Genomic DNA, 72,089 nt, shown 5'->3' with positions numbered 1-72,089 from the left:
CAAATAAAGATTCTAACCTCGACAGAATAGTGTTTCCGACCACCTACTCTACCAATTCGGGACTCCTAAAATCGTCTGTACAGAGACACTGGCACATCATGAGCACCGACCCAGTGTTGGGCCCAGATTGTGCCAACACTCCACTATTTAGCTACAAAAGGAGCAGTAATCTGAAACAGAGGGTTTCCTACTCCGACATCAGCCCCGTTAAGACATCTAGTGGGTGGCTGACATCTAGGAATGGCACCTATAAATGCACTAAATGTGCCAACTGCAGCTTTCTAGTCACGGGCACACATTTCACCCATCCGATCTCCGGACAGACATTCCCAATCTATCATCGCTTAAATTGTGAATCTAAATTTATCATCTACGTTACCCTTTGCCCCTGCAACAAATTGTACGTGGGTAAAACCATCAGGATGGCGAAGGAGAGAATAGCGATGCATCGATCTTCTGTCAAAAAGGCCCTGAATGGGGTAGATATTAATACACCTCCGGTAGCAAGGCACTTTGTAGATGCCGGACACTCGATTAGGGACTTTAAGTTCATGCTGGTGGACCATATACCTCCTCTCAGAAGAGGAGGTGATAGACATAAAATGTTGTTACAGAGGGAATGCCAGTGGATTCGGAAACTGGATACTTTATCTCCATCTGGACTCAATGAAGAATACCCTATTTCTGCTTATCTGTGACCTCATGATATACATGCGATCTCCCGCTCAGTCATTGTCTGACCGCATTGGGCCAATCTCTGACCTCATCGGGCCACATATCATTGGTTCAGGCTTGACTAATATTCTTATGAAACCTCCCCCACTGTAAATAATGTATATATTATATGTTGTTATTTGTATTGTTATGTCCACTATACTGATGTGCTTTAACAGCCAGCCTGTCTAGTGACTTGCCCCCGCCGCTAATGCCTGTAATCAATGTGTTACATTTTTTATGCCTCAGTTATGATCGCTTAAGGTCTTTGCTTAGTGACCTCCACAAGATGGCGTCCGCATCCCCATACACCTAGCCCGCAGAGTTCTCTGCCCTCTCCAACATGGCGATGCGCTCCGTAGTTGGTCCAGGGGAGTGGCCGGGACCGCGTCAGGTGATGATGCGTGACGCCGGCCTCCCTGATTGGACCTGGTGCGTCGTGATGACGTGGGTGACGCGGCGCGAAGCGCTGCGTTTCACCTCCGTCTCCAGCACTTGAGCTGATACCGCCACAGCTGGTTGAGTGAGCCTGAGACCCATCAGTGGCAGGTGAGACCCACGTGAGTGGGATAGGGGAGTGTGTTGGTCTATCTCCATACATGGAGTTCCGGGCATGGGCGTGATTTGGCTACTAGCTATGATTGGCTGGTCTGTGATGCACAGCAGCTGTTGTGGTTTGAATGAAGTTAATGGTGATGGCTATTTAACACTGCATGAGTGTCACTAACATTGGGTCAGTCTGTGAGAAAGGTTCTGTTGAACCGAAACGGATTCGTCGACTGTGACTGTGTTCTCCCTACACTACTAGGATGGGTGATTATGTTTGTGACCCCCGCTAATGTTATAGGCATGCTAATGCCGAGTGATAAGCTGCAAAAAGTTTGACGCTCAGTTGCCACTGGAATAAATTGTCCGTTTGTTGGGACTTTAAAAATCAAATAAGGAGTGCTGCTTCTTTATATCTTTTGATATACAGTTTTCTATGATCTCCTGTTGTCGGGCACCCTCAGAAACAACATCGTAAGTGTGCGGATTTCATAAGTTTTCTTATATATATATATATATATATATATATATATATATATATATATATATATAGTAAAGTACAGACCGGCACTCCTGTGACCGTGGTAGTTATGATGCCGGGTGTCCTCATGCAGGATCAGATAGTAGGGAGAATATAGCGGCACTCACGGACTTGTTCAAATGAATACTCTTAACTCGAGTTACTTCAACGTTTCGGTCTTTATTTTATAAGACCTTCATCAGGAGGCCTTCATCAGGAATGCTGATGAAGGTCTTATAAAATAAAGACCGAAACGTTGAAGTAACTTGAGTTAAGAGTATTCATTTGAACAAGTCCGTGAGTGCTGCTATATTCTCTCATATATATATATATATATATATATATATATATATATATATATATATATATATATATATATATATATATATATATATATATATATATATATATATAGGATAGTGAAGAAACAACAGCGGCACTCTGGGGATTTTTAGAAAAATATATTTTCAGCAAAAAAAGCTTCCAATGTTTCGGGGTATGTGACACCCCTTTGTCAAGGTTATACGTGCAATACCTTGACAAAGGGGTGTCACATACCCCGAAACATTGAAAGCTTTTTTTGCTGAAAATATATTTTTTCTAAAAATCCCCAGAGTGCCGCTGTTGTTTCTTCACTATCCTGTACTTCTGTTCCTGAAGGCACCTGGGTTACCTGTACTGCTGGAGGAGTGCCAGGCCTACACCTCTACCTCTATATATATATATATATCAACAACAGTGTAGACCCCTGGGCATAGCAATGTATTGGGGTTCTTACCGATCCTCCAGCGGTAGGGGTGGTGGAAGCTTTGATGTCCCCCGGGTGGTAGGGGGTATTATATCAGCCGCTCAGCATGTGGGGCCTGGATCAGTAATTTCCACTAATTACCCCTTTACTGTACAGATGGTGAGAGATGAGGTGGGAGAAGGGGGCATTGGGCTGAATGAATGGTCCGTAATACATAACTTCCAGGGTTGTACAGGATGTTTAATATGCAGAGGAGGGGTGTATAGTGGAGTGGGCTTATTATTCATAATTTTCTGGTTGGGGGACAGCTTGCTTGACTGCAGATATCTCAAGTTACCGGAAATAGATTTCTTAGATTTTAATGGAATTAATAACTAGAGAATCCCACCTACCAGATGGTATTGGGGACTAGGGGATCAGAGTTCAGGAGGCAGAGCAATCTGCCAACGAGTATATAAAACTACATACCAGGTGCATACCTCCCAACAGTCCAGATTTTAGCGGGACAGTCCCGATTCTCAGGGCCTGTCCCGCTGTCCCACCCGCGGGCGGCAGTGTCCCGCGGTGTGGGGGGACTGTTGGGAGTCCCCCCGTCAGCTGCTAAGCAGCGGGGAATAAACGCTGTGCGCATGCGCACAGCGTCTATTCCCGCAGCCAGGGGGCTGGGGGCATGGCTAGAGGCTCACAGAGCCTCTGGGTCATGCCCCCATAGCGGCAAAATGGGGGCGTGGCCTCGCGGGAGAGCCGCGAGTATAGGCCATGCCCCCAAATTAGGCCATGCCCCCGAAAATTTCGGCGCACCTTCGGCGCGCAGCAGCAGCGTCCCGACTGCTGAGCTGCAAAAGTTGGGAGGTATGCAGGTGTGTGGAGCTGAAGCAGTAACCAGCTGCTGGAAGGCTGATATCTCTGGTTCTGGGAACAGTAGAGACAAGCTACCAATGTCCATCAAAGGGGGAGAGTCCCAACTTTTGGAATATACCCTCAGAAAAACTCTAAGTCAGACAGAACCTGAAATATCTGACTGGGAACAGCAATTAACAGGCTTGGATGGGGATATCTCCGGTTCCCAAGGGCCGATTTTTAAAATTATTTTACCCATGGAAAGAGGGGACCCTCAGCTTTCAGCCTAGGACTCCTAGGGGGGCTTCTGGGTACTCAGAAACCCCCCCCTGTGTGCACTACTGCATTTAACCCTAAGCTGGCAGAACTAGGAGGGTGGGCAGTGGGCGCATCTGCCAGGCACAGGGGCATAACTAGAACACTGTGGGCCTCAACCCTTCCTTTTTTCACTAAAGTGCCCCTGAGAACGGCAGGAGACAGTGGGGAGTGAGAGATAAAGAGGGTGTAAGGGAAAGACAGAAATGAGATAAAAGGATGAGAGGAAGAGAGGGCATCATGAGGAGGGTTCCAGAGGTGGTATGGAGGAGCAATAGAGAAAGAGGGAAGAGTACAAACAGGAGTAAGAGTGTGTCAGGGAGGGGAAGAGGAAGAGAGGGTATCAGTGAGAGAGAAGGAGAGTGTCAGGGAGGGGAAGAGAAAGGAAGGGTATCAGTGAGAGAGAAGGAGAGTGTCAGGGAGGGGAAGAGGAAGGAAGGGTATCAGTGAGAGAGAAGGAGAGTGTCAGGGAGGGGAAGAGGAAGGAAGGGTATCAGTGAGAAAGAAGGAGAGTGTCAGGGAGGGGAAGAGGAAGGAAGGGTATCAGTGAGAGAGAAGGAGAGTGTCAGGGAGGGGAAGAGAAAGGAAGGGTATCAGTGAGAGAGGAGAGTGTCAGGGAGGGGAAGAGGAAGGAAGGGTATCAGTGAGAGAGAAGGAGAGTGTCAGGGAGGGGAAGAGGAAGGAAGGGTATCAGTGAGAGAGAAGGAGAGTGTCAGGGAGGGGAAGAGAAAGGAAGGGTATCAGTGAGAGAGAAGGAGAGTGTCACAGAGAGATGGAGAAAAAGATGGTGTCAGGGGCAGAGATAAATGGAGGCAGAGAGGGGTGTCAAGGAGAGACAGGTGCAAGAAAGAAAGTTAGGGAGAGAGGGAGGTGGAGCGATGAGGAGAGACACTACCTAATTACAGCACAGAAGAGAGGGGTGGGGAATGGACAGACAGATGGATGAGGGCATGTCTGCAAACCGCACCAGAGGGGTTCATAGATGGACAGGTGGGGGGAAGGGGGCATCGATGGTGGGAGGGGACACAGATGGACTGATGGGTGGGAGGGAAGGGGACACAGACAGACTGACAGGTGGGAGGGAAAGGGACACCGACGTATGGGTGGGAGCCGGGAAGGGGACACTGAAGGGTTAAGATTTAGAACCCATGTAGCATATAGGAATTTGCACGTAGACTGTTCCCATTGTGGGTAGACTGTTTTTGCATAGCTACATTTCAAGGTTACAGATAATGGGCCTGTGTGCGTTATCACTTCGGCACTGAGCTTCTGCTCCCAACCCCCCCTCTTGGAATTGCTATGCAGTGTGTTCATGTATAAACTCCTCTATAATCGAAAACCCCCCTCTCTCACCCATTCTCTTGTGTATAATATCTTGTATGCCTCCTGTTTAATCTGCCCAGCAACTGTTAAACAGCCAATAACAAAGTACCACACATTTGTCCACACCCATGTATCATGTCTTTTTAACTTACAGTTAAACTTCTAATAAACCAGAATGTTTCTTGACTCGCCACCGTGTGTTTGGTGTGTAGTGTTAAGATTACATTCTCACGGGTACCTAAGGGGCCACCAGGTCGAGGGGCTACACATTTATCCTTACAATTTGAGGGCTTCGTCTGGGATTCAGCCGGCCGTCCCCTCCACGGGATTGCGGCCACCTGCTGAATTTGAGAATCTGAACTCACTCCGTGTTCCGGGAAGACGTGACAAGGTAATATTTAAGTCCGGGACTTAATATTACGTAATTGTATGTAAGGAAATTTATGACGCCATAAATGTATCAGGGATACAAGGACCAGGGGTCCACGTCATAAAAAAGGACCTGGGGTCCACGTAAAGGTAATTCAAGTCCGGGACTTGAGATTACGAAACAGGTATCCGGGATACCGCAATTGAACCAGGGGTTCACAGAGAAAGCCTCCTCGATCTGATCGCCTAAATATATGTATGTACATGTTTGTCTGTTAATGTTGCAAACTGTGTATTTGTTTAAACACTCAGTAGACAGATGGTAAGTGCACATATGCTGAAGTGTTCTGTCTGCCTTACTGTATGTTTTGTATTAAGGATACTCAGTGAACGGGTGGTAAGTGTACGCCACTGAGTGTTATTGCTGTTTAAAGTGATCCTAAGTAGATTTGCAAAGTGATTTGGCTACTGAATGTAATTTTGTTTAAAGTAATTTTAAGTACAATTGCGACTTGACTTGTGACAGATATTATTGTGACCATATTGACTGATATACTGTTATATTATGGGATTATATTAAAGAAACAGAATATCCCCCGCTTTTACCAGGAGAGACATGTAAAGAATATGTTGCCCGTGTCTCCCCCACAAGTTACTATTTCATTAACCCTTGAGTAGACAATTTAGCGGGATAGATAGGATAATTAAAAATTGTCCCAAAACAATAATAACACCAATAGGATGTATAATATATTTAAAGAAAGCATGCAAAGGACGCAGCTTTACCCAAGGAGATATGAGACTCATTGTTAATGATATAATTGACCATTACAATAAATGAGACTGGGAAAAAGTTCCACTTATCAGTGTACCCTCAGTCACACAAACAACTGTAGGTTACCCACTTAATACACAAGAAGGCATAGATGCTATGTGGGATCAACTTGCTGCACATATGAATGAAGTGTTTAAAGCACGCTCATCTCTCCCCATAGCTGTAAGTTGTAAACAGATACAGTGACAAATTTCTGGAAGAGATTCAAGAAGTGCGGGACCGAGGAAGCAGGTCTGCCGCTTCTGCATAATGATAATTTACTTGTTTCCACTTTCATTAATAATCTGCTGCCGATGTATAGCCTCGCTGTGAAGCAGAGTGTTTCAACTTAAACCTCTGATACAGTGAAGGATTTTGAAAAAACATTTGTATAAAAAGGAAGCAGCAGATTGTTTTGAAGTTAAAAGAAACACTGTCACACCATCACATACCCCGTTCATACGCTTCCAAAATCAAAACAATCCTAGGAGACAGAATAAACCATTCCGTCCTCCTAGAGACAGGCTACCTCAGAGGGCTCCTGCGGGACCCCCACCCAACAGGCAGACAAGCTGCTATAACTGTGAAAGGGATAGCCATTGGGCTAGAGACTGTCCGTTCCCTTCAAACAAACCCCGACAGGTCAGTAACCCCATGCAGCCCAGCCAACCCAGACCTAGAGACAACCCCAGATTTCAGATTGACTGGCAGGGACAGACCTTAAAGGGCCATGACATAGGAAAACATGAATTTACTGTAATACCTGACTGCCCAATGAATTTGCTAGGCAGAGATCTTCTCTCTGTGCTAGAAATCACAATTAGTCCATCAGAAGCAGGAAAGGGAATTGATGTTTCATCACCACACTTGCTCATGACTGACAGTTCTGACCCAAACACAGAATTAGACACTGTAAATCCTCAGACATGGTCAACAGGACCTCAGAGCAATAAACCAATTAATTGTTCCCATTGCACCCACTGTACCTGATATAAACTCACTCATCTCAGCCATCCCTGTAGATGCCGCCTACTTCTCAGTAACCGATTTGAAAAATATATTTTTTAGCATACCTGTGGACACCCAGACACAACTGTTATTTGCATTTTCTTTTGAGGCCAGCAGTTAACATGATGCAGACTGCCACAGGAGTATATTGACTCCCCTGTTGTGTACAGCATCGTGCTCCAAGCCACATTCCCTGGCACCCCCCCTATGGTTCAGTCCTGCTACAGTATGCAGATGATCTGCTTATCTGTAGTTCAACAAAGGAGGCATGCCGAGAGGATGGTATATCACTGTTAAACTGGCTCTGTGAATGTGGGCACAAAGTGTCAAAAAGCAAAAATTCAATGGTGCAAAAAGAATGTTGAATATTTAGGTTTTGTCTTAACAAAAGGGGAAAGGAAAGTCAGCCCACAACGCATACAGTCTGTACTGGGTCTGGTCCGCCCAAACACTATTATTGCATACAGTGGATTTCTGACTGTTCCTACTATGATAACATTTTGAGACAAGCCACACTCAATGACAAACCTAAACAGATACAATAGTCACAAGAAATGTTAAATGCATATGAAAGCCTTAAAAATGTATGTTGATGAAAAGTCCGGCATTGACCCTCCCAAACTATGTACAACCATTTCATTTATATGCAAGGGACAAAATGTAAAACCATGGCGGGTGTGCTGACACAAGAATATGGAGGTAAGCTGCGCCCCGTGGCATTCTTTTCCAAAGTGATGCCGGTGTCGGTCCAAGGTATGCCTGCCTGTCTTCGGGCACTGGCGGCCTGTGCAATGGTAGCTGAGATGGCAACCACACTCACCCTAGGCTCACCCACTGTTCTCCATACCACACATAATGTTGTAGCATTACTTAAAGGGCTACACACACAACACATGTCAGCCCAGCGTCTTAGTGGAGATGAGGTCCTGTTGCTAGGAAGCCCCTCACTCACCATTAAGTATGCAAACGCATCCTCAGGCCCCGCACCCATTCTAAATGCACTTTTAGGACTAAAGGGCTCCCAGGATGACATTCCTGACGATCATGACTGTTCTGCATCAATAGAGTCAGAGACCTCCCCTAGACTTGACATTTCCCTTGTACCAATACCAGGTTCTGACCATGTATTTGTGGATGGTTCTTGTAGTAGACCCAATGACTCGACATATCAGGCAGGCTACGCAGTGGTACGCCTCCCAAATGACATTTTAGAAGCGAGACCCATTCCATATCAATCAGCACAAGCTGCAGAACTCATAGCGCTCACAAGAGCTTGCCAAATGTAGAAAGATAAACCTGATCACTGAACTACAAAGCTCAGCATCACAAAAAGACTTGGATGACTGGTTATTTCCAATATTGCAGAAAAATCCTATAACAGGATTGATCTGCAAAGAGGGGAGACCATGCATACCACAATCAAGCACCCATTGTTCATTGCTCACTACCATGGGGTAGGACATTATAGCAAAATCACCACAGCTATACTTTTGAGCAAAGACTTTTATATCACAGATGCTAAAACATTGGTAGATTAGTACATTAGCAGATGTATTACCTGTCTGCGCAACAACCCTAATAACCCAATGAAAGCAAAGCATCAACACCCGGAGTACCCAACTACTCCTTTCACACATTTGCAAATTGATTTTACACATATACCTAACAAAGGTACAAAACAGGAGTATGCTCTGGTCATAGTAGATATGTTTTCCAGATGGCCAGAGGCATTTCCCACAAAAGCAGAAGATGCAAAAACAGTTGCACGCATACTAACACAAGAAATCATCCCTAGATGGGGATGCCCGCTCCAAATAGATAGCGACAAAGGCACTGCCTTTACAGCAAAAAATCACACAAGCTTTAGTGAAAGCATTTCAAATAGAGAGGAAATTTCACATTCCCTATCATTCTCAAAGTTCAGGAATTGTGGAAAAAATAAATAGGACTTTAAAGGACAAACTTAGGAAAGCAACAGGAGGAACATTTAATAAATGGAAACAAACCCTCCCCATAGTCCTAGCAGAAATTAGAATGACCCCCCCAAAAGACTCTGGGTTATTCACCCTTTGAAATTCTGATGGGAAGACTTTTTCCCACACCTTGGGCCAAGAAACCAATGATAGTCCAGGAAGGAGATCTAGAACAGATTAGAGAAGAGTATGTTAGGTCCCTCATCACCAGACTTAGTGAAATTGAACATGGTGTTATTTGTAAAAATCCTTCTAATCCACAGGAACCAACACACCCCTTCCAGGTTAGAGACAAGGTCGTTGTGAAGGTCCTCGCCAGAAATAAGAGCCCAGGAGACTTCACCTATGGTCCAGAAACAGAGATCGTAGCGGTAACAAGGACGGCTGTCCTTACAGAAGAGAGTCCAGTGTGGATACACGCATCCAGGGTAAAGAGAATCCCGAGTAACGTCCCGGATAGAGAACAGATCGAGGACGAGGTACTAACGAGGGTAGACAACCCTGACCTCCAACAGGACGAGGTACTAACGAGGGTAGACAACCCTGACCTCCAACAGGACGAGGTACTAACGAGGGTAGACAACCCTGACCTCCAACGTGGAGAAGAGGACCCATTCCATGATGACTCCAACTCTGGACCAGCCCCTGATATTGACCCCAATAACTTTGCTCGTTCTTGCTCTTTGCATTCCCCTTAAAGCTGAAGTAGATATAACCCAAAATGGTGAACTACTAACCCTATGGTTTAACTCATCTAACACTCATACTGCCACATTTGTACTTGATTATTTCCAGTTCCCAAAACTAGCTGATACACATAATAGAAGTAATTGTTATGTCTGTGCAAAATCCAGGCCTCATCTAGGCACTGTACCTTTAAACATCCCAGAATCCCAAGAGAATTGTTTTTTTCAGTTTATATAATGGTACTCGTACAAATGATAGTGAACGTGAGTTATGGAAAATGAAATATCCCATATTGTCAAAGAATTCTAACCCAGGAAACACCATCACCATTTACCCAGGTAACTACACATGTTATGTATCCAATGACACAACAGGAAGGAATTTAAGAACCTTTCCTGATGGATACTGTAGTAAATATAGACACATTGTACTTGTCAACCAGACTAAGGCCCTTATTCTGATCGGCACGGTACGGCCCGCGTGCGGCCGTACCGCCGATGTTTGTGGTCTGCACATGCGCAGAGGTCATTCTGCGCATGTGCAGCCCCCTTCGCCGCAGACGGATTTCGTCCGCCGCAAAGGGGGCGTATAGGGGCGTGAGGGGCTTCAGCCCCTCATTTCCCTATGTGTACGCCCCGCGTTTCATGGGCGTTCCCATGAAAACGCGGGGCGTATGCATGGTAATGAGGGCATGACGCCCTCATTACCATGACATGGGGGCGGAAAGCTGACGTCGCCGGATGTCAGCTTTCAGCCCCCTTACAAGCTCCCACACGGACGATTGTCCGTGTGGTCTGAGCTTGCGGGAGCTGCCGCGGCGTGCGGGCCTGCCTTCGATGGTCGTCGACCATCGAAGGCAGGGGGCAGCTCCCACCATGGTGGAGGCGTAGCCTCCACCATTTTTGTGCGGATCGCCAGCCGTCCGTGTACGGACGGCCGTGGCGATCCGTCCGGTGGGCGGCCCTTGGTTTGTGCGGTCGGAGCCCCGTGTGCGGCTCTGACCGCACCAACCAGAATAAGGGCCACTATCCCTTGGTGACATTTACTATATTTGCGGTGATATGAAGATAAGAACTAAGCTAGATACTCCTTGGCAGGGACAGTGTGCTCTAGCCAAAATTATTATGCCCTTACACATACTACCTGCAGAAATAGAGGCACCTTTGCCTGAAGACACAATTAATAGAAAGAAAAGGGAAACACCTTTAGGGAGTTTTGATCCACATGTATATATTGATGCAATTGGTGTCCCAAGAGGGGTCCCAGATGAATTTAAGGTCAGAGATCAAGTTGCGGCTGGCTTTGAATCCATCATACCCATAATCACTGCAAACAAAAATGTTGCTTGGATTAATTACATTTACTACAACCAGCAGAGATTTGTAAATGATACAAGAGATGCTTTAAAAGGCATTGCAGAACAATTAGAAGCCATATCACAAATGACATTTCAAAATTGTATGGCTCTAGATATGATATTAGCAGAGAAAGGAGGAGTTTGTGTTTATATAGTAAAAGTTGAAGGATGTTGTACATATATCCCTGACAACACAGGCCCCCATGGTAAAGTTACTCTAGCTATTAAAAAACTGGAGGATTTATCAATAGAATTGAAGAAGAATTCAGGCATCGATAACCCATGGAGCCAATGGTTTGGATGGTTTGAAAACTGGAAGCAGGCCCTTGTTCAATTAGCAATCTATATATTGATTATTCTTACTATTATCTGTATTGTTGTTTTTTGTATTATACCATGTTGTAGAAAACTTGCTACCAAAGGTATTGAGAATACACTTATGTATGAATCCATTGCCCCTGCACACGCAAATTCCCCTGAAGGCTACAAACAATATCTTGCTAAGCACAGAAATAAGGAATTCAGTAAGAAGAATCATATCATCTAAATTCATGATTCTAAGAGGGGATTGAAGGGTTAAGATTTAGAACCCATGTAGCATATAGGAATTTGCACGTAGACTGTTCCCATTGTGGGTAGACTGTTTTTGCATAGCTACATTTCAAGGTTACAGATAATGGGCCTGTGTGCGTTATCACTTCGGCACTGAGCTTCTGCTCCCAACCCCCCCTCTTGGAATTGCTATGCAGTGTGTTCATGTATAAACTCCTCTATAATCGAAAACCCCCCTCTCTCACCCATTCTCTTGTGTATAATATCTTGTATGTCTCCTGTTTAATCTGCCCAGCAACTGTTAAACAGCCAATAACAAAGTACCACACATTTGTCCACACCCATGTATCATGTCTTTTTAACTTACTGTTAAACTTCTAATAAACCAGAATGTTTCTTGACTCGCCACCGTGTGTTTGGTGTGTAGTGTTAAGATTACATTCTCACGGGTACCTAAGGGGCCACCAGGTCGAGGGGCTACACATTTATCCTTACAGACACTGATGGACATCTGACAGGCAGTGACGCCTGGCGATCCTTGGGTCCCCTGGAGAGATTAGTGCCTGTCAGATGCCCCCTCTACAAACAGTGCCGGGCCAGCCGTACCATCTCCCCACAGCCCTGAACGTGACAACCTCCGAGTCCTGCCTGCGGAGTGCGCCGCAAATGCCAGGCTCATACAGATCAATAAGCGCCACCGGCTGCCCGCAACATCACGCCCCCACATGCGGACAGTGCCATCAGCACTATCCCTGAGCACGGCACACAGAGATGTGCAGGACAGGAAGCAGAGAGGTGGGCACTAACGCACTCACTCTGCTCAGCTGGCGGCTACCTGCCTGCCACCTCCGGCGCGTGACCTCCGGCTCCAGCGTCTTTTCCTGTGCGCCTAGTGAGGTGACCAACCCGGAACTTGCTCGTAACATCGAGCAGCGGCGGTGCCGCAGTGAGAGGATATGGAGGCTTTTCCAGTCACCCCGGAATCCGGGAGACAGGAAAAGCCTCTTTGAGGGGTGCCACCGATTCCTGGAGAGTCCCGGAAATCCGGGAGAGGTGGCAACCCTACCTGTGGGCCAGTCACATACCTCCCAACATGACCCTCTCCAGGAGGGACACAATGCTCTATTCCTGCACTTCCTTCATAATTTATACAATGGCTGTCACCTGTTTTGAAAGGTGTTTCACCACAGGTGATGGCAATCCTAAATGAAGAAGTAAATCTAGGAATAGAGCATTGTGTCCCTCCTGGAGAGGGTCATGTTGGGAGGTATGCACTATGCAGTCATAACTGGAGGTAGTATGCATATATATAAAAAAAATAAAAACCACAGGCCAATCACTGCAACATTATAGATGACCATCGATGTAGAACTATCGATGGTCACCGATTGCATAGTTTTACATTATCGATGGCTAGTTGCACTTTAGCCATCGATGGCAAAGGTACCGATGGCCATCCCTCCAGTCTGCATGATCATAGAGCGTGGACTAGAGGTTACCCCGCGGCCGGTCTGTCCCTCAATCCGTGGAGAGTGCTGCTGTATGATTGGCTGAGGTGACCGACGCTCAGGTTGGTTCCGCCCGTGTTATTGGCTGTGCAGAGACGAGAGGAGGCAGCGGGAGCGCCATGGTGAGTGCGGGCAGGCGGGTACAGAGTGGGGGGAAGCCGCCGGGATGAGCGTTATATGCTTGCAGCAGCAGGGTCACACCGCACAGCTCCGGGTCTCCTCCGTTATTCATTCACTGTGTGTAATACTCCCGGTACTGCTGCCTGCAGCCATTCCTCTCCCCTCCACTGACATTCTGTATCCCATACTGACCCGGTACACCCCCAACTGACCCCATGTACCCCCCTAACTGTCCCCATATATACCATACTGACCAATATACCCCCTAACTGACCAATATACCTCCATATATCCCATACTGAGTGCTACACCCCCATACATCCCTTACTGACCCCATATATCCCACACTGACCCCATATATCTCATACTGACCCACTACACCCCCTTACTGACCCCATATATCCTATACTGACCCTCTACACCCCCTTACTGACCCCATATATCCCATATTGACCCACTACACCCCCATGCTGACCCCATATATCCCATACTGATCCGCTACACCCCCTTTCTGATCCCATATATTTCATATTGACCCACTACACCCCCCTACTGACCCACTACACTCCCTTACTGACCTGCTACACCCCATATATCCCATACTGACCCACTACACTCCCTTACTGACCTGCTACACCCCATATATCCCATACTGACCCACTACACTCCCTTACTGACCTGCTACACCCCATATATCCCATACTGTCCCGCTACACCCCCTTTCTGACCCCATATATCAGGGACGTGCAGTCAGGGGAGGCAGGGGAGGCAGTGCCTCACCTGTCATAAATGATTTAAAAAAAATACAAAGATATTTTAAACACATTTACTGTGCAATAAGTATCTTATTAGTATTTTTTTTTTAATAATTAATGTGGTGGGACACTGTGGGGACGCTGGGAGGCATCGGGACCTGTGCCTCCTGCTGACAATTGAAAACTGTCAGCAGCGGGGGGCAGAGCTTAGGGACCTGCACAAAAAGAGGCCGAAAACCCCATTAGAAAACAACGGGGAAGCGGCACCTACACATCTGCCTCAGTGACAGGGCTGTCACTGAGACAGATGTGATAGGACAGAAGACACAGGCTGTCATACACTGACAGCCTGTATCCGCACTCAGAGCCGTCCCTATCTGCCACGATCAAAGCCTGCAGCAGTGGGACCACCCAGGGCACCAGACATCCCCTCCCCAGAAGGTATGACCTGTATTGTCGGGCACCGGAGGAGGTGGTAGCGGGCATCTGCGTTGTCAGCAGCAGCGATAGTAGCGGGCATCGGCGGCGGGAGCGGGCATCTGCAGTGGTGGGAGCGGGACTCGGCAACACATCCCTGTCAAGTTGTCACCGCTGTGTGCAGATAGCACCGCTGTGTGCAGAGAGCAGGAGACCCGGCACTACTAAGTGTGCGACCCGGTAGCAGTGCGCGAGACTCAGTGGCAACGTCACCGCAGAGCATGGGGGGGATTCAGCGGCTGAGACCGGCATAGGTATGGAGCGGCAATGTGGCCGCAGTGTGGGAGAGACCCAGGGGCAGTGTGTGTGTGACCCGGCAGCATTGTGCGCGATACTCGGTGTGGAGAGGCGACCCAGCAAAGACGTGGGAGTGACACAGCAGCAACGTGGCCGTGTTGCATGGGGTATCTGGCTGAGACCGGCATAGTGCTCCGCACGAGCGGCAGTGTGGGAGAGACCCGGGGGCAGTGGATGAGATCCGAAAGAGATGTTTGCAGAGGGGCAACGTGGCGGCAGTGCAGGAGAGACTCGGCGGCTGTGGGTCCCAAAAGTGGTGAGGGAGAGTCTCAGCTTTATGAGCAGGTAGCTAATGAAAAGTCCTGACACTGGTTTCACTCAAGGAGGGGGGGTTGGTGGAGACTCGAGAGAGGTACACAGTGTCACAACCTGTCTCTCCTTCTCTTTTGCACTACCCTCTCTCCTTCTGCCTCTCCTCTTTCCCCCAATTATCTCTCTCCCTACCAACTACCTACCCCCTCTATCTTCCAGTCTCTCTCTCTCCCTTCCTCTCATCACCTCCATTCTCTTTCACCCCATCTCCTTCCCTATCCCCCTTTCTCCCTTTCTGTCTCTTTCCTCTCCCCTCTCTCTCCCCAAATCCTCTCCTTCTCCTATTCCTTCAAAGAGTGACACAATGTCTCCTCATATGAAGTCTAGATAATATCAGGGTATCAATCAGGGGTATGGGTGAAAACCGGACCAGGACAAAACCCCCGGACCGCCGGACCAGACATCAAACTCTGCATTTTGGAGCTTGTAGCCTCCGGTCCGGGGGGTGTCCTGTTCGGGGGTGTCCTGTCGGGGGGGCTGCCTGTCACACCTATCACCAGGGAGAGGAGCAGGGGGAGAATAAAGCCTCCCTGCATGGTCCGGGCATGTAGCAAAAACCGGACGGTCCAGACCACACAGGGAGGCTGTAATCACCCCTTCCCCATGTCCCTGGTGATAGCTATCACAGGGACCCCCCTGGACAAGACACCCCAGGACAAAACACCCCCCGGACAGGACCCTACAAGCTCCGGACTGCAGATTTTGATGTCCTGTCCGGCGGTCCGGAGTTTAGTCCGGGTCCGGTTTTTACATAGTCCCATCAATCAGAGCCTCACCAGTGACTGACCTCACCGCACGTCACTGCCATATATCCCATATGGAGTGCTACACCCCCATACTGACCCACCCTGACTACACTACACCCCCTCCGTACCTTCTATAACACACACTGACTACACTACACCCCCTCCGTACCTTCTATAACACACACTGACTACACTCCCTCCGTACCTTCTATAACACACACTGACTACACTCCCTCCGTACCTTCTATAACACACACTGACTACACTCCCTCCGTACCTTCTATAACACACACTGACTACACTCCCTCCGTACCTTCTATAACACACACTGACTACACTCCCTCCGTACCTTCTATAACACACACTGACTACACCCCCTCCGTACCTTCTATAACACACAATGACTACACTACACCCCCTCCGTACCTTCTATAACACACACTGACTACACTACACCCCCTCCGTACCTTCTATAACACACACTGACTACACTACACCCCCTCCGTACCTTCTATAACACACACTGACTACACTACACCCCCTCCGTACCTTCTATAACACACTGACTACACTCCCTCCGTACCTTCTATAACACACACTGACTACACTACACCCCCTCCGTTCCTTCTATAACACACACTGACTACACTACACCCCCTCCGTACCTTCTATAACACACACTGACTACACTCCCTCCGTACCTTCTATAACACACACTGACTACACTACACCCCCTCCGTTCCTTCTATAACACACACTGACTACACTACACCCCCAACGTACCTTCTATAACACACAATGACTACACTACACCCCCAACGTACCTTCTATAACACACACACACACTGACTACACTACACCCCCAACGTACCTTCTATAACACACACACACACACTGACTACACTACACCCCCAACGTACCTTCTATAACACACAATCGCTACACTACACCCCCTACGTACCATGTATAACACACAATCGCTACACTACACCCCCTACGTACCATGTATAACACACAATAACTACACTACACGCCTACTGATCCCCTCCTAAGATTAGGTGGATCTCCCGTATCCCGACCATGTGGTGAGATAATACAGTGATGATTTTTTTGTTGTTATTTTTTTTTAAATCATGTGGTTTTTATTGGTTTATGGTGTATAATAAAGCAATAAAGATATAGGCATAAAAGTCTGTGACAATTGGTGATATAAACAGTGACGGATTATACTTACCGATAATTCCTTTTCTTCTTAGAGATCCCATGGCAGCCACTATGGGATATTTTCCCTCTTCCTCCATAATAGACAGGTTGATTTTTTCCTCCATCTGGGACCGCCCACCTTGGCTATATAAGCCGGCTCCTCCCCTCTATCTGTGTCTTTTGACTGTCTCCTAAATAATAAGGAGAAAAAATCATACCTAGGGAGGGCAATTAATCGGCTGCCATGGGATCTCTAAGAAGAAAAGGAATTATCGGTAAGTATAATCCGTCCCTTTCTTCTACGATCCCCATGGCAGCCACTATGGGATATACCAAAGCATCACACAGGGTCGGGTACATTAGAATGCAAATTATTTATTTATTCAAGGCACCATTTAACACTTGAGAACCAAATGACATAGAAAACACATCCAAAGAATAATGTTTGGCAAACGTATTGGCCGATGACCACGTAGCAGCTTTACAAATGTCCACCATAGACGCTTGAGCCTTCCTGGCCCATGACGCTGCTATCGCCCTAGTCGAGTGTGCCTTGATGATAGGTGGAACGGTCTGACCTTCTTGCTCATAGGAAATTAAAGCTCGAATCCATCTGGCCATAGTCTGTTTGGAAGGAACCAGTCCTCTTTTTGGTCCTGAAGGAACCACGAACAGGTGTTTAGATTTCCTAAACTCCTTCACCCTTCCAAGATAGATAACAATGGCTCTGACTACAGATGCCAGTTTCTTTCTTCATCTGTACTTGGTTCAGGATAAAACGCTGAGAGGATAATTTCCTGATTCAAATGAAATTTGGACACCACCTTAGGCAAGAATTCGGGGTGCGTCCGCATCAACACTCTATCTGGTAACAGTAACAGGTAGGGTTCTTCTGACCAAAGTGCCTGAATCTCACTAATCCTTCTAGCCGAGGTAATGGCCACTAGAAAGACAACCTTCCATGTCAGGAACTTTAGATCAGCCTCTTGTAGTGGTTCGAAAGGTTCCTTCATCAAATTTTTCAAAACCAAATTAAGATCCCATGGTGCCACCAACGATTTCACTTGTGGTCTTAGCCTTTTAACCGCTCTGCAGAATCTCACGACTAACTCCTCTTTAGCCAACTTACGATCCAGTAACACACTTAAGGCCGAAATCTGACATTTCAGAGTGGAGACAGACAATCCCATATGATATCCTTGACACAGAAACTGGAGAACCTGTATCAATGAAACTTCAGTCAGATCCACCGGCCGACCCAACCAGGCCAGGAACCTTTTCCAAACTCTATAATACGCCACAGATGACACTTGTTTTCTTGCATGAATCAGCACTTCGATCACTTGATTGGGCAATCCCTGGTTCCTTAATGCCTGCCTCTCAATTTCCAAGCCCTCAGACAAAAGACCCCCGGGTTGGGGTGAATTACTGGCCCTTGTTTCAAGAGATCCAGTACCAGAGGTAGAACCAAGGATTCTCCGACTGCTAATCTCAAAATTACCGGAAACCATGGTCTTCTTGGCCAGAAGGGTAATATGGCTATCACCGTGACTTGATCTTCCTGTATCTTCTTCAACACACGGCCTATTAACTGGATTGGAGGAAAGACGTACCCCAACTGGAATTTCCATGGAATCGATAATGCGTCCACCGCTAAAGCTTCCTGATGATAAAATCTGGCGAAGAATGCTTTCACCTTGCAATTGGAATAGGTCGCCATAAGGTCCACCTCTGGTACTCCAAACCTCTGTGTCACCTTCTGGAAAATGGTTTGGCTCAATTCCCATTCTCCTTGCTGGATAATCGTCCTGCTCAGGTAATCTGCCACAATATTTTCTTTCCCCAGCACATAAACCGCCGAAAGTGTTCTCAGATTTTTTTCTGCCCATGCCAATATTCTTCCGGCCATGGCCATCAGAGCTCTGCTTCTTGTTCCTCCTTGATGATTCAGGTGTGCCACCACCGTCACATTGTCCGAAAACACCCTCAAATGAGTCCGGTCGATCTGCCTCTGAAATTGGCCTATCGCTCTCCAGACAGCAGTCATCTCTCTCATGTTGGAGGATAGGGAGCTCTCCTTCTGTGTCCAACTGCCCTGTACTGACAGTCCCAACAGATGTGCACCCCATCCTGTCTTGACTTGCATCTGTGGTGAGAATCAGATATCTCGGGAGCTGAAGCGATGTCGATCTTTGTTGAAGCCCCTGGGCCCACCAACTGAGGGACTCCCTCAGTCTTGAATGCAGTCGAATTTTCGTCATTCTGTGTTTCCTGCTTCTCAAATATGGCAGAAGTTCCCATTGGAGCATCCTCATTCTCCACTGAGCCCAGGGGATGATGTTGATCGTGGATGTCATCATACCCAACAACTGCATTCCTCTTTCCAGGGTTAATTGTTGGTGCTTCAAACAGTTCAATACAAGATCCTGAATCTTTAAACATCTTTCTGGCGACAAAGCCACTTGATATTTTGCTGTATCGATTAATACCCCCAGAAACTGGATCACCTGTGATGGTTGTAACTTGCTCTTCTGTCTGTTGATCAGCCAACCATGCCTTTCTAGATAGTCCATCACTATCTTCACACTCTTCCGTGTTTCTGCCTCTGATTCTCCTGCAATCAATAAATCGTCCAGATAGGGCCATATCTGGATTCCTTTCTCCCGGAGTCTTGCTATGAGGGTTACCAGAACTTTTGAAAACACTCTCGGTGATGACGTCAGTCCGAACGGCAGACAGGTGAACTGGAAATGCCTTTTGAACAGATGAAATCTCAGAAATCTCCTGTCCTTCTGACATATTGGTATGTGATAATAGGCATCTTTTAGATCCAATGCCGCTAGGAACATTCCGGACCGAACTCCAGCAAGAATAGATGTCAGAGTTTCCATCTTGAATCTCTTCTTTGTCAGACAACGATTTAGCTTCCTTAAATCCAGGATCGATCTGAATCCGCCAGTCTGTTTTGTTACCAGAAATAGGGTTGAGTAAAACCCTCTTTTCCACTGGGCTTCTGGAACTTCCTCTACCGCTCTCACCACCAGTAGCTGTTCCACAATGGTTTCCAGTGCTTCTCTTTCCTTCTTTTCTTGAGGGGTTCGAGATACCACAAATCTGTCCTTTCCTGGATATTGGTTGAACTGAAGCCTGTAACCGTTTTCTACAATCGACATAACCCACTTGTCCTCTATTGACCTTCGCCACACGTCCGCAAAAGTCAACAGCCTTGCTCCTACCGGAGCAATCTCGGCATAGTCATTGTCTTGGATACTGATAGTAGGCGTCTTTTCCTCTGGTTGATTGACGAAAGGACTGTCGGCCAGCCGCGCCTCTTCTTCCAAAATGACGCCCATGTCTGTAGCTTCTTGCTTCTTTAAACTGCTGTCTTGATGACATGGGTAACGGGAACCTGTTCCTTTTATCCTGGGGTAAACGAACTGACTTGCCCCCGGAAATTTTATGAATCATAGTGTCGAGTTTCTGTCCGAAAAGGAACGAACCCTCAAAAGGCATAGATGCCAGCCGATTCTTGGAATGAACGTCTGCACTCCAATTCTTAAGCCACAGGGCTCTCCTGGCCACCACTCCTGCCGCCAAGGTCTTGGCTGAGAAAGACACCATATCCAATGAGGCCTCACAAATAACCGATTGCTCTCTGCATGACTTCCAGATTCTTCATCAAATATTTCCTGGAAATCTTGTCGTCGAGATCCTTGTGCATATCCGAGCCCCATAGTCTCAAAGCTCTGGCCGAGGAAGCAATCGCCATACCTGCCTTTAGAGACACTGCAGCTGACATATGTAGCTTCTTTAGCAAATTCTCTGCCCTTTTATCTATGGCATCTTTAAAAGAGGCGCCATCCTCCAATGGAATCGTGGTTTTAGAGGTTAGCTCTGCCACCGCTGCATCCACCTTGGGTACCGCACACCAATTAAGTAACTGCTCATCTTTGAAAGGATACATCCTCTCCAGCCTAGGCAGACGGCCCAGTCTTTTTTCCACCGAATTCCATTCTTTTAGGATCAAATCCTTCATCACCCTATGAACAGGGAAGCACCTGCCCTTCTTGGAACGATCCTCGAACAGCCTGTCCTGGGCATCCACAGGTTCTTCTTTTTCTTTATAGTCAATCGCCTTATGTATGCTTTTTAGCATACATTCCACCAGATCCAAATCATATGAGCTCTTTTCTTCCTTGATCTCGCCCGGTTCCTCACTGGACGACCCCGGTGGATCTTCTTGCCAATCTTCGGATGATGCCCCTTCGTCAAAACCTGCCTGTGACCTTGACCTTTTGGATTGCAGCAGGGTTAATTCTTCTTTAGTGACGAAGGACTTTTCCATCCAATCCATAAGTTGATGTAGCATGTCTGGATTCCCCGTCTCTACCGCCGCCGCAGGCATGTTACATTCCTCACACTTGCCATTCTTAGAAGTAACTTGCAGGCTTTTATCACAGACCACACATCTAGTCGCACTTCGACACTTGCATGTCCTCTTCTTTGGCGGGGATGATGACACACTACAATATAGCACTAATAAGTATCTAACTAAAAATAAAACATAATCTAATCGCCCATAAAAAGTACACAGGCTTACCTCGAGGGGGCAGACACAGACCTCTGGGGAGAAGGCTCCAATAGATCAGCCGGATCCATTTCAGCACAATTGCAGCAGATGACTGATAACACCAGCAGCACACAACACTTTCCTGACAGGCAACAGCGTGCAGGGAGTTAAATACTGTCACCGGAAGTACCATAACCCGGAAGTGCCTCTGAATGCGCACTGTAAAATTTCCTCCCTAACCCACGCCGCCGGCTTTGGCGGTTCTCCCCTGCACCTGTCAATCACCGCCGCCTCCCGGCTTTGCACGCGTCCAAGCTCCGCTTCGTAGACTGAACAGACCTGGACATCTGCAGCCGCACATTCTCCCGGTGCTAGGTAAGGGATAGCAGACGGGGTGCAGGGACCGCAATACCAACCAGCGGTGTACAGAGAATATTATTACCAGTTATTATATAGTGCACACATATTCCGCAGCACTGTACAGAGAATATTATTACCAGTTATTATATAGTGCACACATATTCCGCAGCGCTGTACAGAGAATATCATTACCGGTTATTATATAGCGCACACCTACAGTATTCCACAGCGCTGTACAGAGAATATCATTACCAGTTATTATATAGCGCACACATATTCCACAGCGCTGTACAGAGAATAGTATTACCAGTTATATAGTGCACACATATTTCGCAGCGCTGTACAGAGAATATTATTACCAGTTATTATATAGTGCACACATATTCCGCAGCGCTGTACAGAGAATATTATTACCAGTTATTATATAGCGCACACATATTCCGCAGCGCTGTACAGAGACTATTATTACCAGTTATTATATAGCGCACACATATTCCGCAGCACTGTACAGAGAATATTATTACCAGTTATTATATAGTGCACACATATTCCGCAGCGCTGTACAGAGAATTTCATTACCGGTTATTATATAGCGCACACCTACAGTATTCCACAGCGCTGTACAGAGAATATCATTACCAGTTATTTTATAGCACACACATATTCCACAGCGCTGTACAGAGACTATTATTACCAGTTATTATATAGCGCACGCATATTCCACAGCACTGTACAGAGACTATTATTACCAGGTATTTATATAGCGCACACATATTCCGCAGCGCTGTACAGAGACTATTATTACCAGTTATTTATATAGCGCACACATTCCACAGCGCTGTACAGAGACTATTCTTACCAGTTACTATATAGCGCACACATATTCCGCAGTGCTGTACAGAGAATTATTACCAGTTATTTATATAGTGCACACATATTCCGCAGCGCTGTACAGAGAATATTATTACCAGTTATTATATAGCGCACACATATTCCGCAGCGCTGTACAGAGACTATTATTACCAGTTATTATATAGCGCACACATATTCCACAGCGCTGTACAGAGAATATTATTACCAGTTATTATATAGCGCACACATATTCTGCAGCGCTGTATAGAGACTATTATTACCAGTTATTTATATAGCGCACACATATTCTGCAGCGCTGTACAGAGAATATTATTACCAGTTATTATATAGCGCACACATATTCCGCAGCGCTGTACAGAGACTATTATTACCAGTTATTATAGAGCGCACACATATTCCACAGCGCTGTACAGAGACTTATTACCAGTTATTATATAGCGCACACATATGCCACAGCGCTGTACAGAGAATATCATTACCAGTTATTATATAGCACACACATTCCGCAGCACTGTACAGAGAATATTATTACCAGTTATTATATAGCACACACATATTCCACAGCGCTGTACAGAGAATATTATTACCAGTTATTATATAGCACACACATATTCCACAGCGCTGTACAGAGATTATTATTACCAGTTATTATATAGCGCACACATATTCCGCAGCGCTGTACAGAGAATATCATTACCGGTTATTATATAGCGCACACATATTCCACAGCGCTGTACAGAGAATAGTATTACCAGTTATATAGTGCACACATATTTCGCAGCGCTGTACAGAGAATATTATTACCAGTTATTATATAGTGCACACATATTCCGCAGCACTGTACAGAGAATATTATTACCAGTTATTATATAGCGCACACATATTCCGCAGCGCTGTACAGAGACTATTATTACCAGTTATTATATAGCGCACACCTATTCCGCAGCACTGTACAGAGAATATTATTACCAGTTATTATATAGTGCACACATATTCCGCAGCGCTGTACAGAGAATATCATTACCGGTTATTATATAGCGCACACCTACAGTATTCCACAGCGCTGTACAGAGAATATCATTACCAGTTATTTTATAGCACACACATATTCCACAGCGCTGTACAAAGAATAGTATTACCAGTTATATAGTGCACACATATTTCGCAGCGCTGTACAGAGAATATTATTACCAGTTATTATATAGTGCACACATATTCCGCAGCGCTGTACAGAGAATATTATTACCAGTTATTATATAGCGCACACATATTCCGCAGCGCTGTACAGAGACTATTATTACCAGTTATTATATAGCGCACACATATTCCGCAGCACTGTACAGAGAATATTATTACCAGTTATTATATAGCGCACACATATTCCGCAGCGCTGTACAGAGAATATTATTACCAGTTATTATATAGCGCACGCATATTCCACAGCACTGTACAGAGACTATTATTACCAGGTATTTATATAGCGCACACATTCCACAGCGCTGTACAGAGACTATTCTTACCAGTTACTATATAGCGCACACATATTCCGCAGTGCTGTACAGAGAATTATTACCAGTTATTTATATAGTGCACACATATTCCGCAGCGCTGTACAGAGAATATTATTACCAGTTATTATATAGCGCACACATATTCCGCAGCGCTGTACAGAGACTATTATTACCAGTTATTATATAGCGCACACATATTCCACAGCGCTGTACAGAGAATATTATTACCAGTTATTATATAGCGCACACATATTCCGAATCGCTTAACCAAGAATATTTGCACACTCACATCAGTCCCTGCCCCAGTGAAGCTTACAATCTATATTCCCTATCACATGTACACGCACACACAGACAATCTAGGGTTATTTTTTGTTAATAGCCAATTCACCTACCAGTATATTTTTGGATTGTGGGAGGAAACTGGCGGACCCAGAGAAAACCCACGCAAGTACGAGGAGAATATACAAACTCCACACAGTTAGGGCCATGGTGGGGATTGAACCCATGACCTCAATGCTTTGAGACAGTAATGCTAACCACTACACCATCCATGCTGCACTAAAGCATAGATATTTGTGTAACGTCAAAGAGCTGAATTGGTCCACCTGTCCCATTTTTGCATGGAGCCTCTGGATAGAAACGTGTCCAGACATTCGCTAGTGCTCTCCAGTGCGAGATGTTGGGGGAGTCGGCTGTAAGCCACTTCCTAGCTATCAGCACTTTAGCCGCAGTGGTCATTAGCAATGAGTGTGTTTCCTCGGCATGTAGCCCTAGCAAACCTAACTGGGGTGTTAGAGGTGGTAAGGACAGTTCTATCAGAGTTGTTGTATCATCCCAAACTTCAGACCAAAACATATAGAACCTCTGGACGGGACCACAAAAGATGCCAAAAATCAGCCCCCTCCAGTTTGCATTTCGGGCCGCAAGAGCCTGATTGTAACTTTGCTTTATAAAGCATTGCTGGGATACGGGAAACTGTGTAAAATATAAAAATAGATCTAATACACAGTGCGGAGCACTTGGCTGAGCTCAGTATGTGAATCCATTGATCATCCGTAACAGTGCCCAAGTTTTGTTCCCATTTGGTGCATAAAGGATCAAAAATATCTAACACGCTCCTTATCTGCAGCATAGAGCGAGGAACCCCCCCCCAACCCTAGCTTTACAAGGCGTTTAACTGGGGATGCTGAAATGACCAGGGGTGGTTCACCAAACTGTGCTTGCAGCGCCTGCCACAGACGTAAGTAATGAAAGAAGGCGGTACTAGGGGCAATATTTATTTATTAAGTTTCTTATATAGCGCACACATATTCCGCAGCGCTGTACAGAGAATATTTGAACTGTTACGGTTTCCGCCTTGGCGCTAGATGTAACTACCGGAGGCTGTAAGCTGGAGATCAGGCGTGAGCCCGTGGCCGGGACCGCTGGTTAGGACGGCACTACACTGACTCTATTGAGTCCCCCGGGCAGATGTCAAACCCCTGCAGGAACTAGGCTTCACCTCTGGCTGCCGCGTTTGAAGGAGCGAGTTAGGCCCGCTCCAGCCCCGATGCAGCCAGGTCTTAGGGACGGACAAAGGGTGAGCGATCGTCAGGGGGTTACTCAAGAGGATGATCTGACTAACGGGCCTCACTTAGTAAGAGCCCCTATCTGCCGGCACCTGGCCAATGACAGGAGTGCAACCCAGTCGCAGGCACAAGAGACAGACTCGGGGAATCTCCAAACAACGGGTATAACACAGCACAGCGAATCCCCAAAGCAACCCAATACAGAACAGGGAGCCCTGCCTAACAAGGAACTGGAATGATGGGCAGAGGGTAACAGAGAAATGTGCACTGGAAACCACCAGAGAAATAGGCAGGCTAAGCCCACGGCGGGGCGAAGTCCAGAACCCCCAACTTAAACTACGGGCTGAGCAACGAAAACGAAAGAAATCGGCAAGCCGCTGAGTAAAAAGCGAGATAATACCAGACTCCACTGGAGCACTTACGTGACTCACGGAAAGGAGGTAATGGTGGATCAGGGCCAGGCACGGAAGCAGAGCCGCAGACGTAATGGGACCCAGAAGGAGACGAAGGAACTGGGAGCTGAGCTGCAGGGATATATCCTGAGATCCAAACAGGACACCGGAACAGGGGACCAGGTAGCGTAGCTGAGAGCTGACAGAGTTCCCTGCACAGGAAGCAGGAAATAAACACTTGTAACAGGAAGCTATCACTGGCAGGTTTCCACAGGTCAGCATGCTTTATCAAGGCCTCAGATGATTAATAACACCTGGTGGATATCCATGCAGCTCCCAAGCAAGTGCTAAACGAGCTAATTACCTCACAGCCTTGTGAATAATTGCTCACAGAATATTGAGCTGATGTGGCACAGACCTGCCACTGGAGGCCACCAGTGAGTCAAATGCTGAACACAAAACCAAAGCAGACTGAACCATAAATCCTGATTCCCAACATGAACATTCACATCAGTCAATGCCCCAGTGGAGCTTACAATCTATATTGCACACACAGACATTCTAGGGTTAATGTTGTTGGAACGAAGCAGCGCTACAACTACAATGAATGAAGGACTCTGTAATCAATAGGTTTTTTTGGTTTATTTTTTTATATAGACTGAAAAACACATACAATTTACATCACATGCATATACATAAAATAACATTTCAGAAACAAATAAAAAGAAGGGTATCTCACTTAACACATTTACTGGATCCAGGAGTATTGTAGGTATTGGATGATATGTCCTTTTTATGGTAAGTGCACTTTGCTTAACCACCGTTATGGTGTCACTTGGATGATTGAATGTCCCAATTTGTAGAAAGAAGTGGAAATACAGGTCCTCACTATTATGTACGGAATGTTGTATAGTTGCCGCTGGAGGCATCTGTGGGGTTACACCAAAGAATGAGATGTGTGGCTGAACCCAAGCCCCTTTCTTTGTCACGGGCCCCAAATGTCCACTGGAGGGTTGGGCAATGGGCAGCTCAATTATCTCTGGATGAATATAACCCTACGGGCAGCTGTATATCCCAGGGCTCACTGGAATCTGGGTAATGTAGTCTCTCAATTGAGAATGAGTCCTTATCGGTCCTCGAGGGGTCCCCATAAGTTGGAACCCTCTGACAGGTGGCTAGATGGAATGGCTCACCTGGAGGAGGCTGCTTGTGGGTTATCCAAGTTGAAACCGCATTGGGCAGCTGTATATCTAGGTCATTTCCGGTGACCAGAAGAATATCCGGTTTACAACTATACAAGATTCCGTACATAATCGTGAGGACCTGTATTTCCACTTCTTTCTACAAATTGGGACATTCAATCATCCAAGTGGCACCATAACGGTGGTAAAGCAAAGCGCACTTACCATAAAAAGGACATATCATCCAATACCTACAATACCCCTGGATCCAGTAATTGTGTTAAGTGAGATACCCTTCTTTTTATTTGTTTCTTAAATGTTATTTTATGTATATGCATGTGATGTAATTTTATGTGTTTTTCAGTATATATATATATATATATATATATATATATATATATATATATATATATATATATATATATATAAAAATCTAGTAATTACCGAGTCCTTTATTCATTGTAGTTGTAGCGCTGCTTCGTTTTCGTCTTTTCTGTTGTTCAATCCAATAGGGAGTGGCTACCCCTATATCTAAGCAGCTGCTCCGGGGAAACAACTCCTGTTAAGGCGCCTCGTAAATTCTCCAGTAGAATACAGACCTTTTTTTTTTTTTTTTTTGTTGGAAGCCAATTAGCCTACCAGTATATTTTTAGATTGTGGGAGGAAACCGGAGTAAACCCACGCAAGCACTGCAAGAATATATAAACTCAGCACAGTTGGACCATGGTGGGGATCGAACCCATGACCTCAGCGCTGTGAGGCAGTAATGCTAACCACTACACCGTCCGTGCTGCAATAAAGTCCCTTTTAATCTGATCAAATGACTTAAGATGACCATCGACGTACAACTGATTCAATGTAGTAACTCCCAACCTTGGTCATATGCTATCTTGAGAACGATGGAGCAATTACTTGTAGGAAGTTTTTAAACCACAGTGGAGTTTCCCGTCTGAGGTTCCGCCAGTCATAAATAGCATGAGATGAGCGCCATAGCAACAGGACCTGTCTGAGGATAGGAGGGAGCAAAGAAGCAGAATACCCAAAAAGCAGAAATTGAATGGGAGAGAGGATCCCACACATTCAGTATAAAAACCTGGCAATGTATCATGAAGGGAGAGTCCAGATGTTCAATGGATTCACGTGACGGCTGTGGCAGGTGAATCCCATATAAGTAGTCATCTAGCTGACCAGTCGCGTAAGACGCTTTCAAGGAAAATATTGTATTATTATTATAATATGAGAAAAAAACCAGGAGGACTGAATATACCCGTCCGTGTCTTATATCTGCCGGACCACAGTGCTAGACCTATTATCCCTAGAAAGGGACGCGAAGTAACTTCCTCCCACTCCAGCCGGAATATAAAGCATGGCTTTGTACGTTTGGATTTATCCACAAGACCGTTGGACCACTCTCCCCTCACAAGGTCCCCACCACTATCGATCAGAAGGAGACTTACATAAGAGATGTGCAGACTCAAGGTGACAGAAGTTACATTCCAGCCTATCCTCGTCTTCTCTACTAGCTTTTCCTAATACCTGCGGCCTTGCTAATGGCTTTACAGGTATCATGGTTAATGGTGGGCTCAAGGCAGGAGGCATTAGATGAGTGAAAATCCCACCTCAGATCAGCACCGTCTCCCATTAATGTCAACCAAAATGGATTAAGCTTCCAGAATCGAATACCCTGAGGAAGCCGCTTATCTAGAACAAATTATTTTGTGCCTTTCCCCGATTATTGGTGAATAGCACCATGATGGGAATAAGACTGATGATGTGACAGTCCCAACCCCAAAGTGGCCAACTGGTAGCTAGTATGTCTTTGCCGATCCCCTATACCCCATCCTGAGCCCCCTACTGACCCCAAATAGCTCCTATACCCACCAATGACTCCACTACTGAATTTCCCCTATACCCCCTACTGACCTGAAGTAATTAGTGTTGATACACTGCACCCGCTACTGACCCCAAATACCCCTGCCACTATGCCCCCTACTGACTGCCTATACACCCTACATTTCTATCTTGTATTTTCTATACCCCAAACTCTACCTACACCCTCTACTGACCCACTTACACCCTCACTGATTCCAGGACATCTCACACTCACTCTCTAATGAAAACCTACATCCTGTTCTGGCCTTACTGCCCAACCTACGGATCCCCATTACCCACCTTCACCTTCTGCACCATCTATGACCATGGTACAACCCTACTGACCTGCTAACGATCCGTCCACTGACTCGCTTGTCCTTCACAGGTTGTGCTGCATGTGCTGTTCGAGCATGCCACCGGCTATGCCCTATTCACAGCGGGGTAGGTGGAGGAGCTCGGTATGCTGCTGTCCCAGGTACATTACACTGTGTCTGTATATATACTGTATGTATAGTATTGTCTGCTCTCTCCCGCTCCCTGCAAGTCTAAGGGGGCCCATAAATGCCCCGCATGCTGGGACTTGTGGTTTGCCAAGTAGTCCCAGTATGCAGGGGAGGCCTTCTGGGACTTGTAGTTCTACTGTAAAAAAGGATTGTTTTTTTTATCTAATTTTACACTTATCAGCCCAGTGTTCACTGACCTGGGATGCTGGGGACAGCCCCGGGCTTCAGGCCTGGGCGGGGTCCGTGATGTTCGATGACAGCGCTGGTTCCAAAATACAAGGGACCCCCTATTTTTTTTGTCCCCCGGATTTTTGGAACCAGGACCAGTCCATGAGCCTGGTGCTGGTTACTTAAATATGGCGGACTCCTGCATATTTTGTCCACCTGTATTTTTGAAACCAGGATCAGCTTAATGAGCCCGGGGCTGGTTATGCTGGGGGCGGGGGAACCCCATGACATTTTTTTTATTTTTACCTTGACACATTTTTTAGGACAGATCCATACGCTGATCTGTGCCCGGGTCTCGCTGATCTGTGCCCGGGTATCGCTGATCTGTGCCCCGGGTCTCGCTGATCTGTGCCCCGGGTCTCGCTGATCTGTGCCCCGGGTCTCGCTGATCTGTGCCCCGGGTCTCGCTGATCTGTGCCCCGGGTCTCGCTGATCTGTGCCCCGGGTCTCTCTGATCTGTGCCCCGGGTCTCTCTGATCTGTGCCCCGGGTCTCGCTGATCTGTGCCCCGGGTCTCGCTGATCTGTGCCCCGGATCTCGCTGATCTGTGCCCGGATCTCGCTGATCTGTGCCCGAATCTCGCTGATCTGTGCATGGTTCAGTCAAATTCACCAGTGTGAAACTGGTCTATTTTTTTGGGGGGGGGGGGGGTTTTGTAACGTTTACCACAAATCACACGTGATTACATTTGCGAGTTGTATCATTTATAATGAGAACATCTGGATGCGAATTGTAGCGTGAAAAAAAAGCAAAACGACAGGTCAAAATATGAGAATTTTGCAGCAAAAGATTTTTACCGCAATTCGCATCCTATTACAATTCGCCGGATTTTTTTTTTTTAGTCTAAAAATCTCACCCTGTTACATCTCCCCCAATAATTTGTGTGAACATCTAATAATGCATAATGACCAATAAATCAGCCTAATGCTGTAATTCCATGTTCTGCCTGCAGGAGGAGTCTCCGTTGAAGATGGAAGCGTTCAGCAGCATTGTGAAGTTTGTGGCGTTCTCACCCTTTGTGTCACCCCAGAGCGCCCTGGAGAATGTGAACGCCATCTCTGAAGGTAATGTCAGGTGTTTAGCCTTACACGTGGGGCGTGCAGTGATGTCTAATGATCTGTCAATCCCCTGAGCTGTGTGATGACACCCTGATTACTGAGCACGCCCATCAGACAGTATTACATGTGGGACTTTTGAGTTTCAGGAGCCCCCAGGATTTGTAGTATTCCCTCTGGATGTACTTTGGACCCGATGTGTATATATTTCCTTCATACCGGTTGGTGGACAGTGGGAAGGGGCGGAGCCATGGCAACAGGCACCAAGTAGCTAAAGACTTTAGTGGTGCATCCAGCCCAGGCCCCTCCTTCCCCACACTCCGCCTTAGGTCAGTTTTTTACTTGGTGCCTTAGAGCACAGGCACGTTTTTTTAAATCTAACAGCGGCGAGCAAGCTGAGTTTGCTACCCAGGCTGCTCCCCTGCTCCGGAGCCGGCTCGCCGCGAACTGACACTGACCTGCCGACTCTGTCCCCGGCACAGAGGGACATGCGCCGAGGAGCAGGTAAGCCGTGCTCCCCTATTCCCCTTCCTCCTCCCCACAGCATGCTGCGGTGTCCCGGCTGGGGAAAACGCTTGGCCGGAGCTTCAGCTCACAGCCGGATAGATGTGCGCAGGAGGCAGGGAGGGAGCAAAGCGCACAATACCGCAGGGAGTGGATTCGTTCCCGGCGGTTTCCTGGTAGCGGCACCCGGTCCCTATATGGGAAACCAAGACCACCAGGGCAGTTTTTGTAGCGGTGGGGGCCGCCATCTTTTTTAATACAGCCCTGGCGTGGTTCCAGGAAGGGGAGGGTAGTTCCCTCACTTCCTCTCTGCCGGGGACTGCCAGTGTTCCCGCGCAGCAGCAGCAAGTAGCTCTGGCAGCAAGAGACATTGTGGCACCCTTCCTTCCCCAGTCTCCACAACTGGTCAGGTTGTTCCATTGACACTGCACCTTCTTGGTGTTCAGTGCAGTGAAAATCACACCCCTCTCTATCTCTAGAGCTTTCTGTGCAAATTCCTGTGTCCTATCTTCCTCAGTCTCAGACACTTGTACTGCCATGTGACAGGGGCCTGCCCATACTATGCCCTCCAGGTCAGGCTCAAAGTCCACAAGACCCTCACGGTCAGGGGACGCTCCTGCCCTGCGCGCTTTTACTTGTGTTAGATGTAAGGAAAATTTCTCCTCTACATTTGCAGGCCATGGGGGGGGGGGTGTGTTCATGCTGTAATGGGGAGGACTCCGGGGATTCTGGCCCTTCTCAGGTATCCCCCCCCAGAACCAGGCTGGGCACAGGCCCTTACGGCCGCCATGACGGACCTTGTTGGACAGCTGGCCGCATCCCGTACCTCCCCTCAGCCCTCACCTGTGTTGAGCCAACCTACTCAGGTGACTCCTACACCGGCACAGCCAGCTCCACCGCCTCCTCAGATGCCCCACCCACCTCAGGCGTTGGCACCTGCGGCGGAGCCAGCCTGGGTTCAAGGCCTTTCCTCCTCAGTGCAGGGCCTAGTCCAGGTATCTTCTTCTCTTCATAACTTACTGGGTGCTTCTAGCAAGTATAAGACCCCAGAACCCGCACCCAGAGGAAGACTCATCAGGGACAGGGTCAGATACCTCCACGGATGGTCAAATTGACACAGATGATTCTGGACAGGAGTCAATATCTCAGGACAAGGTTATGACCCAGTCCAGGGTAGACGCTTTGGTTAAGGCGGTCCGCTCATGTCTTAACATACAGGAGCCAGACAAGCCCCCTGCGGAGGAGGCACCCTCCTTTAAACGCAAGAAGAAGGACTCTGACATTTTCCCTCCTTCTGCTCAGTTAGAGGTGGACCTAGCAAAGGCCTGGACTTATCCTAATAAGAAGTTTACTATTTCTAAGCGTATGTTTACTTCTTATCCTTTCCCACAGGAAGGCCGTAATAAATGGGAACGCCCACCTCAGGTGGATTCTCACATAGCACGAATGGTAAAGTCTACTACCTTACCTATTCCCACGGCGGTGACTCTGAAGGACCCCACTGATAGGAAGATTGAACATGAGTTTAAATCCATTTTTTCCCACATGGGTTTGCTGACTAGGCCAGCTTTAGCTTCGGCTTGGGTGGCTAGAGCAGTGGGTAAATGGGCAGATGCTCTGACGGAAAATATCTCGTCAGGCACCCGCAGATCTGAACTGCTTTCTTTAGTAGATCAGATCCGGGAAGCCTCCACATACTTAGGTAAAGCGGCTTTAGATACCTTATCCTCCAGGATCTCAGCTTCTTCTGTAGCGGCTAGAAGAGCCCTATTGCTTCCCAAGAAGGCCTCCTTTCTTGGGAGACATGCTATTCGGCCCAGAGCTTGATAAGATTGTGGCCACCTCCAAGATTGCCTTTCTCCCGTCGGCACCCGCCAAACCAAAGCTGTCCTTTTGCTCCTTTTGCCCACAGGGAAAGCCGAAGGGACAGCCTTCGGGAAGAAGCCGTCCCCCCAGAAGGGAGTAGTCTGGTAAGAACAGACAATCCTGGTCCGGCAAGCGTCAACCTCCTAAAGCCCCTGAAAAGGCCTCCCAATGACTTGGGGAGCTTTCAGGACAACCCCCCCCCCCCCCCCTGCCGGTCGGCGCTAGTCTCCTCCACTTCGCCAACAAGTGGAGGGAGACGACATTGGATCGCTGGATTTTAAGCATAGTGTCAGAAGGAAGCTATCTCTTCTTAAACAGGCGTCCGCCAACCTGATTCTTCATCACTGGACATCCAGCCTGCCCTCACAAGGCGGAGGCTCTCAAACCCTCCTTTGGACTCAGGTGATAGAACTGGTCCCTCTACAACAGAGGGGTCACGGCTATTACTCCAATTTGTTCCTGGTCGGGAAGCCAGATGGCTTTTTCCAACCAATCCTGAACCTCAAGGATCTCAATGTATTCCTGAAGGTTCCTCATTTTGCATGGAGTCCCTCAGGTCCATTCTACGGGCCATGGAGCCAGGGGACTTCATGGTGTCCCTCGACATCAGGGATGCATACCTGCATATCCCAATACATCCGGACCACAGGTAGCTTCAGTTTGCGACCAGGGACCTTCACGTCCAGTTTTGGGCCTTGCCCTTCGGGCTCTCCACAGCACCAAGAGTCTTTACGAAGGTCGTGGTGGTGATGGCAGCATTTCTTCGTCTCCAGGGAGTACGGTTTTACCTTACCTGGATGACCTCCTTATTCTCGGTCAGTCCAGGGATCTCCTGCTTCAGCATCTAAGGCTTACTCTGGACCTACTCCAGGCTCACGGTTGGCTGGTGAACTGGCGCAAGTCCAGCCTAGAACCCTCCCAGTCGATGATCCACCTGGGAGCGCGTCTGGATTCCCAGACCCAGAGGGTCTATCTTCCGGACAAAAAACTGCAGGCCTTACGAGCTCTCTTGATTCGTTTTCTCAAATACAAGAGAGTCTCTCTTAATCTCTGCAAAGATATTGGGCAAGGATGGTCTCGTGCTTCAGGCTCTGAAGAGGCAAGAGCTAGTCCTCTCCAGGGAGGTTCGACTGTCTCTCCTCTGGTGGCTCAAGCCTCGTCATCTTTCCATGGAAAGACCATTCCTCATCACCGACTGGATCCTCTTGACGACGGATGCCAGCTTCAGAGGCTGGGGAATGGTGGCGGAAGATCGCTCTTACCAGGGTCTTTGGTCCCGTCAGGAGTCGCAGTTGCCGATCAATATATTGAAGCTCAGGGCAATCTACCTGGCCCTCCTCCAAGCTGCCCCCCTGATTTTCTCTCGAGCGGTCAAGGTGCAGACAGACAACGCCACGGCAGTGGCATACATCAACCACCAGGGGGGACTCGGAGCAGAGCAGCCTTTCAAGAAGTACTCCCAATACTTCAATGGGCGGAGTGTCACCTTCAGGCATTGTCGGCAGTGTACATCCCCGGCGTCGAAAACTGGGAGGCAGACTTTTAAGCCGCCAGAACATCCACTCCGGAGAATGGTCGCTCCACCCGGAGGTATTTCGCTCTCTGACCCATCGTTGGGGCAGACCCCAGATAGACCTCCTGGCCTCCCGGTCGAACCACAAGTTGCCTTGCTACGGGTCCAGAACTCGGGATCCAGGCGCGTTTCTGGTCGACGCTCTGTTGGCACCTTGTCCGTTCGACCTAATATACGCTTTTCCACCTGTAGCCTGCCTTCCACGATTTCTACAGAGGCTCAAGCGGGAACAGGTGGCTGTAATCCTGGTGGCTCCCAATTGGCCATGCAGGTCATGGTATGCCGATCTCCTGCACATGGCAGTGGAGCGTCAGTGGCGGCTACCTCTTCGTCCAGATCTTCTGTCTCAAGGCCCCTGTCAACATCCTATCCTGGCTCATCTCGATTTGATGGGCTGGCTGTTGAGAGGGAGATCTTAAGAAATAAGGGGTTCTCGGATTCGGTGGTTAAGACCATGATATCCTCCCGAAAGCCCTCTTCAACAAGGATCTACTACAGGGTTTGGAAATCCTTTTTCCACTGGTGTGGGGAACATAGGAAGAACCTAAGAATATTCTCCTTACCCAAGGTCCTAGCCTTCCTTCAGTCAGGAGTGGATTTGGGCCTTCAACATTCCACGTTAAAAGTTCAGGTTTCAGCCCTCTCTGTTTTGTTTCAGAGGTGCATTGCAACACGCCCGGAGGTTCGTACTTTTCTCCAGGGTGTTATGCATGTAACTCCTCCTTTTTGTAGTCCATTAGTTCCGTGGGACTTACCTTTTGGTTCTTAAGGCTCTACAGACTTCTCCCTTTGAGCCTCTAGAGACAGTTAAGTTGCGTTGGCTTTCATGGAAAGTATGTTTCCTTCTGGCAATTGCGTCAGCTAGGCGGGTCTCTGATTTATTCGCCCTATCTTGCAAACCACCATTTCTGGTCTTCCACCAGGATCGGGCAGTTCTCCGTACCAGGTTGGGTTACCTGCCAAAAGTTGTCTCTAGGTTTCATGTAAACCAAGAGATTGTGGTTCCCTCTTTCCATGATTCCAGTGGAGGACAGACTCTAAATGTTGTTTGGGCCCTTTACATCTACGTTGATAGGACCAAGGATATTAGAAGGACACAGGCCTTGTTTGTTCTTTACGATCATCGAAAGCGGGGATGGCCCACATCCAACAATCCTTTGCCAGATGGTTGCGGTTTACTGTTCAGCAAGCTTATCTCCTGGTAGGATCCTCGTGGGCTGCGGATTCCGGAGTTTCTGCAGAGCAGCTGTGCCGCGCAGCCACATGGTCTTCTATGCACACCTTCATCCACCACGATCGGTTTGATACTTTCACCGAGGTCGACTCTGCCTTCGGACGTGGCGTTCTTACTGCAGCTCAAGAGCGTTCCCTCCCGTGAGGGGACAGCTGTGGGACGTCCCACTGTCCCAGTGTCCACTAACCGGTATGAAAGAAATAAGGGGATTTTTGTCCTTACCTGGAAAATCCGTATTTCTGAATCCATTGGTGGACACTGGGCGCCCACCCGTACGCCCCTGATCGGCTGGAGGGTTGGTTTTAGGGAAAGCTCTTGTTTCACGTTAATACAAGGTTGCTCTCTCTATTTCTCTTTTTCCTCTCCTTTTCCTGTGCTCCTAAGTCCTGTTGTAGTCTAAACTGACCTAAGGTGGAGTGTGGGGAAGGAGGAGCCTGGGCTGCACCACTAAAGTGTTTAGCTACTTTGGTGCCCGTCACCATGGCTCCGCCCCTTCCCACTGTCCCAGTGTCCACCAACGGATTCAGAAATAAGGATTTTCCAGGTAAGGACAAAAATCCCCTTTTTTTTCCATCCACAGGTGTCCTCCATAAGGACCTGAAGCTGTTCCTGGACACCAACCTTTTGGGTGAAAGGCAGAAGGCTCTGCTTGGCGTGAGTGACAGTAAGATCGGAGCAGCCATCCAGGAGGAGCTGAAGATCCCATGTCAGACGGACGATGTGGTGGCCGAGGTCATCAGAGGTGAGTTACTGGTCACACGGTGATTAGCTGCGGATGGGATAATACCAGAGGTGCTGTTGATCTTTGCTGTTGCTGAGAAGTTTTCTGGATTATGAGAGGCCCAGTTACTGATGTTGGATCTGGTCAGAGGAACGTTTCTGTTCTGATTCCCCCCATGTGACCGTAACATAGTATCTCTCTGTGCAGGGATCCGGTTATACTTTCCCTGGTGAAAGGAATCACCGCTCAGTCGGCCTCCAAATCACAGCTGGAGTTAAGCCACAGCTATTCCGTAGCCAAAGTTGGTGTCCGCGTGGGGGGAGAGGACAGCACAATCAACCAGTCTCTCAACTTACTGGACAAGCTGAACAAGGACATAAATACAGTCTCCATGAAAGTGAGGTGAGGACCTCTCCATTGGAGATTGTAGCAAGATTGGACATCACAATCCCTGAGACCAACCTGATCTCGTAAGCAGAGCACTGGTCGGCCAGGTTCCCGTTCTCCCAATGCTCAGCACAGATAGTGTTGTCCTTCCCAGTGTCTGAATAGAAAGAGGATGTAGACTAGTAATATCACTGTATACAGGGACTGTATTGTTATTGGTAACTCTTATATGGGTGGCAGTATTACTATCGCTCATCTCTGCCCTCCAGACAATGCTACAGGTCTCACTTCCCGGAACTTCAAGACCTTGTTCTCGATGACCTAGCATACTGCCGTATGGTGAGGTTGATCGAAAACCGTTTGGAGCTCTCTGAGGAGAAGCTGGAAGACATGGAGGAGATTGTAAAGGACTGTGCCATTGCTCAGGCAATCCTGTACGCCTCTCGAGAATCTCATGGTATGTGCTTCGCTCTTCAGTGATGAGAGGGGTCTCTGCTGATGTGTTGGTCATTTACCGCTGCTTACTGTGTCCATCACTGTCCCAACTATATTGTAGGTATGAGCATCTTGTCCTCTGACCTCTTCTACATTGAGGACTTTACCAGCCAAGTCATGGCATTATCAGAGAATTGGAATATTGTGCATGAAAATCTCTGCTCAGAGATGAGGGAAGTGGCCCCCAGCTTGTCTGCCTTCCTTGGAGAAGTGGTATGTACGTCACATGCTGATTCTGCATTTAAAAAGACAATAAATAAAATATAGCAGCGCTGAAATTACAATGTAAAATATTTATTACATACACTAAAAAACATTTTAAACATTAAAAATGAACCAATGGTATAAAAGGTTATAGGATGGACCCAATTGTTATAGTCACCAATATTGAAGTAATCACCAGCAATGGGGAGGTATTTCAAGACCTGCTCTGATCCTTGGGGTAAGGGGGGGGGAGATGAGGAAGTCCTTATTTGCCACTTGGTGGTATCCTGATGTTGTTGTTACGGACTGCAACCGATGGCATAGGTGGAAATTAGCCGATCGGGAGTCCCACTGCTGCGAGTGGTCAGGTATCCAACGTTGTTCCGTGGCTTGAGACTTTCAAGATGGTAGGTGGTCCGATCAGATGATTAAGCAGGTGTAGTAGTCCTTATGGTGAAAAGGGGTGAAGTCCTTAGGACAATATGGGTCCAACCAATGTAGCACCAACGCGTTTCGCAGTAACTACTGACTGCTTTGTCAAGGTGTCCATTGTGGTCTCAAAAGTTTACTTGAACCAGCACTTGAAGCAAATATAATTACCAAAGACGAATTTAGCTTTCTTCTGACTTATCATCCAATTACTCCAGTATATTAACACCTCCCCAAGATACACAAATCCCTCACTGCACCCCCTGGACGTCCTATTATTTCTGGTGTAGGGTCCCTTACTTCTAATCTTTCACACTATGTAGATACCTATCTACAACCACGGGTGTCCACACTGAGGTCCCACATAAAAGATACCACCCATTTTTTAAATTTAATCAGCCAAATTAAATGGAAGGCCTCATATGCATTCATGACTTTGGATGTACAGAGCCTCTATTCCAATATCCCCCACCAACTGGGAACAAAAGCGGTAGAAAAAAGACTCTACCAAGATGGGGACCTCAGTGTGGATCATATTCAATTCCTTCTTGATTCTATTATGTTCATCCTTAATCACAATTATTTTTCATTTTTAAATACTCACTATCTTCAGACTATGGGGACGGCCATGGGGACCAGGTTCGCGCCCAGCTATGCCAACCTCTACATGGGGGAGGTAGAAGACCTCCTCGTGTGGGGGGGCGGCTGGGAGTCGAACCTGGTCCTATATGGCCATTACATAGATGATCTTTTCATTATTTGGGATGGGGATCTATCTTCTGCACTCACTTTTGTCACATACTTAAATTCTAATTCTTATAACCTTAAATTCACTTATTCTTTTCACCCCACTAAAATGGACTTCTTGGATATCAGTCTGGAAATTAAAGAAGAAAAAATTCATACTTCAAATTATAAAAAAACTGTAAACACTAACTCATATTTGCATTATCATAGTGCACACCACCCCTCTTGGAAGAGGAATATCCCGAAAGGGCAAATGCTCCGTCTCAGACGAAATTGTTCGGACCTAAAAACGTTTGAACTACAGGCAACAGAATTAGCGAATTCTTTTACAACAAGAGGTTACCCTGAATATCTGGTTACAAATGCAATCGATGAGGTCAAAAAATGTGATGGGGATAAACTATTAATACCAAAGAAGAAAATCATTACAAATCCAAACGATAAAGGAATTTCGTTTATCTCCACTTTTAATACCCAATCTAAGGAGATAAGAAATATTGTCCAGAAAAATTATGATATTCTCAAACAAGATCATGCCCTAAGAGAAATATTACCCCCAAAACCCTCATTTATTTTCAAGAGAAATAGAACACTAAAAACCCTGCTAGCTCCGAGTGAGCTAAAAGAGACAAAACATAACAACAAAGAATTAACAACAACTTCAGGGGTTCCTGATATGTGGCTACCCAATAAAATTCTAGGCTGCTATAGATGTGGAAGGTATTCATGTATTACCTGCGGATACATCCAAAATAAGATAAAAGTGGTTTCAATCGAGGGGGAAAGAAATCCCTACACCATCAAAAATTTCATAAACTGTAATAGTGATTATGTTATTTAGTTACTAACCTGCACTTGCGGACTCAAATACGTGGGCAGAACCACCAGACCCATGAGGGTTAGGTTCCTTGAGCACTGCAGAAATATTATAAATAAGAACACACTACATAGCGTTTCCCGCCATTTTATTGAACACCATAAAAGCGACCCCAAAGACCTAAGTATATTGGGTATAGAGCAAATTGATACCACCAAACGGGGTGGGAATAGATTTAAGACTTTATGTAATCAAGAAATCTATTGGATCTTTAAATTCAACTCCCTTCACCCGGGAGGTTTAAATGACTCACTAGAGCTAAATGTCGTGTTATGATAAGCATAAATCCTCCCATTCTCCCACCAGTCTCTCTCTTTCTCTTTCCCCTTCTTTTTATTTTTATCTTTATATTTATTTTTATTTTATATTTTTTTGTGTTTTGTTTTTTGTTTGTGTCTTTATTTGTTCCTTTGTTTTTTATTTTTATTTTTATCTTTATTTCATTTATTCTCCTTTGGATAATATCGAGAAGCTAAAAATTGCTAAATGAATAATCATTAATGATCATCTAATAATTATGAAATTAACTAATGTAGTTGATATAACAAGCGATATTAATTAATATTACATATGTATAATTTTTATTGTACTTCTCTGTTTGATACGATGTCTCCTCGGAATTTTCCTCTACTTTGCTGTTCCACAAATCACAGCTGGAGTTAAGCCACAGCTATTCCGTAGCCAAAGTTGGTGTCCGCGTGGGGGGAGAGGACAGCACAATCAACCAGTCTCTCAACTTACTGGACAAGCTGAACAAGGACATAAATACAGTCTCCATGAAAGTGAGGTGAGGACCTCTCCATTGGAGATTGTAGCAAGATTGGACATCACAATCCCTGAGACCAACCTGATCTCGTAAGCAGAGCACTGGTCGGCCAGGTTCCCGTTCTCCCAATGCTCAGCACAGATAGTGTTGTCCTTCCCAGTGTCTGAATAGAAAGAGGATGTAGACTAGTAATATCACTGTATACAGGGACTGTATTGTTATTGGTAACTCTTATATGGGTGGCAGTATTACTATCGCTCATCTCTGCCCTCCAGACAATGCTACAGGTCTCACTTCCCGGAACTTCAAGACCTTGTTCTCGATGACCTAGCATACTGCCGTATGGTGAGGTTGATCGAAAACCGTTTGGAGCTCTCTGAGGAGAAGCTGGAAGACATGGAGGAGATTGTAAAGGACTGTGCCATTGCTCAGGCAATCCTGTACGCCTCTCGAGAATCTCATGGTATGTGCTTCGCTCTTCAGTGATGAGAGGGGTCTCTGCTGATGTGTTGGTCATTTACCGCTGCTTACTGTGTCCATCACTGTCCCAACTATATTGTAGGTATGAGCATCTTGTCCTCTGACCTCTTCTACATTGAGGACTTTACCAGCCAAGTCATGGCATTATCAGAGAATTGGAATATTGTGCATGAAAATCTCTGCTCAGAGATGAGGGAAGTGGCCCCCAGCTTGTCTGCCTTCCTTGGAGAAGTGGTATGTACGTCACATGCTGATTCTGCATTTAAAAAGACAATAAATAAAATATAGCAGCGCTGAAATTACAATGTAAAATATTTATTACATACACTAAAAAACATTTTAAACATTAAAAATGAACCAATGGTATAAAAGGTTATAGGATGGACCCAATTGTTATAGTCACCAATATTGAAGTAATCACCAGCAATGGGGAGGTATTTCAAGACCTGCTCTGATCCTTGGGGTAAGGGGGGGGGAGATGAGGAAGTCCTTATTTGCCACTTGGTGGTATCCTGATGTTGTTGTTACGGACTGCAACCGATGGCATAGGTGGAAATTAGCCGATCGGGAGTCCCACTGCTGCGAGTGGTCAGGTATCCAACGTTGTTCCGTGGCTTGAGACTTTCAAGATGGTAGGTGGTCCGATCAGATGATTAAGCAGGTGTAGTAGTCCTTATGGTGAAAAGGGGTGAAGTCCTTAGGACAATATGGGTCCAACCAATGTAGCACCAACGCGTTTCGCAGTAACTACTGACTGCTTTGTCAAGGTGTCCATTGTGGTCTCAAAAGTTTACTTGAACCAGCACTTGAAGCAAATATAATTACCAAAGACGAATTTCGCTTTCTTCTGACTTATCATCCAATTACTCCAGTATATTAACACCTCCCCAAGATACACAAATCCCTCACTGCACCCCCTGGACGTCCTATTATTTCTGGTGTAGGGTCCCTTACTTCTAATCTTTCACACTATGTAGATACCTATCTACAACCACGGGTGTCCACACTGAGGTCCCACATAAAAGATACCACCCATTTTTTAAATTTAATCAGCCAAATTAAATGGAAGGCCTCATATGCATTCATGACTTTGGATGTACAGAGCCTCTATTCCAATATCCCCCACCAACTGGGAACAAAAGCGGTAGAAAAAAGACTCTACCAAGATGGGGACCTCAGTGTGGATCATATTCAATTCCTTCTTGATTCTATTATGTTCATCCTTAATCACAATTATTTTTCATTTTTAAATACTCACTATCTTCAGACTATGGGGACGGCCATGGGGACCAGGTTCGCGCCCAGCTATGCCAACCTCTACATGGGGGAGGTAGAAGACCTCCTCGTGTGGGGGGGCGGCTGGGAGTCGAACCTGGTCCTATATGGCCATTACATAGATGATCTTTTCATTATTTGGGATGGGGATCTATCTTCTGCACTCACTTTTGTCACATACTTAAATTCTAATTCTTATAACCTTAAATTCACTTATTCTTTTCACCCCACTAAAATGGACTTCTTGGATATCAGTCTGGAAATTAAAGAAGAAAAAATTCATACTTCAAATTATAAAAAAACTGTAAACACTAACTCATATTTGCATTATCATAGTGCACACCACCCCTCTTGGAAGAGGAATATCCCGAAAGGGCAAATGCTCCGTCTCAGACGAAATTGTTCGGACCTAAAAACGTTTGAACTACAGGCAACAGAATTAGCGAATTCTTTTACAACAAGAGGTTACCCTGAATATCTGGTTACAAATGCAATCGATGAGGTCAAAAAATGTGATGGGGATAAACTATTAATACCAAAGAAGAAAATCATTACAAATCCAAACGATAAAGGAATTTCGTTTATCTCCACTTTTAATACCCAATCTAAGGAGATAAGAAATATTGTCCAGAAAAATTATGATATTCTCAAACAAGATCATGCCCTAAGAGAAATATTACCCCCAAAACCCTCATTTATTTTCAAGAGAAATAGAACACTAAAAACCCTGCTAGCTCCGAGTGAGCTAAAAGAGACAAAACATAACAACAAAGAATTAACAACAACTTCAGGGGTTCCTGATATGTGGCTACCCAATAAAATTCTAGGCTGCTATAGATGTGGAAGGAATTCATGTATTACCTGCGGATACATCCAAAATAAGATAAAAGTGGTTTCAATCGAGGGGGAAAGAAATCCCTACACCATCAAAAATTTCATAAACTGTAATAGTGATTATGTTATTTATTTACTAACCTGCACTTGCGGACTCAAATACGTGGGCAGAACCACCAGACCCATGAGGGTTAGGTTCCTTGAGCACCGCAGAAATATTATAAATAAGAACACACTACATAGCGTTTCCCGCCATTTTATTGAACACCATAAAAGCGACCCCAAAGACCTAAGTATATTGGGTATAGAGGGAGAGGGTTGGGTGGAGATCTGCACACAAAAAAAAATAATTGGATGGTATCATACCCTTATAGAATCAGGGGGTTTTGCCCGCTCTATTTGGTTGGCGGGGGGTGCTATCCTATCGACTAAATGCAATAGTTACAAAAAGAGGAAAGAAAAAGTAGTCGTGGTGGATGCACACCTTATTGGAGTATAGTATTATTTATCTTAATGATTTGTTGTTGTTTTTATATCTTGAGTGGGGAATCCTTTTAATCTTTAATCAGGTTTTGGATTCAGGAAATACCCACTATAGTTTGGCGAAATAGGAGAGGTTAAAAGTATTTTTTACATATAACAAGTACATACATTTGGTGACAAAAGATAGAAATAAGTGTAAATAGGTTTAAAAATATAGGCAGACCTGGCTGTGTGGTGTGGTGCCTGTTTATAAGCTAGATATGAATATTTACAGGATACACGGTATATTGGAGTTTATTGCCTATGTTGGCTTATTGATATTCCATTGCGTGCATCAATACTGGACCTCAAATGACCCTATTGGTTAATGCTCTATCAGTTTTGTGGGATGTCCCCTTTGTTTCAGATCTTTCCCGTAATTTTCACTTTTAATATCTAGGGAAATTATTCTATGGAATGGTAATTTTAGAGTTTGATTTTGTTACACATATAAACCGTATTTTGTGTAGGGTGGGTGGTGACCCCTATCCCAGTTTCTGCGTTTGGACCTGTATTTTAATTATACAGTTTATTTTGCCACAGGGTAAATCTGTATTGTAGTACAGGAGGGGCCAAATATGCAACAGTGATATTTACTGGTATAGCCTGGATATATGGGTTGCTAATTTTATTATATATATATATATATATTTTATATATTGGGTATAGAGCAAATTGATACCACCAAACGGGGTGGGAATAGATTTAAGACTTTATGTAATCAAGAAATCTATTGGATCTTTAAATTCAACTCCCTTCACCCGGGAGGTTTAAATGACTCACTAGAGCTAAATGTCGTGTTATGATAAGCATAAATCCTCCCATTCTCCCACCAGTCTCTCTCTTTCTCTTTCCCCTTCTTTTTATTTTTATCTTTATATTTATTTTTATTTTATATTTTTTTGTGTTTTGTTTTTTGTTTGTGTCTTTATTTGTTCCTTTGTTTTTTATTTTTATTTTTATCTTTATTTCATTTATTCTCCTTTGGATAATATCGAGAAGCTAAAAATTGCTAAATGAATAATCATTAATGATCATCTAATAATTATGAAATTAACTAATGTAGTTGATATAACAAGCGATATTAATTAATATTACATATGTATAATTTTTATTGTACTTCTCTGTTTGATACGATGTCTCCTCGGAATTTTCCTCTACTTTGCTGTTCCACAATAAATAAATACTAGATATGTAATATGTGAAAATTCTCCTGTATATTTTGTGTACAGAATATAATATCGTCTCATAGTGACCATGAAATGATTGCAAAAGAAATATATATAAAAAATCCTTCTTTTTATTCATATAATGTATATAATATTGTATTAAGACATATCTCTGACTCTAATAGCCAGCTACACTACGATAATGTATATGTATAGGTTTCTCTTGTGGTTCAAAAAAACAGGATGTAACCATCTCTCCTGCGTGTCATATGCAGGAAACGATGTAGCTTAATCTCCATGACTACGCAGTGACACTTCCGTTACTAGCAACTGGAATAGCCAGCCTCACTATGATCACGTATATGTATAGGTTTCTCCTGCGGTTCAACAACCAGGACGTAAATACCCCTCCTGCGTGTCATATGCAGGAAATGATGCAGCCTAATCTCCATGATTACGCAGTGCGACTTCCGGTATTAGCAGCCGGAGTATCCTCACTCACACACAAAAAATCACCATAGTAACCCGACACACAGGCCGGATATGACGCACGCATCGGAGAGATCACTGTGCGTAACGTCACTTCCGCACCTGTGTTGTCCGCATCCATAGCAACCAGGATGCAGGATAGTGATACAACTTCCGGGCAGACATAAACAACACGATCGTAACACACATCATGTGTACGATCGTGTGGATCTAATATCAGTGGAGGGGCTAATTCTATATATCCTATCTAAGGATATATAATAGATATCTGTCATATCAGTAATAAGAGAAATATTTGTAATCTAAATGACGAACCGGAAGTGTTCCGCTTTGGGAGTGACAGGGCACTGACCCGGAAGCAATATACAAGTAATTGACTATCAGTTTTCTTAGCTTTTTCACACTTTGCTAGAATCGTTTTGATATACAAATATATGTTTTAGATGAGTGTTGTATAATATTGTCTCCGAGTAAGTTTATTTACTGTTTTTTATATTTTTTTGTGACATTGAACCATTATGGTATGCAAATGAACCTAGGGGGAGCCGGGTATAAAAATGGCTCCCAGAGACCACAATGGACACCTTGACAAAGCAGTCAGTAGTTACTGCAAAATGCGTTGGTGCTACATTGGTTGGACCCATATTGTCCTAAGGACTTCACCCCTTTTCACCATAAGGACTACTACACCTGCTTAATCATCTGATCGGACCACCTACCATCTTGAAAGTCTCAAGCCACGGAACAACGTTGGATACCTGACCACTCGCAGCAGTGGGACTCCCGATCGGCTAATTTCCACCTATGCCATCGGTTGCAGTCCGTAACAACAACATCAGGATACCACCAAGTGGCAAATAAGGACTTCCTCATCTCCCCCCCCCTTACCCCAAGGATCAGAGCAGGTCTTGAAATACCTCCCCATTGCTGGTGATTACTTCAATATTGGTGACTATAACAATTGGGTCCATCCTATAACCTTTTATACCATTGGTTCATTTTTAATGTTTAAAATGTTTTTTAGTGTATGTAATAAATATTTTACATTGTAATTTCAGCGCTGCTATATTTTATTTATTGTCTTTTTCCTGTATTTGGGAGCTGACTACTCCCTTAAGCAGCTGCTGTTTTGATTAAACCACTCCTGACAGGCGCTCCTAAAACCAACCCAGGTTGGTCCTCTTTCTTCTGATTCTGCATTTACATCGCTCTAGAGCCAGCTTGTGGCCCTCACAAACCTGTTGTAAGCCTGTCAGTCCTCTGAGATCGCTAACTCTACATGGCCCATCCAGGTGTACCTGTCCACTGACCACTGCCCTTATGTCCACAGAGGGGAGCCAGTCTGATTTCTCAAGCAGGAAGCCTGAGAGACCTCGTCAAGTTTCCGGCCTCCTCCATCCAGTTCTTCGGGTCACACCAGCCTTTCTGCAGGTACAGCTGCTGGGTGGTTGTGGTGATGGCAGGTGATTGGGCGCTGGTTTAACATTTGGCATATGGAATCTTCCAGCTCATGGTAGCGGACACCACTGTCACTTGATGTGTCTGAAGCTTGGCTAGTGAGTAGAGCAGTGGTTCCCAAACTGTGTGCCGTCGCACCCTGGGGTGCCTCAAGACACTTGCAGGGGTGCCTCAAGACACTTGCAGGGGTGCCTTGGATTGGTGGTCCAGGACCAATTCAAATTATGTATGGTCAATTTAGTAGGAAAATCCTAATATGGTGGCTGCAAATTCTGTCCTTCACCTTATAACTGAATCTAAGCATGACATATAAACACAATTTAGTTCATTTAATATTTCTCAATAAGTAACTTTTGGCCTAGGGGGTGCCATGAAAAAAATTCTGATACACTAGGGCGCCGTGATTCAAAAAAGTTTGGGAACCACTGGAGTAGTGGGAGGTACTGTAAAGAAGGGATCACATCACTGATAGGCTAGTGAGGAGGAGTGAGCAGGTCAGTGATAGGCTAGTGAGTAGAGGGAGGTACTGTAAAGAAGGGATCACATCACTGATAGGCTAGTGAGGAGGAATGAGCAGGTCAGTGATAGGCTAGTGAGTAGAGGGAGGTACTGTAAGGAAGGGATCACATCACTGATGGGGAGAGAAGTAAACTCATTGAGCATCAGGCTATTGCTATATGACACAGGGAAGTGTTACTCTGGGTAATTATGGTGAGTTATCCGTCAGATCACTTACATTTTATGTATTGCCCATAGTGAATATTCTCTGAGGCCGATATCACCGGTCCATAATTATCAATAATTGCTTTATAGCATGCAGGAAGACGAATTCGTATTGCGCTCACCACTGATTGACCAAGTGTCTGAAAAGGACAAGATCCTGTTACGCTGCTTTTTGTCCACGCACTGCATGCTGGCTGCACAGAAGGATTTCCTCTCAGGTGAGATTCCCGGAGTATAGACCGCACTGCATGCTGGCTGCACAGAAGGATTTCCTCTCAGGTGAGATTCCCGGAGTATAGAGCGCAGTGCGTGCCGGCTGCCCGGAAGGATTTCCCCTCTGGTGAGATTCCCGGAGTATAGAGCGCAGTGCGTGCTGGCTGTCCGGAAGGATTTCCTCTCGGGTGAGATTCCTGGAGTATAGAGCGCAGTGCGTGCTGGCTGCCCGGAAGGATTTCCTCTCGGGTGAGATTCCTGGAGTATAGAGCGCAGTGCGTGCTGACTGGCCGGAAGCATTTCCTCACAAGTGAGATTCCCGGAGTATAGAGCGCAGTGCGTGCTGGCTGCACGGAAGGATTTCCTCTCAGGTGAGATTCCCGGAGTATAGAGCGCAGTGCATGTTGGCTGCACAGAAGGATTTCCTCTCAGGGGAGATTCCCGGAGTATAGAGCGCAGTGCATGCTGGCTGCCCGGAAGGATTTCCCCTCTGGTGAGATTCCCGGAGTATAGAGCGCAGTGCGTGCTGGCTGTCCGGAAGGATTTCCTCACAGGTGAGATTCCCGGAGTATAGAGCGCAGTGCATGCTGGCTGCACAGAAGGATTTCCTCACAGGTGAGATTCCCGGAGTATAGAGCGCAGTGTGTGCTGGCTGCACAGAAGAATTTCCTCACAGGTGAGATTCCCGGAGTATAGAGCGCAGTGCGTGCTGGCTGCCCGGAAGGATTTCCTCTCGGGTGAGATTCACGGAGTATAGAGCGCAGTGCGTGCTGGCTGCCCGGAAGGATTTCCTCACAGGTGAGATTCCCGGAGTATAGAGCGCACTGCATGCTGGCTGCCCGGAAGGATTTCCTCACAGGTGAGATTCCCGGAGTATAGAGCGCACTGCATGCTGGCTGCACAGAAGGATTTCCTCTCAGGTGAGATTCCTGGAGTATAGAGCGCAGTGTGTGCCGGCTGCCCGGAAGGATTTCCCCTCTGGTGAGATTCCCGGAGTATAGAGCGCAGTGCGTGCTGGCTGCACAGAAGGATTTCCTCTCAGGTGAGATTCCCGGAGTATAGAGCGCAGTGCATGCTGGCTGCACAGAAGGATTTCCTCTCAGGTGAGAATCCCGGAGTATAGACCGCACTGCATGCTGGCTGCACAGAAGGATTTCCTCTCAGGTTAGATTCCCGGAGTATAGAGCGCAGTGCGTGCTGGCTGCCCGGAAGGATTTCCTCTCAGGTGAGATTCCCGGAGTATAGAGCGCAGTGCGTGCTGGCTGCCCGGAAGGATTTCCTCTCAGGTGAGATTCCCGGAGTATAGAGCGCAGTGCGTGCTGGCTGCCCGGAGGGGTTTCCTCTCAGGTGAGATTCCCGGAGTATAGAGCGCAGTGCGTGCTGGCTGCCCGGAAGGATTTCCTCTCAGGGGAGATTCCCGGAGTATAGAGCGCAGTGCGTGCTGGCTGCACAGAAGGATTTCCTCTCAGGTGAGATTCCCGGAGTATAGAGCGCAGTGCGTGCTGGCTGCCCGGAGGGGTTTCCTCTCAGGTGAGATTCCCGGAGTATAGAGCGCAGTGCGTGCTGGCTGCCCGGAGGGGTTTCCTCTCAGGTGAGATTCCCGGAGTATAGAGCGCACTGCATGCTGGCTGCACAGAAGGATTTCCTCTCAGGTGAGATTCCCGGAGTATAGAGCACAGTGCGTGCTGGCTGCACAGAAGGATTTCCTCTCAGGTGAGATTCCCGGAGTATAGAGCGCAGTGCGTGCTGGCTGCCAGGAGGGGTTTCCTCTCAGGTGAGATTCCCGGAGTATAGAGCGCAGTGCGTGTTGGCTGTCCGGAAGGATTTCCCCTCAGGTGAGATTCCCAGAGTATAGAGCGCAGTGCGTGCTGGCTGCCCGGAGGGATTTCCCCTCGGGTGAGATTCCAGGAGTATAGAGCGCAGTGCGTGCTGGCTGCCCGGAGGGGTTTCCCCTCGGGTGAGATTCCCGGAGTATAGAGCGCAGTGCATGCTGGCTGCACAGAAGGATTTCCTCTCAGGTGAGATTCCCAGAGTATAGAGCGCAGTGCGTGCTGGCTGCCCGGAAGGATTTCCCCTCGGGTGAGATTCCAGGAGTATAGAGCGCAGTGCGTGCTGGCTGCCCGGAGGGGTTTCCCCTCGGGTGAGATTCCCGGAGTATAGAGCGCAGTGCGTGCTGGCTGCACAGAAGGATTTCCTCTCAGGTGAGATTCCCGGAGTATAGAGCGCAGTGCGTGCTGGCTGTCCGGAAGGATTTCCTCTCAGGTGAGTTTCCCGGAGTATAGAGCGCAGTGCGTGCTGGCTGCCCGGAAGGATTTCCCCTCGGGTGAGATTCCCGGAGTATAGAGCGCAGTGCGTGCTGGCTGCCCGGAAGGATTTCCCCTCAGGTGAGATTCCCGGAGTATAGAGCGCAGTGCGTGCTGGCTGCCCAGAAGGATTTCCTCTCGGGTGAGATTCCCGGAGTATAGAGCGCAGTGCGTGCTGGCTGCCCAGAAGGATTTCCTCTCGGGTGAGATTCTCGGAGTATAGAGCGCAGTGCGTGCTGGCTGCCCGGAAGGATTTCCTCTCAGGTGAGATTCCCGGAGTATAGAGCGCAGTGCGTGCTGGCTGCCCAGAAGGATTTCCTCTCGGGTGAGATTCTCGGAGTATAGAGCGCAGTGCGTGCTGGCTGCCCGGAAGGATTTCCCCTCAGGTGAGATTCCCGGAGTATAGAGCGCAGTGCGTGCTGGCTGCCCGGAAGGATTTCCTCTCAGGTGAGATTCCCGGAGTATAGAGCGCAGTGCGTGCTGGCTGCCCGGAAGGATTTCTTCTCGGGTGAGATTCCCGGAGTATAGAGCGCAGTGCGTGCTGGCTGCCCGGAAGGATTTCCTCTCAGGTGAGATTCCCGGAGTATAGAGCGCAGTGCGTGCTGGCTGCCCGGAAGGATTTCCTCCCAGGTGAGATTCCCGGAGTATTGAGGGTTTTATGATTCGAGGTGCTACGATTCCCCAGATTCGCCAATCTGAGAACCGCTGACACCTTACGGATGACCTCAGCGCCTGTAGTAAATCAACATTGTTACTTACACCAGACAAGTGTTTAGGCCCAGGTCAAGCTCCGACTCTTACACAGAAATATTAATACTTAAAGAAATATGGTAACACGCCCCTTGTGCATGGGTTGGAAAACACAGAAACCAGAACTAAGATAACGATTTTTTTTTTATCCAACTCAAAACTGCAAAGCTTATTGTTAAAGAAAAAAGTAATTACAATTTCTAATAAAATAAAAGTAGGGAAATAACCCACCGATCTGATTACATGTAGCATGGAACGATGGAGAAGTGAAGCCTCCTCAGATATTCCATACCTCCCAACATGACCCTCCAGGAGGGACACAATTGCATTACAGGGTCCCTGTACTACGCCCAGAGCTTGCATTGCAGGGTCTCTGTATTGCGCCCGGAGCTTGCATTGCAGGGTCCCTGTACTACGCCCAGAGCTTGCATTGCAGGGTCTCTGTACTGCGCCCGAAGCCTGCATTGCAGGGTCTCTGTACTGCGCCCGGAGCTTGCATTGCAGGGTCTCTGTATTGCGCTTGGAGCTTGCATTGCAGGGTCTCTGTATTGCGCCCGGAGCTTGCATTGCAGGGTCTCTGTATTGCGCCCGGAGCTTGCATTGCAGGGTCTCTGTACTGCGCCCAGAGCTTGCATTGCAGGGTCTCTGTACTGCGCACGGAGCTTGCATTGCAGGGTCTCTGTACTGTATGTGTGAGAAGACTATTCAGGGGGGTTGTTATAGGCTCACGTCTTGGCTGATTATGACTTCCTGCAATGTACATGGATGGAATAACTAATGTGTGTTATATGTTACAGAAGAACCAAGCAGTGCTTATGGAGACCAGCTACGGGAGGATATGGAGGGGCAACTGGCCTCTTACAACCCAGAGAAGGGCCTAGATCTGAGGAACAAGGGGCAGCAGCGGGTCAGTATGTCTGGATTTGTTGTGGTGTGGTGCACCTATCAGAGAATTGACATTTAAAACATAACCTTTATTTTTCAATTAATAAGGCAAGCAAAAAAATATATTAAAAGAGATCACATATAGACGAACGAGTGAATGGTGGTGTGTGTTTAACAATTACACGTGCGGACGCTTCGTGTGCGTTAGATATTTATTTTAATAAATCTAGAGCAGACAGGCTTATTTGAGACACATATATTTGAGAAGTTGCTGTATAAGCATTTTATTGGGACGAAGTATCAAGTTTCACAAGCCAAGGAATTCCCACTAGACTGTTTGTGTACCAAGATATATAGGTTATTCCTGCTGGTGGAACTTATGATAACTCAAATTGACCCTTTGGGTCCTGTTGACATAATAATTCCTGGTAACCACCGACACTGAATATTAATATGACAAGGAACTGACTATATCTCAAGTATGGTTAATCTCAAATGATTATGAGATGTCAAGTTCCTTATAGCACTCGGCTGAATTGCAGTTGTGCTTAGGCGATAATGCCTGCACTACAGAGTACACTATTATAGTGCCGCTAGAGGAATAAGCTGCTTTATTCCTGCTGAGTTGTTAAGTTGTACAATGCAATCAGGTTACACACTAGCCGGGGTTAATGTTATTCATGAAGCCGCTGCTCACATAGATATACATATGCAGGCTGGCGTGAGGCACAGACAGCGGCACAGACAGTCAGACGGTAGCGCTACACAAATCACAAGTATATGAGGTATTGTAACACTCACGGTTAGGAGCGCCCGCACAGCTGAAGGTGCCGAGCGCGCTTTATTGCTAACCGCGCTTGGCACCAGGCGTCACAAAGCGTCCGCAAAAGTGATTTTAAAACACACACCACCATTCACTCGTTCGTCTATGTGTTTTCTTTTAATATTTTTTTGCTTGCCTTATAAATTGAAAAATGAAATGTCAATTCTCTGATAGGTGCACCACACCATGACAAATCTTTTCTTTCTTCCCTTTCCTGATTACATATGTACTTTGTCAGTGGTAGCACAGCCCTGGATTCATGCACCTATACGGTCCTTAATTATTGTATGCAGGGGGCCTCCTTGTTGAACATTCCTCACAATAAATACATGGTCTTGTGCGATTGAATCAAACCAATTCTGCGGTCAGTATGTCTGCAGCACCGGAGTGGGTGAAAGGATGCATTGCCCCCTCCCTGGCCATGCCCACTGGAGGCAAACACTGATATGAGTCTGATCTAAGGACGGCTTTGGCTGCAGGACATGGGGGTAACCTGAAACTACCAAGATGACAAATTTTTCTTTGTTTCAGGCCTCATTGATGAAGGCTTGGCTACAGAAGAAGATGGATACTCTTAAAGTGCACATGGAGAACCAGGAGATGAAACTGCAGGTATTGGTAACCGAATACTCCAGCAGATTGTTCTATAATGAGTGCACACAATAAGGAATACTCTGTATGACCCAGAATCCTTTTCTCTGTCCATCAGGGCCTAGATGTGCCAGAGAAGACAAGGATGCAAATAAATAAGGGCCAATTTAAGATGAATAAACGAATGAGGAAGCTACAAGAGGCGATGGCAATGGTGGAGGACACTGAGTCATCACCTGACAGAAGCCGGGATGAGGTGAGTCAGAGGCTGACCATGGCGCCACCTGCTGGCTGTATGTGTGAGAAGAGGCTTCCTAGGGGACCACGGTGTGCCGACTAGATTGTTCATCCATTACACTGAAATGCTAATGCCAGGTGGTGCTCTAGAGCTGATATTCCTCTTTCCTCAGGGAGAAGGGCCAAGCAAGAAGAGGGTGGAACTAAAATCTCAGGGTGACGGCTTGGAATTTGAGGAAGAGGAGGAACAGAAATCTGCCCCTAAGGAATCTCTGGTAACAGAACCCAATGAAATAAAGAGATGTGAAGTGCGACAGCGGGAGGGCGAGGATGGCATAGAGACCAGTGGCGTAAGTTTGTCCCAGTTGCCCGGAGGCAAGATAAATATTGGCCGCCCCCCCCACACACACACACACACACAAACACCACCTTTATATAAATAGCGACACCAGGACCGAATGTCAGCTTTCACCTCGTCATCAGAGTTGAAGTGTTAACCTTTTAAGGTGCTTTTTCATCTTTGGGAAGAGGTGAGAGTCGCTGGGGTTTAAGGTCTGGGCTCTACGATGGGTGTGGCAGAACCTCCTCGAACTGCAGGCACTGTAATCCTCTTCTCAAAGATGAAAGCGCTCCTTAAGGGTCAACAATAATACAACAATATCTAAAGCAGCGCTATAATAAGAATTGTGAATGAGTGGGATTGTTTGTAGATAATAATAAAAAAAAATTATAGCCATAAAAAAAATTACATAAATGCTTTATGGTCCATTGTGAAAACTCACTTTATAACTGGGGAGAATTGCACCTCAGGGAGAAAGGTCTTGTTCCTCAGTATTGAGTAGTCCTCATATACCGATAATTTTTATCTGGCAAATACATAGTATGAGTCTCACCACTGGGAGTGTATGGAGTCCAATAAAGGCAATGACTCCAAGTGTCCTCACAAATATACGGTTTCCAATGCTGTATGGAGCTGCCGCTAGAGGAATTCCTTCTTGGTATTTTGCAGTTTGATGCCTTCTGGTTTCCATGCCATGTGGATTTGGAATTGGTGCCAGTTGTTAGCTGCAATCAGTAGCGAGGATTCCAACAAGTATCCTTAGGTGCTTACTCCTTGTGCCCACCAACGCGTTTCGCTGATAGAATTCAGCTTTTTCAAGGTGATGGTCTAGACCTCCAAGTGTGGGTTTATATACCCTTTGCATAATAATCAATTACACACACATGCAGCAAACAATCCCACTAATAAACTTTATATGTACACAGAATTAACTTCTATTCGTACTATGATGACCAGAAGACAAACCTTTGTTCCACAAACCAATGTTCGTTTTTTAGATCAATCTATAAAGATAGATAAAGGTTTGTCTTCTGGGCATCATAATACTAATAGAAGGTGATTCTGTGTACATATAAAGTTTTAGTGGGATTGTTTGGCACATGTGTGTATACCCTCACCCCAAGCAGCTGCTTAATAATAGTTGCTAGAAGCACCTTATACAGTATTAGGCGCCTAATATATATATATAATCTCTATAGATAGATAGTTCGATATGGTCGTGAGGACCGGCACTGGCACTTGGCATATCCAAATGGGCAATAGTGAGGTGCCTTCCACAGCCGATAATATATGGGCGATTTTCAAATAAATGAAAACAGGAGGCGGCACACTCAGAAAATGGTGAAAAAGCTGTATTAAATCATCACAGTGAAAAAACGTCAGTGTAGGTAGTCAACAGTTTCGGAGCTTACGCTCCTTCCTCAGGACAACTGACAACATAAATAAATCAAAAGTGAAGTGCACTGAGGATGCGTGATGGCCTTTGAAGAAGGTAGATTACTACCGAAACGGCCGCCAGGGCTACCTATGCATACAGTTATGCTGCTGTATTCAGCCGGCTGCCAGTCACTGATAACTATGATGGCTTACTTCATTATTGACACTATGCTTCAATAAACTCCTTTTGCATATTTATAGAAGGGTGTGCTGGTCCTGTCGGTCAGAGGGACGTTTGTCCTTATCGGTTTGGCTCCTGCTAATATTGTACTGCCCTTGCACCCCGCAACTTATACCAAGGAAGTGTGCGTTTCATCTATTGTGCTAGGAGGGACAGTCCGCCACAGAACCAATATCAATGCCCTTCAATCAACTGATTCAGACTTGCAGGGGAGGAGAGGAGCCCGGCAGCGGATGACTCCATTGCCTCCCAGTGTTACGCCTCTGATAGAGATGGGTCACCACTAAGGGCAGTCGCCATGTTGTGGTCTTCAATCCTATATAGATTCTGTACAGGCTGAACCGGAGGCTTCTGGGTTAGAAGCTTCGATATGTCCATGCAAGTGAATGTGCAATATGGAGTAACCTTTTTTCTATGACATGTCCCAGAATGCTTTCCTCTGTCCATTAGGATTCTGGGTTGTTGGTGGAAATATTGAGGGGACAGAAGAAGAGAGACCGGCAGGAGAGAGAAGAAGAGAGGAGATTTCAGGTGATGGTAACGGAGGAGGACGATGAGACGTCACCTGGCAGAGATGAGGTGAGTCAGACGCTCTCCAGGGCGCCACCTACTGGCTGTATGTGTGCTCATTAGGGGTCCATAGTGTGATGATCTGTCCTATCTGAGGGACTGTGCCAGTCATGGGGTGTACGGGGCAATGTGGGCGGCTCGCACGTTACACTGCACTTATATGTAGTTAAGCCCTGTCCTCTACAGGTCATCAGCCCCTAATGAGCCAATCCGAATCCAGTTTCTCTCATGTGCCACCGCTCTCGTACAGCTGCGGGAGCAGCTTTGCCGTATTATTCCTGTATACCCGTTTCGGCTTTTTCTGAGCGGATATTACATATTACGGTGGTTTTTCATTTCCCGAACTGCCTCTAAAAAATCCTCATCATCATCTTTTTTTTTTTTTTAATTGAGTGTTTTTTATTGGATTTTTATAACATAACAAATAAACAAGGTACAAAAACCCCAACAGAGACACCAAAAGAATAGATACTGCATTATAATAGGTATTATTTAAAACATATACAGGAGGATATAGACATATATGTATATTAGGCAGTACTGACCCCCTACTTTGCTAAGGATATAGTGCAATAGCCCGAAGGCACCAATCGAGCACATGCATCAATAAAGAATGGTGGGTCATAAACACAGAGCAATAATAGAAATAATAGTACAGGACTAGAAATATGGAGTGTATCAAAGATATAGTCAACTGTCGGGAGACCTAAACCCACTAACTGTAATAAAATATTCCCTCCATAAACCCAAATCAACCCACCCATAAAACCCCCCACCCTGTACAACCCTCCCCCAACTAAGGTGTACCTGGATCCCCTTACTACCCTGCTAACTACCTAAACTATACCTATCTCAAGTAGTCAGAAATATCGCTGAGCCCAGCGCATTTAGGAGTTATTTTCCTCTAGGGCACCGCAGCTCAGAGGACGGGTAAGCAAGATGGCGCCAGCCCCTCCGTGCGGCAAAGCAGCGCACCTCAATCGCTTCCCCCCACTAATCCTCCAGAGGGTCTCCAGACGCTCTCACCGGTCCGTCCTCCCAACACGCGGCATCCGCGAGGACAGTGGTTATTATAGCAGCATAAATGCCGGTACCCAGCTGTATCCACCAGAGCTTCTAAAATGGCGCCTGCATCCAGAAAACAGGGCCCACGAGTCTCACCAGGCCAGCCAGCCGCCCAAGCCTCCACGATCCACCCAAAAGCGTCACAAGTGGTGCAGGGAGGACAGGAGTAACTCCAGAGCCAGGGGTAACAGGTATGGAGCTTCCACTGGTCCCGGGGGAGGATATATTAAAAGGATATGGACAGAGCTTTCAGTCGCCACACCCGCTCATGTTGCCGGCCAAGCAATGCCCCCATCCTCATCATCATCTTTGTCGTCTTCTTGTTCACTTTCTAAATCTAAAGTTGCTCTTTTTTTTTTTTGCCTTCAATCCCTTTTGATTTTGTCTAACAGATTTCTAAAATATAATTCTTCATTCACTTTCTTTAGACCCTCTTGATATGATTGTCTAACCAATTTATAGGGATTTCCTTGATAAGGTGGTTTGTTATACCCCTTTTAGACATACTACCCGGCATTTTGACTGCTGGGTTATTTTCATGGGTGCAGCCTGCACCCTTTCACACTTACAGCAGCAAATTACCGGGTGAAGCAGTTCTACCCAGTATTTTGCGGAAAAACCTGGGTTTTTCTTATGTCTGAAAGGGTCAACCCGGGTTGTAAATCCTGGGTCCTCCACCCAGGTAAAAAGAAGGGTAGAAGACCTGGGTTTTAACACCTGGTTGACTCTTTCGGACATACCAAAATCCCGGGTTGATGCGCATTCTTGTGCAAAAACCTGGGATTTTGGAATATGTTTGAAACGGGTATTAGTATACTGTATGTCTTTCTGTATTGTTTTGTATGTTGCAAAATTGGTTGTTTTCTTTGTGGTGTGGCTTGTTTTTCACTATGTTGGTTTTCTTTACTATTTTGATGTTCTTTTGATTGATTGCCATTTTTTTTACTTTTTCCTTCTTTTTGTTAGTCATTTTCATCAAATTTTTGAAGTCCTCTGTGGTATTAAGGGGTTCAATTTTTTTTAATTGATTTTTTAATAGAAAAACATCGTTAAAAACTATCTTCATTCCATTCCCTTGATCATTTCTCCAGGGCACGATTCCACTTTTTATGGAAATCAATATCCATGGCTACATATGTAAATGCTTTTTGGATTTGTAATCCTTTAGGAATTAGATTCTCTTCCAAATATTTGGATATAGTTGTGGTTTCCCACCACTGTTTTTATTTCAGATATGTATATAATGTTTTCAAGTCTAAAAAACTGTCCACAAAACCTTTTGAATTTAAATTGCTGAATTGCTAGGCAAAAAATATTGTAACCAAGCGCTGGGAGAAGGAGAACCGAAATGGGGATAGACAAAAATAGTAAAGAGAGCAGTGATTACAATAAACAGAAAACCAACTCCTACAAAGAGGTTATGAAACTTCTTTTTTCTTTCAATAGACCAGAATTGATCAATTACTCATCGAAAGAATAAAGTGAAATGCCGATAGCCTTCATCGTGCAATTAACAGTAACCATGAGAAGATAGAAAAAATGCTAAATGATTATTATTATTATTATCCTTTATTTATATGGCGCCACATATTACACAGCGCCCAATTACAGAGTACACCTAATCACTGGCATGTAGTAATGCTGGATAAAGAATTAAAACAAACCCAATGAGAAGAGCGAAGAATCTGAAACAAACGGTTAATTTACCTGTTCAAAAAGAAGAAAAGAACATCTATCCGGTGAGACCGAGAGGGCAACATACCTTCTGGAGTGCCCTTGCGTCCAACAATATATAGGCCAAATGAAAATAAAACTAAGGATAGTAGAGCACATATACAACATAAAGAGAGGTCTGAGGACCCACAGTGTATCTGCTCACTTTTTAGAAAAACGTAATCAAGATCCCAAAGGTCTAACCTTTATGGGAATTCAACATGTTGAACCGCATTGAATGAGATGCTATGTCCACCTAGAAAACATTTGAAACAAAATAGATATAGCTATTGGACACACTTGAGCAAACAATGAAATAATATAATATTTATCATCTTGACCAGAGTTATCGTCCACACCAGTGATGAATGAATTGAAAATGGATTTCTGTATTTGACTTTATAACATTTGTATTAGTTTTTATGTTTTAACAAATAAAAAAATATGGAAAACTATTTTTAAATTATTGTTCTACCACAATATCATATTCAATACATTGGTGGTGGTGGCAAAACTGTAAGCGCGCTCTATCTTCAAACTAGCTGTCACCTTTTACCCCCCAATGCGTTTTGTCACTTGTTTGGACTTAGTAATGAAGTCCAAGCAAGTGACAAAACGCGTTGGGGATGGCCTCCAGACAGCACGTCCCGATCCACAAGAGTCTACGGCGGTACAGCAGGACTGGTCCCGGTCCCTTCTGTTGATGTGGCAGCTTGCGAGCAGGGCCCTCCTACATTTTGACTGTCTGTAAATACCCTGTTTTGTTGTATCACTGTCTGCTATTGTAAAGCGCAACGGAATATGCTGCGCTATATAAACTGTTAATAAATAAATAAATTGTGGACATTGATTCCTGAGCTGGCAAGCTGTTATATTTAACCTCTATGCATGTGTTAACCCTTTTTCCTCGTTAAGCTCTTTCCCATACTTTTCCTCTTTCTGATCTTAACTTTCATTTATCAGTTTACTTATTTATATTTTATTTTGATTTTTATTTTTTTATTTACTTTTATTTTTTTATATTTTTTTATTTATTAAAATTTTTCTATAAAAAGAAGTCTGTGATGGACCTTTTGAAGAAGCCATGCGGTTTCCGCTATTAAAAGGAACTTTCTGTCCTGATCACTTCCGTTTTTATAAATAAAGATCACCCTATTTTAATCCAGAACTAACAAAGAACCATCCTTGACAAAGCATCTACTGATGTGAAACGCGTTAGGGAAGTGAGCCCCGGGAAGAACAATGTCCCTGATCCTATTCCTTTAATAGCTGACAGAAACTCGGCAAAGCCGGCAACCACGGGGCGCCGGCGGGTGATGTCATTGAAGACCGCCGCAGATCAGTGCACAGACGCTGACTGCGGGCAGCCAAACACAGAGACCCAAGGTAGGGAGAGTTTAGGGAAAGTCCCCAACCATCCCAGGACTCTACAACACTGGTGCGCTTATTTTCATTTCTCATTTTTTTAATTAATTTTATATATTTTATTTTTTACTTGTGTTTTCTATTTATTCTAATCACTGCTCTTTGCTATTCTTGTCTATCCCCATATCGGTTATCCTCCCAGCGCTTAGAAAGAATTTTTCTAGGCAAAAAAAATTGTAACTAATACCAAATCTCCTCTGTTATATCGGTTATCTGTTACAGTGAGATGCTAATGTCAGGTGTCTCTTTGGAGTTTTCATCATCTATCTTTCCTCAGGACGAAGAGCCAAGCCAGAAGAAGAAGAAACGGAAGTCTGAGTGCGATGGCTCGGAGGACGGGTTAGAGGAAGAGACTTCGGTAACAGAACCCTAGAGAGATTACAGCAGGGGGGAGAGTACAGAGCGGAGGCTGTGGCCTCTGTACTTGGGCCCTAATTCATGTTTGTACACACATGCAATTACGATTCAGATTAACACCCTGAAAATAGCCAGGACACGCCTGCATTTTCCCAGTCACCCCTAAAGCTCGCCATTGCAACCTCTATATGTCACTTTTTGTCACTCTATGTATTCATTATTGCAGTGGCGCCTTCGCACATGCGCAATCTGACGATAATTGCTCAGATGCATGACAATCAGCCCATGTGTACAAACATGAATCGGGCCCTTAGACTGATCAGAACTAAGAAAGAAATGCAGGTAGCGTGGAGTGTGTGCAACAATGATCATACAGTGACCAGTATATCACAGGTAGCACTGTGTGTGTGCAACAATGATCATACAGTGACCAGTATATTAGCAGGTAGCACTGTGTGTGTGCAACAATGATCATACAGTGACCAGTATATTAGCAGGTAGCACGGAGTGTGTGCAACAATGATCATACAGTGACCAGTATATCGCAGGTAGCACTGAGTGACTGCAACAATTATCATACAGTGACCAGTATATCACAGGTAGTGTGCAACAATGATCATACAGTGACCAGTATATCACAGGTAGTGTGCAACAATGATCATACAGTGACCAGTATATCACAGGTAGCACTGAGTGTGTGCAACAATGATCATACAGTGACCAGCATATCACAGGTAGCACTGAGTGTGTGCAACAATAATCATACAGTGACCAGTATATTAGCAGGTAGCACTGAATGTGTGCAACAATGATCATACATTAACCAGTATATTAGCAGGTAGCACTGAGTGTGTGCAACAATGATCATACAGTGACCAGTATATCGCAGGTAGCACTGAGTGTGTGCAACAATGATCATACAGGGACCAGTATATTAGCAGGTAGCGCGGAGTAAGTGCAACAATGATCATAGTGACCAGTATATCACAGGTAGCACGGAGTGTGTGCAACAATGATCATACAGTGACCAGTATATTAGCAGGTAGCACTGAGTGTGTGCAACAATGATCATCTGCCCTTTCAAGTTAAAGCACAATAGTAAATAAAAAATTTGTGTGAAATGTCCCAGAATGCCTTCCTTTGTCGATTAGGTTTCAGAGGTGACAGCGGAGGTAATGAGGGGTCTGGAGAAGAGAGTCTGGAAGGAGAGCGAAGATGAGAGGAGATTTCAGGTGATGGTAACAGAGGAGGATGCTGAGCCGTCACCTGACAGAGGCAGAGATGAGGTGAGTCAGATGCTACCCAGGCCTCCACCTACTGGCTGTTGTGTGCAAAGAGGGGTCTAAAGGTATATGATGTGATGAATACATTAGCCACATACACATTCAGCGTTATTACAAACTAAACCGCTAATTTTTTGGCTCTTCTGAGCGTTATCGCTTGTAACATAGCTTAGTGTGTACACTCAATATCATTAACAATGCAAGTTCCCGAGGGTCGTGAAATACCCTCTCCATCGCCTGTACTGCATGCCTAATCTTGACTGTCATCAACTATGCATGCTAAGAGTAAGGGGGGCGGGGGGGGGGGGGTTGTTGATGTCTCTGAACATACAATATTTCTCTTTCTTCAGGAAGAAGAGTCAAGCAAGAAGAAGAAATGGAAGTTTGAGGGGGATGCCTTGGTGAATGGGTTAGAGGAAGTCTGAGGGTGAGGTCTTGTAGAATGGGTTGGAAGAAGCCTGATGGTGAGATAACAGGTTGGAGGAAGAGGAGGAGCAGACTCCATCCAAAAGAAGAATCTCCAGTAGAAGAACCCAAGAAAGACCAGTAAGGCCATTGGAAGATGAAGACTGAGCAGAGCTTAGGACCGCAACCATGTTGTGCGCTTCTTCGTCCATTGCAGAAGTGGTGTTATCGTTTTATTAGATTTCAGAACAGACCAAGCCCTGGTGGCTCCTGCGTTTGGGACTCCAGTCTGATTTTATTGCGCATTCAGTTGAATGGTCATTTTTTATATGAAATGTTTGAGAATTTTACTTTCTGTCTTTACCGTGCTGATTAAAGGGACACAAACGAAACCTTTCTGTGTACTGAGAAAACGGTTATATATAATGGAACACCTCTAATAATATGAAATACACAATTCTCTCGTTGTTGGATTTTACCTAGAAGGAACCTCCAGAATATTCATATAACAGCGGCTCCAATACTCATTCCACAATGCCCTGTAACAGTCCAGGTTTTCTGCATATCCATCTTTAAGCACAGGTAAAACATCCAATGTACCCTCTCACAGATACAAAAGCTTTAAGTCTATTGTATTGACAATTGTACTGCCCTGCGTGGAGCAATGACCTTTATAAGGGAGCGCTTGGCCAGAGCAATCACACCCAAGTAGTGCAGCTGTGTGTGTCCTGTAGAAGATAGCAGGATCCCTAAACCTCTCCACCAGTTGTCCTAAGGTGGGAGAGTACCATCCTTTGCCACGCAAGAGTGGACATTCAACAGTCTCTATCTACAGGATCATTTCAGCTATGAGTGAAGACTCGGATGTCTCACAATTCCCCCGTCATTTAGCATTGTGCAGATCGCGTGCTGTCACTGCTGTGCAGATTCCCCGGTAGCATGCTCTCACTGCTGTACAGATTCCCCGGTAGCATGCTGTCACTGCTGTGCAGATTCCCCGGTAGCGTGCTGACACTGCTGTGCTGACACCGCTGTGCAGATTATTGCGTATACTTCTATTCTCAATGTCTTCCAATTTATTGTGCATTACTGCAATGGTCGATTCTTGAGTCGATAGAAGGGATTAAGCCTTGCGAAGCTCATCTTCCAGTGTTTAGATTCTCTCCTCCCCTTTGTCCAACCTTGTGGAGTGTTGTTACAGCTGACATTATTGCAGATTTTATGGCTTCTGTCAATGGTGCCAGTTTGGCATCTAACAGGGAGAAATTATTTCCGAGATTTCCTTAGCTTTCGGTACTGATGAAGCACTAAAGGATTTGGAGGCCAGGATGTTGTCTAATGGATCCTCCGGACTAAGGGCCTTATTTTGGTTCATTCTTTCTGACAAAATCCTTCTTAGATGGGCAAAACCATGTGCACTGCAGGTGGGGCAGGTGTTACTTGTGCAGAGAGAATTAGATTTGGGTGGGGTTTTACTTCAAAGTGAGATCTATATTGCAGTGTAAAAATAAAGCAGTCAGTATTTTCCCTGCACAGAAACAAAATAACTCACCCAAATCTAATTCTCTCTGCACATGTTACATCTGCCCCCCCTGCAGTGCACATGGTTTTGTCCATCTAAGAAGGATTTTGTCAGAAAGAATGAACCAAAATAAGGCCCTAAGTGAGAACGGAGAAGTAGTAGGGCCTTGCAGTCTGTTTGTCTTTCACCTTGTTCGACTGAGAGCTATTTGAGCCCTATTGTGGCTTCACCACATATTTGTGCATGATGACAGTCGTGTCAACAGGAGACAGATGGAAGTGAAAAAATTAGTAGTTATCAAGTCAATTGCCAGAGATATAGTCGAGGATAGTGACCACAGTTGTAATACGTATAAGTAGCAGAATGTCAGATTATGTATAGGGTAGTAGGTTGTTAGTAATGGTACTGTAATAGAGGAACTGTCAGGCAATCTGTATAAGAAACAGTGACATCAAAGATGATGGATAGGGCTCAAGAAAACTCTATATGGGGTCCCCGCTGCAGGCACGTGTGCCAGGCAGTCGTTCAGCAGCACAAGACCACAAGGCAGCTAATTTGGGGTCACAGCAACCACCGAATATACCCCAGGTAGTAGCATAGGCAACAGGCAGGGAGCAGAGAGCTTACAAAAAGCAACCCTCTGTCCGGTTCGACCACCGGAAGTCAAGGAGAAAATATTTAATACTGCACAGACCAAGTAAAAAGTAGGGGAATTGCAGGGAGTTGACAGTCAAAGGGAAACATATGGAAACACGGGTGGAGGGATGGCGCTCTCTATAAGTGATATGTGCGAGCTGCTGGTCTCCAAAACTGGAGGGAGGCCGCCCTCCAGAAGGTATATGAAAGTAAAAACGTTATTGGAGTCCTGCGCTAAAGACAAAAGATGTGCAGTAGTCTGGGTATGATAGGTAAAAGAGTAGGATTTTATTAGTAATAAACACTATGGACAGTGCGGGTATGGGTAACCCAGTGAGAATGAACATATATTATGTCTGCACCAACAAGGTGTGTAGCAAACTAATGTGCAACAACCTAATGATGCGCACAGGGAATCAAACAAAAAGAAACACAAATAAACAAATAAAATAAAAATCAATGCAAAGGGGGAGGTATGTCCAACAGTAAAAGTCGAATCCAATATGGTTGTGTATACAATACAAGATGCAAAAAGTAAAAGAAACCAAAAAAGTGATGGGGAAGATAAATGTAGTAGAATGGTGGTAGATCAAGGTGATTGGTGGGAGGTCAGGTCAATCAGTACACTTTAAGCTAGTAAAACTTTGTAGGACTTGAACCGCATTTTTAACCATCATAGTACTACCTTTATCTTACAATCACCTTGAATTACCACCATACTACTACCTTTATCTTCCCCATCACTTTTTTGGTTTCTTTTGCTTTTTGCATCTTGTATTGTATACACAACCATATTGGATACTACTTCTATCCCGCATACTGTTAGAATACTGTTTAATTGACCGTATCACCTTGGTATCCCCATTTTCCATGTGAGACACAGAAAAGGGCATTACCGGTTTTTGAACATACTGGCAACAAACTTAGGTATCCTCTTTATTCATTCAACTAAAGCACCCTAAACCTCTCCATATCAAGAATAATTGAATATTTACTACAGACAACAGTAGGATTTAAGCATTTACTCCTGAGAACAGTTACTAAGGGCAGGCGGCCCTTGACAAAGATGGCCACCGCCACTTCCCCCAATCAACAGCATCAGGTACTATAAAACACCACCAGGATCCAGGTTCACTTGCACTCCCTGAAGAAGACCAATGACTGGTCGATACGCGTTGGAGCTATCACAGACATCACACACCCCTTTAAGTCTCCTCCCCCTGTTTGTAGTCGAGTGCACGTTACTCCACAATCACAGCACTCCTGGCGAATGCGTCACAGCGGGACCCGGAAGTTGCTGTGTGAGTGTAGAAGTGACTTGGAACATCAACCGGCGGTTCTGCACGGCTGTGCAGGCGCCAGCGGAATCATAGAGGACTACACGGTGAGGGACGGTCCAGAGTGGAGGAAGCATCGGGGTATCAGGTAAGTGTGCTGGGCACCACCAAGTGTGTTAGAGACGCCGGCCACTGGTGACACTTCACCACTTCCCATGACCCACCAATTACTTTTTATCCATCACACCACCCAAGCTGAACTACCTGTTCTTCTTCATCCGGATTCTTGCCTTTTCAACTTTTACGGTTGGCCATACCTCCCCCTTTGCATTGATTTTTATTTGATTTGTTTATTTGTGTTTATTTTTGTTTGTTCCCTGTGCGCATCATTAGGTTGTTGCACATTAGGTTGCTACACACCTTGTTGGTGCAGACACAATATATGTTCATTCTCACTGGGTTACCCATACCCGCACTGTCCATAGTGTTTATTACTAATAAAATCCTACTCTTTTACCTATAATACCCAGACTACTGCACATCTTTTGTCTTTAGCGCAGGACTCCAATAACATTATTCCTTTCAAAGGGAAACCTATGCCTCCTCCAAGATGGCTCCCATAACCTGTATATAGCTGTACTAGAAACTGGGGCTGTGATGGAGTGTGGCACTAAGGATTAATATGGTGCCCACCTTTTATGAGGGTAGTGCTGCCCGGTGGTACAGCAGACTGTGTGGAGGGTCATGGCCTGCTGTGCTCTAGCTTTACAAAAAAAAGTATAGTTAATTTCCTCAATAAAACCATAAAGAGACATGGTTCCCATGAGAGATATGAGTGTGGATTCCTTTTTGAGAAGTTCCTTGTCCCAATCCCTCTTAGGTATGCCCATCTCAACCCTGAGCATTTCATAGGCTTTCAAACCTCTTGGGTTTCCTTGATGAAATCTTAGGAAATGTTTGGCAACTGGGGTAAGGCTTTTGGAATTTTGTCAATCCCTCCTTGCATTTTTGAAGCTAAGGAGAGGTGTTCAGAGAGTCTCTTTTTGAGAGATCTTTGAGTTTTGCCTATATAATGTTTACCACAAGGGCACTCCAAGTTGTAGATTACCCCTGCTGTGTCACATGAGATGTACTGGTGGATCTTCAATGTTTTGTGAAACTTGTCAATGTATGAGTTTTGCTGGACCAGGATACCAGGGTGTCTGTTGAGGACATTCTGTAATTCTCGCCATTCTTGGCAAAATGTTCCAATGCAGTGGACCTTATCATGAGCATCCTTGGGTCTAAGGATGAGGAGTTCCCTATCAGTTCTGTTTCTTTGATGGCCTTTCGTATAAATCGATTGCTGTATGCCCTGTTTTTTAGCCTTAGACTGAATTTGTCAGCTCTTTCATCATAGGTTGTTTTGTTGGAGCAATTCCTCTTTGTACATAGGAATTCCCCTTTGGGGAGCCCTTTTATTACTGGTGGGAAGTGTGGGAAGTCTCGATGGAGTAGTGAATTTGTAGCTGTGCTTTTGCAATTATTCTGCCACAGATGCACGTGAAGGAAGTCTCTGATAGTTGTGAGTGGCAACCCTTATGCAAACAGTGGAAGATAGTGAACTCGCTATGTTAAATTCCCTTAGCAACACCAGTTGCATGTAAGGATCCAGTGAGGAGGATACAATGGTAATGCTTTAGGTATTTTATTGCTGTACCTTGAGATGATGCACAGATATACCTTGAGGGATGATACATAGAGGTCAAAGCAAAATCCTTTCTGCAGCTCAGGAAAACATGTCTGCTACACATGAGGCTGACACAGGAACTGGAAGTGAGCTTACAGAACAGGAGTGGTCACATGACACATACATATGGTAATTACATTAACTTACAGAGGTAAATATAACATTGGCCAGTAGATGGCAGCAAAGGATAACAAATACATAAGAACTCAATAACTCATATAGCATCCATACAAAATGGTGGATTCAACTTGAGAAACCCTAACTAGGGCAGCACAGCAATATAGATCTGTGGTTATAGATCCATCTTGTTCGATGTTAAGGCGTAGATCTAAATACTCCACCTCTTTCTGGTTCATGTTGTAGGTGAGTCTCAGGTTGAGGTTGTTCTTGTTCAATAGGTCCAAAAATTTAATAAACAGGCCATTCTCTCTCCCATATGATGATCATGTCGTCTATGTATCGAAGCCATAATAAAACATGCTCTCATTCCCAGCACCCCAGGTACAGGTTCACATACGTGGGGGCACAAGAGCTCCCCATCGCGGTCCCCTGTACCTGGTGGTATAAGTGGTCTTCGCATATGAAATCATTTTTGGTTAGTACGAAGCGTAACCGTTTGATAATAAATTCATTGAGGGGTACTTCACTGTCCATGCTTATAAAATATTTTGTGGCTTGTATGCCGAATCCATGGATGATGCTAGTGTACAGATTCTCAATGTCGCATGTGATGAGCCATGAGTTGTTAATCAGAATGATGTCCTGATTTTTGTTGAGTACATCCATGGTACCAGAATCCAGAAATATGATGGTAAAATGATGATGTATTTTCTTAGATAGAAATCCACAAATTTGCTGGTTTTCTCAGTGAGACCCCCATCCATGAGACGATGGGCCTCCCAGGGGGATTCTTCCCACATTTGTGAACTTTTGCTAATAGCAGGGTTGCCTACCCTCCCGGAAAGGCCGTGAGTCTACCGAAAATCGGGTCCCCCTCCTGGCCCCCCAGAAGGGTGGGCAGCCCTCCCGGATTCAGGGAGACCCCCCGCTGCGCCCCCAATCGCGAGTCTCAGAGGAGGGGCGGAGCTAAAATGGCAAAATCACGTCATTTTAGCCCCGCCTCCTCCACGGAGATCCGTTAATTCCACGGTTTAACATAATGGGGTTGGGGCTTAGTGACGTCACGCTCAAGCCCCCCCCCCCCCCCCCCCGAGCAGCTGCTGAAACTCTCCAGGCTTCTCCCGGAGAGGAGAATATAAAAGTCGGCAACCCTGGTTAATACAGTAGGTATATGTCGATTTTGACACGGTCTTAACCTGCAAAAATTCAGTGCGTATTGGTGTGCCTTCTAGGGTGACCAACTCATCCCTTTAATCCGGAACACATATTAATTACACAGGTTCTGTGGCTGGCTCTCACCTGGTTTTAAACTGCCACAGAACCTGTGTAATTAATATGTGTCCCAGATTAAGGGGATGAGTTGGTCACCCTAGTGCCGTTCTTTTACCGATTCATTTAGCATCTCTTGGTATATTTCCATGCAGTCATTGGTGGTATTGAAAATCTATTTTTTGTAACCGGACCTATCTCCCAATTGTTGCTGTAGCTCTTTTGTGTATTTCTCAAGACTACAGTACAACCCCCCCCCCCCCCCCATCCCTTATCAGTGGGTTTAATTATACCCTTTTTACACCAAAATCCCTGGTCGGACCCTGGTCTTTGAACACGGAAGTTTCCAGGGTCGGACCCTGCTTCATACCCCATTTACACAGCACTTCAACCTGGGTCGGACCTGGGTCTGCACCATTTACACTGAACCTGGGTCAGCCCTGCTTTTCCCTATGGATGACATTAAAAATGTCAATTTTAGGACTGATAAACTGCAAGCCAACCTTCCCTCAATGATTTAAATAAAAATTAAGACATGAAAAGTTAGCATTGAAAAATGTTGGTTGGTTTATTTAGCAAAATATTTTTTTCAAAAAGTTATATTCAGTGATGAAGCGCACATACTGTAGCGGTAAAGAAGTGCTGCATCACCCATGTGTTCCCCCCAGTCCTCTGCCCCTGCAGCAGCAGTCAGTTGGTCGACCTAAAGATGGTCGACAGTCATTAGGTCGACACCACTAGGTCGACATACTGCAAGGTCCACATGGGACAAGGTCAACAGGTCATTAGGTCGACACAAGCATTAGGTCGGCATAGGATTTTTCACTGTTTAATGAGCCAACATATACCGACAGGCGGTATTTCATGCCCTAATATCCACTAGGGCAGTGATGGCTAACCTTGACACTCCAGCTGTTATTGAACTACACATCCCAGCATGCCCTGCTACAGTTTTACTATTTGGCCATGCTAAAACTGATGCAGGGCATGCAGGGATGTGTAGTTCAACAACAGCTGGAGTGTCAAGGTTAGCCATCACTGCACTGGGGCATTGTGGGAGAATAAAATAGTGTGCCGAGTGCATGGACACTTAATACTGTTTCCATGTCGACTATGTCGACATTCGGGTAAAAAAAAAAACATATTGACCTTTTGACTGTCGACCTAGACCATGTCGACCTAATGCTTGTGTCGACCTAATGACCTGTTGATCTTATCCCATGTCGACCTAGACACCTGTCGACCTTGCAGTATGTCGACCTTATGATTATCGTCAATCTTTAGGTCGACCATACAATCCATACCCCAGCCCCCCAAAACAAACATAAATGATTTCTGTAAGTAGAGTATATATCCCTTAAAAAATGGAGTCAATGGAGTGGGAGGCACATCACGCACCCTCCTCCTTTAAGCTCTTGGTCCCACTACTGTCTGACAGCGCTGCATCCTCGTGCCAGATAGGGTTGTGGCAGGTCCACCTGTGGGGTGCCAGGTAGCAGCCTGTGTGCACTGTCCGCACGGGTTGCTGTCTTCTGCTGCTGCAATGCACTGTGGAACGCATGGTACTGACTTACGGAAAGGCTTCCCGTGCTTCTGGTATCCTTTCAGCACTAGCCAGATGTGGGACCATTTACACCGCTCACGACCCAGGTCCGACCAGTGTTCAACCCTGGTCAGGACCTGGGTAGGAGACCAGTGTCAATGGACCTGGGTTGGTCCCATTTACACCAACACTGACCTGGGTCCGACCTGGGTTTTTCGTTGGTGTAAAAGGGGTATTATTGTATCATCCCATCCTTTGCTTTTGCCTAAGGCATTTCTCTCCTGTATGCTCCGGTGGTCACTGTGGCAAAAAAAATTAATTATAAACGCCTGGATAAAACCACACCTCCCCACAGTGACGGAAGTGAAACTTTATTGTTAAAATACATGTTTTACAATAGGTAGGACACCCTCAGAAATGTCACCGTTCCTACATCTCGTTTTTTATAAAACATGGGGCCCATTTATTGATAGTAGACCAGCCCCACAGAAAGGAGACATTTATAGAGTGTTCGGAAATCCAAGCAGCTCGCTCAACCCAACAACATAATTGCAGGGGCTGGCTGGCAACTTTCAGCCTGGGGGGCAACACAAGCAAGTGGCCCATCACCATCACCATTGTTTCACCGCCCTACCCTCTCCCCTCTATCTAGTGTACTGCAATTATTAAACAATCATTCCCCCCCCCCCACACACACACACACCCGAAATAGGGACAGCACATGCCGCAGGCGCGCTGCAAAATTTTACACTGTAATCCCTATTCCACATAAAGCCAACACCACAATGCCCATTAAACATAATGCCACACACTGTAATGCCAAGTAAACAATGCCCATTACACATAATGCCAACACCACAATGCCCATTACACATAATGCCACACACCGTAATGCCAAGTAAACAATGCCCATTACACATAATGCCAACACCACAATGCCCATTACACATATTGCCACACACCGTAATGCCAAGTAAACAATGCCCATTACACATAATGCCAACACCACAATGCCCATTACACATATTGCCACACACCGTAATGCCAATTAAACAATGCCCATTACACATAATGCCAACACCACAATGCCCATCACACATATTGCCAGCAACGTAATGCCCATTACACATAATGCCACACACCGTAATGCCAATTAAACAATGCCCATTACACATAATGCCAACACCACAATGCCCATTACACATAATGCCACACACTGTAATGCCAAGTAAACAATGCCCATTACACATAATGCCAACACCACAATGCCCATTACACATATTGCCACACACCGTAATGCCAAGTAAACAATGCCCATTACACATAATGCCAACACCACAATGCCCATTACACATAATGCCACA

At 45.7% G+C, this 72,089-nt stretch overlaps 2 protein-coding genes and 1 pseudogene across 3 annotated transcripts; all 3 read left to right on the top strand.

Moving 5' to 3' along the window:
- Positions 1–13,366: 13,366 nt before the first annotated feature.
- Positions 13,367–39,755, top strand: LOC146071627 (nucleolar protein 56-like; annotated as a pseudogene). The gene is made up of 8 exons (XR_014472985.1): positions 13,367–13,396; positions 29,899–29,988; positions 31,196–31,307; positions 37,056–37,217; positions 37,404–37,598; positions 37,853–38,040; positions 38,140–38,291; positions 39,669–39,755. The product of XR_014472985.1 is annotated as a nucleolar protein 56-like (transcript).
- Positions 39,756–40,984: 1,229 nt separating this feature from the next.
- Positions 40,985–57,889, top strand: LOC146070061 (nucleolar protein 56-like). The gene is made up of 11 exons (XM_083179388.1): positions 40,985–41,122; positions 41,377–41,564; positions 41,664–41,815; positions 47,201–47,301; positions 48,142–48,269; positions 52,115–52,224; positions 53,557–53,637; positions 53,735–53,872; positions 54,027–54,203; positions 56,262–56,390; positions 57,875–57,889. The coding sequence occupies exons 1-11, from the start codon at positions 41,112–41,114 to the stop codon at positions 57,887–57,889; spliced, it is 1,230 nt and encodes a 409-aa protein (XP_083035514.1). The 5' UTR covers positions 40,985–41,111.
- Positions 57,890–60,795: 2,906 nt separating this feature from the next.
- On the top strand, positions 60,796–63,021 carry LOC146025494 (uncharacterized). Its single transcript, XM_083155522.1, has 3 exons — positions 60,796–60,942; positions 62,093–62,227; positions 62,575–63,021. Exons 1-3 carry the CDS (start codon positions 60,811–60,813, stop codon positions 62,647–62,649), a joined length of 342 nt encoding a protein of 113 aa, XP_083011648.1. The 5' UTR covers positions 60,796–60,810; the 3' UTR covers positions 62,650–63,021.
- The last annotated feature ends 9,068 nt before the right edge of the window (positions 63,022–72,089 follow it).

The sequence above is a fragment of the Crinia signifera genome, chromosome 1 (assembly GCF_055691185.1).
Source record: "Crinia signifera chromosome 1, ASM5569118v1, whole genome shotgun sequence".
Lineage (NCBI taxonomy): Eukaryota > Metazoa > Chordata > Amphibia > Anura > Myobatrachidae > Crinia > Crinia signifera.
Note: the sequence above shows the minus strand (reverse complement) of the source record. Positions and strands in the feature narration are given on the sequence as shown.

Bases quoted from the DNA above. Each gene is read 5' to 3' on its own strand.
- LOC146025494 (XM_083155522.1), top strand. From the start codon at position 60,811: ATGCTAATGTCAGGTGTCTCTTTGGAGTTTTCATCATCTATCTTTCCT. The intron at 60,943-62,092 runs GTAACAGAACCC...TTTGTCGATTAG, and splicing joins GGTTAGAGGAAGAGACTTCG to GTTTCAGAGGTGACAGCGGA. The intron at 62,228-62,574 runs GTGAGTCAGATG...CTCTTTCTTCAG, and splicing joins CTGACAGAGGCAGAGATGAG to GAAGAAGAGTCAAGCAAGAA.
- LOC146070061 (XM_083179388.1), top strand. The intron at 47,302-48,141 runs GTACAGCTGCTG...ATTGCTTTATAG, and splicing joins TCACACCAGCCTTTCTGCAG to CATGCAGGAAGACGAATTCG. The intron at 52,225-53,556 runs GTCAGTATGTCT...TCTTTGTTTCAG, and splicing joins GGAACAAGGGGCAGCAGCGG to GCCTCATTGATGAAGGCTTG.